At 48.6% G+C, this 71,071-nt stretch overlaps 1 protein-coding gene across 1 annotated transcript; it reads left to right on the top strand.

Annotated features, from left to right (window-relative positions):
• The first annotated feature begins 29,877 nt into the window (after window positions 1-29,877).
• Window positions 29,878-70,765, top strand: SFRP1 (secreted frizzled related protein 1). The gene is made up of 3 exons (XM_074981908.1): window positions 29,878-30,625; window positions 41,110-41,187; window positions 66,865-70,765. Exons 1-3 carry the CDS (start codon window positions 30,082-30,084, stop codon window positions 67,185-67,187), a joined length of 945 nt encoding a protein of 314 aa, XP_074838009.1. The 5' UTR covers window positions 29,878-30,081; the 3' UTR covers window positions 67,188-70,765.
• The last annotated feature ends 306 nt before the right edge of the window (window positions 70,766-71,071 follow it).

Raw genomic sequence — 71,071 nt, 5'->3', positions numbered from 1 at the left:
CTTTGTTTTCTGTCTTTTAACCAATTCCCGATCCATGAAAGGATCTTTCCTCCTATCCCATGACTGCCTAATTTACATAAAAGCCTTTGGTATGGGACCGTGTCAAAGGCTTTCTGGAAATCTAGGTATATTATGTCCACTGGGTGCCCCTTGTCCGCATGTTTATTAACCCCTTCAAAGAATTCTAATAGATTAGTTAGACACGACTTCCCTCTGCAGAAACCATGCTGACTTTTGCCCAACAATTCGTGCTCTTCTACATGCCTTGCAATTTTATTCTTTACTATTGTTTCTACTAATTTGCCTGGTACTGATGTTAGACTTATCGGTCTATAATTGCCAGGGTCTCCTCTGGAGCCTTTTTTAAATATTGGCGTTATATTGGCCGTCTTCCAGTCATTGGGTACCGAAGCGGATTTAAAGGATAGGTTACAAACCACTGTTAATAACTCCGCAATTTCACATTTGAGTTCTTTCAGAACCCTTGGGTGAATACCGTCTGGTCCTGGAGACTTGTTACTGTTCAGCTTATCAATTAACTCCAAAACCTCCTCTAATGTCACTTCAATCTGGGAGAGTTCCTCAGATTTGTCACCTAAAAAGGCTGGCTCAGATTTAGGAACCTCTGTAACATCCTCAGCCGTGAAGACTGAAGCAAAGAAATCATTTAATCTCTCCGCAATGGCACTGTCTTCCTTGATCGCTCCTTTTATATCTTTATCGTCCAAGGGCCCCACTGCTTTTTTAGCGGGCTTCCTGCTTCTAATGTATTTAAAAAACATTTTACTATCATTTTTTGAATTTTTGGCTAGCTGTTCCTCAAAATCTTTTTTGGCTTTTCTTATTACATTATGACACTTAATTTGGGAGTGTTTATGTTCCTTTCTATTTTCCTCACTAGGATTTGACTTCCACTTTTTAAAAGGTGCCCTTTTCTCTCTCACTGCCTTTTTAACATGGCTGTTAAGCCATGGTGGTTCTTTGTTAGGTCTCTTACTGTGTTTTTTTATTTGGGGTATACATTTAAGTTGGGCCTCTAGTATGGTGTCTTTAAACAGTTTCCATGCAGCTTCCAGGGATTTTAGTTTAGTTACTCTACCTTTTAGTTTCTGTTTAACTAGCTTCCTCATTTTAGTGTAATTCCCCTTTTTGAAATTAAATGCCAGAGTGTTTGACCGCTGCGGTGTTCCAGCTACATGAGTGGCTGGCTGCTCATGGAGTGCTCTACAGTGAAGTGACATTAGTGGCTAGAAATGACATTGTAACATAGACAAGGCCTGAGGTTTAGAGTACTGTGAATGGCAGAGATTCTTGCAGGCTATCAAGTTTCAGAGGGCTACCCATGTTAGTATGTAGCCTCAGAAACAATGAGAAGTCCTGTGGCACCTTATAGACTAACATATTCTGAAGCATAAGCTTTTGTGGGCAAAGACCTGATCTGATGAAGTGAGTCTTTGCCCACTAAAGCTTGTGCTCCAATATATCTATTAGTATATAAAATGCCACAGGACTTCTCATTGTTTTTCCAGGCTGTGTGTCTCTTGTAAGTTACATGGCCCTGTTTGCAGTCAGTAGAAGTCTTCCAGCTCACAATAAAATACTGATCTAAGTTTCATTTTTGTTTTTTGGTTTTTTTTGTTTTGTTTTGATAGTATATAGACTAGCACAGCTATCCCTCTGTTACTGATCTGAGTTTGTATGTTCTAGGTAGGTCTCTCTGCTCCCTTTCTGCAGGGCAGCTCAGTCAGGTAGGGTGTGGAGAACACAAATTGGAGACCTAAAGCAGAGGGAAATTTTGGGGAGCAGATCCCTTGCATGGAGGTGCAGAAACTGCTGCAGGGTGCACCTTGGGCACATGGAAAGAGGAAACCCCGTGTCATTCCCGCTATGACTTGAATATGTGGGTTGTGGGAGCAAAGCCATGCACTTTGCTGTGCTAGTTATGTTGATGAGGCAGCAATCTGCCTTTGTCTTTAATAAACCAAGAACATATTCTCTGACTGTAGCACATGCATGGGAAGCTGTTTAGAGATGGAGGCTATGCAAATGTGAGGTGCTGTTACTGTTACCCTATTAGCTTGCTAACTGCTGACCCTAATGAACCTTTGTGAAGCTGCCATGACATTACAGTTCTGATCCAATACCCACTGAAATCATTGACATTGTGTTGGGATAGTGAAGCAGGTTTTTAGGAACTGTCAGGACATGTCAATATCTGCATTCTCAACCCCATCAGAGCAGAACCCATTAATAGCCTGTGGCTCATCTATAATTCCACAAGTGCATTTCCCTTTGGTGCTGAGGAATTAGCGAGATCTACCATGTTTTGACTGAGTCAGTGATTCCTGTTTCTCTGCCCTGTCTGCCCTTGAGTGTACATGCATGGAGGAGACCGTTCTGCAATTAGGACTTGACTATCATTGCCATCTGGAAGCCAGTCATTTACTTCAACAGGCACGGGAGCCTTTGTTCCCTTGAAGGGACCGCTTTGCAGTGCTGGATATCTATCATCAGTCAGCCAGGTCCTTCCCTCCCCACCCCCCTGGCTTTTTTACATTTCCCTGTCTCCATCACTGAAGTGGTAGCATGGTGAGGCTCAGGAGCGATGCTTTGGAGTGCTTGCTGGCTCCCCAGCTGCACTGTTTTGTAATGATTAGTGACGGTGAGGTGTAGGTTGCTACCTGTGTGAAGGCACCAGGATGGAAGAGCAAGATTGTATGTCATAAGCCAGCTTCCAGCTATTCCCTGGGAAGCACACCGACAGCAGTGCTGCCTTCTGGCACCTCCTGTGAATGTGGAGGGTCAGTAGGTCAAGCTGATTCTTGCTCCTGGAGCTGAAACAGAAGCTGGGTTTTATTTTCTTCCCCTGTTGATTCCCTCCAGAGGAGCTGTCGTGGCCTTGGTGGAGAGTTATTTTTCTAACCTTCTGTCCCCTTCAGAAGGATGAGTCTGAGGGTTTGGTGTCATGGCCTGACTCAAGCTGCCAGCTCCTCCCTTGTGAAGCCATCCCCTTGAGTTCTGATCTACGTGCTTACACCAGTGACATCTTCCTCACTTTAGGCTTTCGGAGGTAGGCTTGGCCCATATCGCCCCCAATCTCCACTCTGGGAGGGTGGGAACTGCAGGTAGGGCCAGTGGTGACTTTGCCAGCCTGAACCCCCAGGAACCCTTTAGGTGGGAATTGATGCTGTACCAGTTAACCAATCTGTTATTGTAGCCAAGGGAGTGTATTTGTTGGGTCTTCTGAGCTGTACCTCTTGCCTGTGTGTCCTCCAGACTCCCTCACTGAAATGAAGCAGCAGGGAGGGACAACTTGAGTTGCTGAAGGAGTTTTTCCGTGACCAACCTGTTTGCCTGCAAACATGGGTTTGTGATCATTGCAGTAGACTGTACACTGCCTCTTCCCATCCCGGACTATGCTGGCAACCCAGAAAAGGTGACCTTTCCCCAGAGTCCCACAGGGCAGGAACTGAATCATAATCTCTTCCTCATTGGTCCTGGATCACTTCATATACAGTGTCTGGCTGATGCCCCTGAAGCCTCACTGCCCAGACCCCTTGGCTTTCTGTGTGGGGAGAGTTAGCAGCCACAAGCACAGCCCCTTCCAATCAGCTGAAGAAATGGGGCCCCCTGAAAAAGGCAGACCTGTCCTTGCAGCCCAGATAAGTGAAATAGCTGTCTGGTTTCTTCCTCTACTCACACACTAAGGGGATTGTTGGAAAATGGAACGCGGCTGCCTGGTTGCAGACTTGCCCCCTTGCTGTGTGAAATGTTTTACCCATGCTGTGTGCAAGCAGCCATGCAGCACAAGCCCTTCTGGCCAGCTGGACTAGCCTGCATCCATTTAGCAATGAGTCACTTACTTCTCTCTAGTGGAGCAGCCTGCACAGGTGCCAGCAGGGTCACCCTTTCCGCCAGGAGGTAACAGAGGTTATGTCAGCGAGAGGCAGGCTGTTCTGGCCTTATGAAGCTATATGGGTTTTACCATCTCTCTTAACCCATGCTAAGTGTAGTCTGATTCATTACTGGTGACACTCTCTGGGAAACCCTCTTGCCCATGTGGTGGGTGTGTTGAATTTACAGGCACTTGTCTTAACAAGGAGAATGCCCCTTGAAGTTGCATTTAGGGCCAAATCTTCAACTTTCCGCAACTCCTTGTAGCCTCATTTGGGAGGGGGAAGGGTATGAGTTGGGGGGTATTCTGAATAGGGGAGGAGAAAGGGGCTTCTCAAAGGGCTCTGCTAGTGCTGGGCACATTTGAAAACCTGGGTGCAGACCCAGTAGCTAGCCATCCTTTCCTGATTTAAAGGCTTCAGGAAAAGGAGACACAGCACAGCCCTAGGTAAATTGTCCAAGTGGTCAGTTAGTCTCATTGTTAAAAACCTGCAGTGTATTTCTAAGCTGGCCATGTGTGGCTTCAGCTTCCAGACCCAGGATCTTGCTGCGCTTTTTTCTGGTTAATGGAAAAGCCTCTGATACCAGAGCGCTTCTTTTCATGTGGATGCCTGTAGTGTGAGATCCAGTCCCCCTTTCACCTGGCTAAACAAAACAGATTGAGTTTAAGCTCTTTCTGTGTTTCAGTCTTGTCGATCTTTTCTGAACCATTGCCAGTTATCCACATCCCTTTTGAAATGGGAACACCAGAACTGGACACACTGCTCTAGTAACATGCACGCCAATGCTGTGTGCAGAAGTAATGCTGCCTCTATTTCAAAACTCTTCTGCTTTCAAATCCCAGAACCACATCAGCTCTCATAACCACTGGTTTGTGCTGGGAACTCATGTACAGCTGATTATCCACCATGACCCCTATGTCCCTATGATATACCTACTTCCCCGGGTACAGTACACCCACCCTCAGTAAGTGTGGGGCCTGAAAGCTGCTCTTCGTGCCCATTCATACAAACTGGACTTGGCCTGGGTGGATGCACAGAAGGCAGACAGTGTTTAATCCTTGTGCTATTCTAAAATGGCAGAATCACTGGCTACTTCTCCAGCTCTGCTTATGTGTATAATTCCCTCAGCTGAGCCTGCCAAAGGCTCACACAGTGTCTGTACTGTGTAGTTTAGATTGCAACCAGCTCTCTGAGACCTAGCCTTCCGGTATGTCTGTAAAGCCCTATGTACACTCAGCTAGTAATGATGCTAAAGTGAGGTTTCTCATCCACAGTGCATGGCCATATGGAAATCTCAGACCCCACCTCTTCGCAAGATGGCTAAGATCAGGAAAGATTAAAAAGACCCGGACTGGTCATTTTAGAAAAGAGGTGAGTGAGAGGGGATATGACAGAGGGCTATGAAATCATGACTGGTGTGGAGAAAGTGAATCAGGAAGCACTATTTACTCCTTCACGTCACACAAAAAACTGGGGTTATCCCATGAAATTAATGGGCATTATTTTTAATACGAACATAAAGAAGTACTTCACATAAGGAAGTCAATCAGAGGAACACATTGCCAGGGGATGCTGTGTTGGTGAAAAGCATAACAAGTTTCCTGGAGGGTAAGGCCATCAACGTCTATTGGTCAAGATGATTGAGAATGGTCCCCCATGCTTTGTATGTCTCTCAACCTCTGACTGCCATGAGCTGAGACTGGCTGTCAGGGGATGGATTATTCAAAAACTGTTCTGTTCTATTTACTCCTTCTGAAGCATCTGGTACTGGCCACTCTCAGAAGGCAGGCTACTGGGCTAAGTGGACCATTGGTTTGGTCCAGTATGGCCAGTTTTATGTTATTAATGAGGTACTACAGGGCAAGACCATACGGGTCATGGATCTGGGTGTAGATAGATATCACTGAAATAAAGAGGGGAGTAGGTGAGAATCTGTGTTTGACTGTCTTGGGGCTGGAGTAAGAACCATCTTCCTTCCCTTTAACCTACTGCAGCCAGCACACCCCACCATGGGCAAGCACTGGAACCTACATCAGCTGTGGCTGGCTCTCAAACCGATTAGCTCTGTTACCCATTTTATAGCCAGGGTTGCACACAAACCTTCCCTGCCCCAATGCTGCCAACCTAGAGGAGCAAAAAGGGACATTTCACAAGAGGGATAAAACTTCTGCCTCTCTTTGCCCTGCTCAGCTGCCAGAAAAGTTCCCCGGAAGCAGCACAATCTTTGTTTAGCCGAAAAAGGGGGTGAAAATCTTAGGAAATGCTTGAAATGATCAGATGATCTTAACTCTAAGGAGCTAAATAAATGCAAAGCAATTCCCCTTCCCCCAACCCCTCGTGCTGCTGTAGAATGTAATCTCATTTCTAAACACACAATTACAGAAAATAAAAAGAAAAGAAAAGAATAATTAATTTCTGCTTCCTCATGCAAATCCTTGGACCAATCATTTAGAGATCAGGAGCAATTCAGCTCTTGTGCAAATTCCAAACTGAAGGCCTGAAAAAGAAAGTGAATGGATTTACTTTTCTAAGAACCAGCCTTAACAAAGGTTCCATTTTCCATGGTTATGTGTCTGGCTAGACAGCCCTTGCTGACAAGCTCTCAAAAAACATGTGTTGGCCTGTTGAAAAGGCCTCAGTGTTGACTGACAGACAATTGAAGTGACAAATTGTTTCATTGTACTTGGCAGGGAGAGCGTTGTATTAGATAATTATGGTGAGGAGGGAAACGATAGGTCAGGGGTCAGAAGACACGTCTGACCCTATTTTCTGAACACACTGAATGGAGCCCGGTCCCTGGAGATGAGAGTGTGACGCTGTCTCATTTTTTTTAACTTTCTGTTGAAGTGATTAAGAGCTAAAGAATATAGAGAAGGGAATGACTCTGCTAGTTCCACACTCTGTCCCAGGCCTTTTAGAAAGCAGCTGCTGGATTTTAGCCATGACAACAAGTTTGCAAAGTCTCTCTCTGTTAGCTGCCTGCTATAACCTAAAATGAGAGCAAGATTTCTGCCCATGCCTGTGTTGCATCACATACAGACAGGTGAAAAGGTAACAGGGTGTTTCTGAAGTTTCCCTGACAGAGATCCTTTGGTAGATGTTTATACGTTTTCCTGGGAGCAGGGCTGGTGTGGATTAAATAAGTCAGACTGCTCCCATAATGCAAGCACACGTGGAGTCAGCCTTGGCAAAGCCCAGATAGTAGCAGACATCAGGTCATCTGTACCTGGACACTCTGCCCAAATGATAAATGTCGGGCCCTAAAGTGCCATTAAACAGTGGCAGAGTACAGTCTGTCCATTGGTTCATAGGGTCTTGAGTCAGAACAGCCCATTGTGAGCATCTGTTCTGACCTCTTGCATCACACAGGTCAGAGAACTGTCCCAAATAACGCCTAGAATAGATCCATCCTCGTACAGTCTGCAGCTGCCCCTTGGGCCCCACTCTCCTCCTGCCTCCTTGTGTTCATTTATTAGTGAGAGCAAGAGACCATCAAAACAATACCTGGGCCTTAGCCACTGGCTGTGCTGACTCCGTAACAGGAGTGACAGCAGTAGCCACACCTCCCCGTGCAGGTGAGATACAGAGCGCATGCTCTGATCACCTGCCAGAGCAGGGGTTGAAATCTACACACAGGCCGCTGGTGGCAGCCTGCAAGAGCTGGAGGCTCATAACAGGGTCAGTCACAAGTTGCTGTGTGCTTTCCCAGCCAGGCAGCATTGCCGCAGGTGTGGATGGTACCTGAGTCTGATAGCAAAGGAGTTTCTCAGGGGACACAGGCAGGAACCACCTGGGGCCCTGGCATGTACAAAAAGCCCACCATCCTGTCAGAATGGACCAGAGAAATCAGCTCCAGAGCAATCACCGATAGCTAGGGTATCTGGGCATGCCAACTCCTTCTTTGGCCTGCCTAGGAGGCTCAGTTGCCTTAGCCAGACTGCTGCAGATGATGGGTCTGAACAAGTGCCGCCCCACATGGCTCAAGCAGTTATGCACAGTGTTGCTTGTACCTTTGACTTTGAACCACCTCGCTGATTCAGCACGAGGTGGGCGGAATGGGACCACTGGCCCTGACACCACCTTTGCAGTCTCTGCAGAATACACGAGGATTTAAAAAGTTCAGCCTTAGCTGAAAATGCCTTGAACACCCTGTGCAAACTGGCTGAGTCCAACTTGCCTCACCCTCTCACTTTAAAACACAAAGCATTCCAGTAAACCATCTCCCATGGCAAAGCCTTCCAGGCTCTCATAGGGTCTAAAATCACCTGTGCTCACAGGAAATCCCCGGAGTGAAATCTGGGCCTGCGGAAGGTCACAGTTGGTGTAGCACATTTTGGAGACTGGCGAGGGAGAGAGAAACTAGCAAAATGAGGTAACAATGAGGCTCTTGTCCTTTAGCCCTGCCATGGGAAGCAAGTCAGGAGAGGAAAATACCCAGGAAGGGGGTAGAAATACAATCGAGTGTTAGCAGAAAAGGCGATGACCTGGGGGAGATATGAGGGAGACAGACAGACTGACTGACTATAGGCTATAGGGAAAACTGGGACAGCTGTTGGTAATGGAGGCTGAGACATTGTGCAGCTGGAGTCACAGCCTTGTTCAATGAAGAGGAGCCTCACAAACGGAAACAAAGACTTTCAAGTGTATGTTTGGGGGGAGATCTGGACATAAGGAGAGCTGTACAAAGGCACAGTGATTCTGGGATAAAATGTTTGTGCAGCGTCAGCACATTGCACTGATCCCGAAGGGAGACGCTTCCACAAACATGCATCAGCGGGTGCATCACCCGTAGGTAACGTACAACTTTGCAACAAAGACATTTTAAAAAAGATGGGGATGTGAACTGGGGGAACGGTGGTGGGTGGGAGATGAAATGTTGTAGCACTTGAACATGGTATTATTGTGTAATATTTTTACTGTTGTAGGGCTGAGAGGCCTCTTCCAGCTGTGACCTATTATACTTGGTCCTGTAGAGCCATATAGAAAGTGACAGGCTCAGACTCAGAGCACTCATAGGTTAAACCCAAGATGTAACAGGGGGTGAGACAGACAAGGTGTTTGAGGTAGCAGAGGTTACAAAAAAAGGTGGGGTGTGAGTATTCATCAGAGAAGCACAATGTTACATAGGCTACAGTCTCCTGAGGGCGGGGGTGTTCTGTTCAGCACTGTTCGGGTACAGCAATAAATACCCGGAGAGCTGCCCGAAAGTCAGCCATTGGGTGAACTCCATCCCCTCTTGGCAGGTCCTTTTGCAGTGCAGCCTCTTCCCCAAAGTATGACTGAAGCAATCGATCTTCTGGGGTTCAATTTATCATTCCTAGTAGGGACACGCTAAATCGAACCCCATGGGTGTTGGCTGCAGTACTGCTCGCTGTTGCAAGGAGTTAAGGGAGTTGATGGGAGAGTTTCTCCTGTCGATCTCCTGCAGTGGGGCCACACTGAAAATTTTGCCTAAGGTAGGCCGACTCCAGCTATGCAATTCCCGTGGCTGGAATTGTATCTCTTAGGTCGAGTTTCTTTTTTCGTGTAGAGCAGCCCTAAGCCTCCTTGCAGTGTGCTTTGTGTAGCCACAGAGACAGAGAAAGCCGTGTTGGTCTGTATTCTATCAAAACAAAAAAGCAGTCAAGTAGCACTTTAAAGACTAACAAAATAATTTATTAGGTGATGAGCTTTCAGCGGACAGACCCACGAAAGCTCATCACCTAATAAATTATTTTGTTAGTCTTTAAAGTGCTACTTGACTGTTTTTTTGTTTTGTGTCGCCACAGTCATCTTTGGCCTCGGAAGCACAGATCATTGTTTGTTTTTGTTGCTGAAGCCATTTGTGTTTTCATGCACCAGAAGAATGTATCGGGGGGTAGCCGTGTTAGTCTGGATCTGTAACAGCAACGAAGGGTCCTTTGGCACCTTATAGACTAACAGAAAAGTTTTGAGCATGAGATTTTGTGAGCACAGACTCACTTCTTCAGATGCTGGTCTTGGAAGTCTGCAGGGCCAGGTATAAATAAGCCAGAACAAGGGTGGGGATAACAAGGTTAGCTCAGTCAGCAAGGGTGAGGCTTACTACCAGCAGTTGATCTGGAGGTGTGAACACCAAGGGAGGGGAAGCTGCTTCTGTATTTAGCCAGCCATTCACAGTCTTTGTTTAAGCCAGAGCTGAGGGCATCAAATTTGTAGATGAATTGTAGCTCAGAAATTTCTCTTTGGAGTCTGGTCCTGAAATTTCTCTGCTGTACGATAGCTACTTTTAAGTCTGCTACTGTGTGGCCTGGGAGATTGAAGTGCTCTCCTATGAGTTTTTGTATATTGCCATTTCTGATATCTGATTTGTGTGTATTTATTCTTTTACGTAGAGACTGTCCAGTTTGTCCGATGTATATAGCAGAGGGGCATTGCTGGCACATGATGGCATAAATTATATTGGTAGATGTGCAGCTGAATGAACCCACGATGGTGTGGCTGATCTGGTTAGGTCCTGTAATGGTGTTGCTGGTGTAGATATGTGGGCAGAGCTGGCAACGAGGTTTGTTGCATGGATGGGTCCCTGAGTTAGAGTGACTGTGGTCTGGTGTATAGTTGCTGGTTATGCATGCAACAAACGTCGTTGCATGCATCTTAGGGAGCCTCTTTGTAACCCCCTCCCCCTGCTCAGAAATTAAGGGAATCTGGCCCAACCCTAGCAGAGACCATTAGCCAAGGCTCATTGGTGAGTCAGGTGGAGAGCTATATGTCTGCAGCACCAAGCAAACATGGGTGTATGTGTATCTTCTGGACCACTGGAGCAAAGAGAATTTGGGGACCTAGAGCAGTGATGGGCAACCTGTGGCCCACTGGGGTTCCACCTACAGCCCATGGAGTGGACCCCTGTCTGCCCTCTACCCCATGCACCTTTCCTGCACTGGGGCCCCACACTTCCTAGTCCTCCTGTTTCCTCCCTACACTTTCAGAGTGTCACTAATCTGCTGATTCACGCAACAATGCACATGGGGAAAGGGGACAGAGTCGTGGGTGCATGGGCCACTGGTGAAGCCACCAGGGGCTGCAGCTTGCCCAGGCAGCCCCTTGAGACAAAGGAGGGCCACTCAGGTGTCCTACCCACTAATCTTGGTTGCCCATCTCTGACCTAGAGCCTCAGCAGTCTTGAGAGAATTAAGGAGAGCCGGCACTTGTGTTTAGCCAGAGATTGAGGGGCAGGGTGACCAGAGCTGACGAGTGTAACGTGATTGAATATATGTAGAAATTAACCAAAGTGTGCCTCTGTAAGCAAATTGTGTCTGCAAAGTGCCTGTGTCACGAGGCCACCGCTCCTGCTGATGCCAGGCCTGCTCAAAGCCAGCACAAGCAGTTTTGGGAGCTAGCCTTGCCTTACAGAATCAGACCTTGAGCCAGTTGTCCCACCTCCCAAGTTCAGTGTTGGGTGCTCTATAACTTGACACTTGCCTGGACAGTAGCTCCCTCCTTGCTCAAGATGAAGGACTTCTGCCTGGGACTGCAGACAGAGCTGCACCCAGACTTACTGAGGCTGTTTTTTTTCACTGGCTGCAACAGAGTACAAATAATAATTATTGAAGCTGCTCTCCCACCATAGAAATAAAATATGGCCATGGAAACCCAGCACAGCGACTCCATTGAGAACTTAATACCAATAATTCAAACCAGATGAGCAGAGGGCTCAAATACTATAGACTTAGTATCCCAAGCTGACCTGACCTTTGGAACTTGCTGAAAGTTACCTTGAAACTCACCAGAACTCTTTGTAACGTCTGTAAAGGGTAATTTATTGCAAAGTCATAAATATTTGTTATGGATTTTCTCCATCAATCTTGAAAATGAATTAGGGTAGAAAAAATGTGTGCACTTGGATCTTGGGCATGAGTTTTGGGGGAAGGGAGGGAAGGTGGAATCTCCACGGTGCACAGGAATAAGCTGCTGCAGAGTGGAAAGCTCTGCCAAGAGCATTAACCAGTTCCTTTCTGCAAGTGGTTTAAATGCCCGGTGCTATTGCAGGGGCAAAAGGGGAAGAGGAGAGGAGCTTTCTAAAAACCTCTTAAAATCTTTTGATAAAGCAAAGTTCCCTCTCCGAGCCCTCAGCCCACTCTAGAGCTCAGTTGGCAGCTCGGAGCCCTCTGTGCCACAGGAAATCAGACTCAAGGCAACATCTGCCAAGTCTCTCTCAAGCAGGCTCAAGCAGTAGCTGTGAGGAATGGGAAGCTGTCTGCAGGCTAACGTGATTGTCTTCCCAGCCAGACAGGCCAGTGTCCCCAGTCTGCACAGGGCTCTGCCCTGCGGCACAGGGCACATCCTCCTTTTTCCCCTTGTTCCTTGTCCTGCAATCAGCACCCCATTGAATTAATAAGCCTTGATTTGTTGAAGTGCCACATGAACATGTGCTCAGCACTAAGCACATTGAGTTAAGTGGGATTCAAGCATATGTTAAAGTTATTGAACTTCTCTGAATTGGGGCCATCTACCTCTGTGAAGGGATGTTCACCCCACACGATTCCTGACAGGATGGTGACATGAGGTAACTGGAGGGGGCAATTAACTACATAGGCAGGAGGCAGGGCTGTATGTTCAGTTCAGGAAGAAGGTCACCTGGGCAGGAGGAGGCTTCTTGAGAGCTAAAAAGATGATCCCAGAAGGGCACTGTAGGGCGGAGTTGGGGGAGTCTGGTGTCACAGCCTTATGGGAAAATGGTTCAGTGGAGATGAGAGGGACAGGCAAGAAGACAAAAGGGGAAGGAGCCCCTCCTGGATAGTGGAGGAAGTGCAGATGGGTGGTACCCTAGAGGATGGAAAGAGGGCCGAACTCAGGGAAGCAGCAAGGAGGCCTGGAAGCAAAGCAGACCCAAGCTGTAGATTTGGGGTCCCTGGGCAGTAACACCCAGCTACTGGGGAAGCTCAACAGTCTTGGACACAGAGCAGAAGACAGCCTGGAATGGCAGAGGGACAGCTTGACTAGACAGACTTTGCCCGGCTCAGGAAGGGAGGGACTGTAGTGACCAAGAGAGCCAAGCCACGGAGAAGACTCCCTGGAGGTTGTGCTTGAGATGGTGGGCCAAGTGGCTTCAGGGAGGCATTGCAACCAGTGGCATCAACCTAGTTTCCAGCTAAGCCTGAGGAGACATGCCAGTGGAAAATCCATTACAGGCACCCTTTGCAAGCAATAATTCCCACTGGTGTTCTCCTGTTGGGCTGCAGAGCCTGGACTCCAGCCCAAGCCAGTGTGGCTATACAGCAGTTTTATAGTGCAGGAGCCTTATGAGCCCAAGTCAGCTGACCAGGGCCAGCTGTGGGTGTTTTATGGCAGTGTAGACATACCCTAAAAGCCTGATTTTCATGTGTTAATGTGAAGTGAAATGCATTCTTCTCTTCAATACTCAGGGGCTGTGTATCTTTTCTGCATTAGTTTTATAGGCACCCCAGAAAATCCCACAAGACCCCCACAAGACCCCAGAAATCATACCAACACTTGTAAGCCATTGGCACTATAGCTAATGAGATGCTATTTTAAGAGGTTATTGCCAACAATTAAATCTGGCTGTATTTTTTGTTTTTAAAATTGTTTGTAGCAGCTGTGCATACCCTGTGTATAATTTCAACAAGTGCACAGGAGTATCTGCCGTAGTTCAGAATGGTTGCCTGATAACTTTTCCTGGCCCTTGCATGATGGTGCTATTGCTGAACAAAAGTCAGAATGGAAAATAATAGTTTTTCACAGCAGCAATAATCCTGGTGTGTGATGAAAGTTGTTTATTAGCATAGATACTGAGGAAGGCCTGCTCTAGGCATGAAGCCACATGCAAGGGTTTTTGACAGCCCAGGTCTTTCCTTTTGCAGAGCACAATGGAAACATGTATCAGAGGAGTAGCTGAGTTTGTCTGTATCTTCCACAACAACAAGAAGTCTTGTGGCACCTTACAGACTAGCAGATATTTTGGAGCATAAGCTTTCATGGGCAAAGACCTGCTTTGTCAAATGACTTTTATTTTCCATTCTGAATTTTGTTCAACAATAGCACCGTCATGCAAGGACCAGGAAAAGTCAGATGTCAAAGTGGGTCTTTGCCCATGAAAGCTTATGCTCCAAAATATCTGTTAGTCTATAAGGTGCCACAGGACTTCTTGTTGTAATGGAAGCATACCTTTTTATTCGTGCTTTTCCTGAAACAGAGGTAGCAGCTCATTGGCTATCTTGTAGATTTCCTTCTGTCCTCAGCAATTCTGATTAAGGAAGGATCAGAGAAAATGCTTCTAACCAAGCCTATGCTGAAATGTGTTTGTTACAGGCTTTCTATAGCATAGATCTGTCAGTGTCTAGAAACGACAGCCCAAGTCATGTGGAAAGTTGCTGCAGTGCCAGGTGTTCAGATTGCTGTGTGCAGTGTATTTTGATGGAAGAGGATATAGCTTTGCGTGGTTGGATGCAGACAGAGTTTTAACTGATTGTTACAGACTTCTCCTGTGACTCAGCTGTAGCAGACACAGCAGTTGTACATATATCTTCATATCTCCACATGGAAATACATTTCTGCTTGAGAATACAATGAGGTACATGGACAGATGCCGCCTGTGTCTAGGTGTTTTTATGGGTGACTCCCACCGCTGATAGACCTACTGCATCTCTCCTTCGTCACACTCAGACAGTGAAGGATGGCAGGTCAAAGTTCATAGTTGTGGGGCTTATATGTCGTCATAAGGAGAAAGATCATAGAGCAGTGGTTCCCCACCTTTTCACTAATGCGCATCCCCAGTCAGCCACCCTCAAATCGTTCATGGGCCCCCATCAAAGCCGATTCTAGCCACTATGAACACGTCATTAAATGAAAAAGGAAGCCACAATATAGATGTTTGGACCGCGATTACTAACATTGTTGGAAGATCCTGAATTTTAAAATAATAGTTGATTGTAACAGTAACTGTATTTAAAACCTATTTTCTGTGATCATTTTTATTTACCTTTTATTTTTTTCATGGACCCTCCTGCAATACCAGACCGCATGTTGAGAACCACTGCCCTAGAGCATTGGTGTTTGGCCACATTTCAGGGAAATAGCTGATACCATTGACCCTAATGGGATAGTTAAAATTAGGATGATATCAATTTTTCAGCTGGAGTTTTGGCCAGGCAGCTAGCTAATGTTCCTCTTCTGGGTACTTTCTGCGTGGTTTTTTTTTCACTCTTACTACCTGAACTTGCACAGGATTTGGTCTCTGAATTAGTCCCTGGTTTTGAATTGAGCTCTGTAGAAGTTAATTTCAGGTACTAAAGGCAGAACCCAAACAGGCCTGGCTGCAGCATCTCAACATACAAAACTCAGTACAGGTTGAATCTCTCTGGTACAGGCACTCTCTGGTCTGGCAACATCCGTGGTCAGGCATGATTTTAGTTGGCCACACCCATGATAAGTGGACATCAGGTTAAGTTTTCTGTGGTCCCATAAAGTTTGTTTCCAGCTGTCAGTCCTGGCTGTCTGTGTTCTGTGCTGTAATTTAGCTGTAATTTACCTCTATATGTCTTCTAAGAACCCAGTAAACAGGGAAGTATTGGTAATGCTGCTAGACAACATTGACCTCTTGTGGTTTGGCAAATTCTCTGTTTTGACACGACTCAGGTCCCAAGGGTGCCGTACTAGAGAGGTTCAACCTGTAGTGAAAACCAGAAGCCGAATGCTCACGATATCACCAGGGCTTGGGCTGGATCCAAGTGATCTGACTGTCACGTCCAGGAAGAAAAAGCTGATAGAGGCAGGCCCAGACTCTGAGGTGGAGCAATTGTGGACAGGGTAATTAAACCTTTTACTAGACACAAGAGACTGGACAAGCTGAAAGTGGAGATCCCCCTCGCATGTTCCATTGAAATGCAGAGAGCTAGGAAAGTAGAGCTTTGCAGATGAGAAAGAGATATACTGTTTGTCAGAGGAGGCTGGGAGATCAGAGGTGGTTATTGGCCAGCAGTGGGGCACAGACCTAAACTGATGAAGTTTGTGGCCGCTATCTGCAATGACAGAAGAACGTGCCTGAGGACAGTGGTGATCTCACTTGTCTCCAAAGCTAGCCTTCATTGTATGCTAGGACGATTAGTCTCTGTGGGCCATACTTCCGTTTTAAAGATGAGGGATCCATTTTGTGTCAATCAGGGCAGCACTTGGGCTCCGGGCAACCCAATGATGCTGCTCTTAGTGAAGCAAAGATGGGGCTGCGCTATGCTTACTGTTCAGGCCTTCTGAAACCAGACTGAACACTAATCTACTAGCTGCATGTTGGGATTCTGATCCACACGAAAACAGCAAACACTGCAAAAAGCCATGTGGGCACAGAGATAGAAGAGTGTGACAAGGTTCAGTTTTAAAGTAACAGAGTCTTTTCATCTCATCCTTGCTTTGCAAGGTCAGGAATAGAGCTTTCTGCAGTGGCTAGTGTCCCCTTTCTCCTTAAATGCAAAATAAAATGACATGGCGGCACTAATGCCTGCATGTCTTGCTCAGTTGCTGAGACACAGCCTTGGGGTATGCCTACATTGGAATTAAAAACCAGTTCCAGGCTAGCACCGGCTGATTTGGGCTCCCAGGGCTTGAGCTAGGGAGCTGTTTAACTGCAGTGTAGACATTCTGACTCAGGCTGGAGCACAGGTTCCAGGACCCTGTGCGGAGGGAGGGTCACAGAGCCTGGAAGTCTATGCCACAATTAAACAGCCCCTTAGACAGAATCAGCTGGCATAAGCCAGCTGCAGGTGTCTACCTACAGCACAGACATACTCTAAAAGCCTTAATAAACAGTGTAGTGCGGACAGCATTCAATTGTAAAGCAGTCTGGCAGTGTATGTGTGTGTGTGTGTGTGTGAGAAAGAGAGAGAGGGGCACATGTGCACTCACACTGTCACACACAAGCAATGTCTCCTGCTCTCCCATCTCTCTCTGTCCAGCCATCCAAGAGTTGCTGAAAAGGTTTGACATGAATGGGTTGAGCTGGCTTCCTTTTTGTTTCCATGCCTTTCCCTTTCCCCTTTGGCCTTTGCCCTGCCCCGTGGGCAGCAAAGCTGGGGTTTGGCCACAGATCACTGCACAGCTGGCCAGATGCTGTCACAGGAGCACAATGAACCTTAGATAATCTGCCCACAGTAGGCGTTCGGAGACCCTCTTGGTTCACTGGCATGCCAGTATGGCTCTGGGGAGAGGCAATGCCAAAGAATGCACCTTACATGGGTATTTTATCTTTGTTAAAATGACTGGGCCTCCCTATTGGGACGAATGATCCAGTGCTACCCAACCTTAAAGTCAGCCTCACACTAACCAATGTGCACTTGGAGAGGTTCTCCATCACCTGCGGGCCTCTGAGTACTGGATCTGGCGGTGTGGTGTTGCAACCTGGAGTAGCGGGCCTGCAGAAGCATGGCAGAGTGGGAGGCACCGGCCCTGCTGTGTCACAGGATGGCTCTGGCAGTTTCCATTGTTGCATGTTGCTGTTTGGGGCCAGTTCTGTGACAATGCCGGGAGTGGCATCTCCCCCGGCTTTTGGGTGCCAGGCTGGCTGTTTCCTAGCTCCTGTGGCTGTCAGCCTGTGTATGTGCTCCAGCTACAGAACTTCTGCCATAGACCATTTATGCCTGTCACTCACCCTGGGTAACACCACCTCTGAGGGCAGGGCTGCGACCAGAGGGGCTCTCGAGGGATAATGTACTATCTAGTCATGTCACGAAACATTCGAGTGTGAAGCCAGCGGGTGAGTCAGACCCTGACATGGAAACTAAGTGCAACATATATGTGGTCACTGTGGGTCTAGGCTAATCACTAGTGGGTGGGCCCCTTCTCCTAACCTGTTGCTACAAGGGTGTCTCTGCAGTTCTCTCAGAACGGCCATACCACGGCAGAGTCTGTGTAGAACACACCCCTCCGTCACCAATTGTCCTTTTGGATTCCAGGCAGGGTTCGCTGCCTCTCCAGTCCTCAGCCCCCTCTCCCCCTCTGTCATCACCCAGATTTGGTAATGATGTGCACAAGTTATTGCATATGTATCAGATAAGTACATCCTGTGACATGCTAGCGTGGGGTGCGTGCAGCTCACTGTGTGAATGCATGAGCACATGTGCATGGGGTGGTTGGCAGATGCAGAAACAATGGGATTCTTGAGTGGACGCATCCGTGCTGGGTAACCTAGTAGTGGAAAGAGCTGACGGAGGGAGCATGACACCAGGAGCTATTTGCTCAATCAATGATTTACCAGATGTGTACACTGCACTAAAGGCTTGTAAACAAACTTTAATGGCCAGCTGTAAATCCAGGCAGTAGCAATGCCATCTCCATCAGACACTTTTTAGTGGCAGTAGTGTGAAGACTTTGAATTCCATTGCATTAAGCTCTGTCAATTTTGCAATTTTGCATGTAAATCAAAGGACAAATGTCTTCAGGTCAAAATTATTTGAATGCCAGAAAAGAGTTTAGGATCAGCAGCTTCTCCTTGTTTGGATTCCCTGCAGTTTCTCGTCTTCCCCAAATGGCATCTCCAGAACGTTGGGTTTTCATTTGAGTGCCCTGAAGTGGATGGCTGTGTTTTCACTGGCTGTATTGGAAGACTCTTTTGTTACCCACTGAAGCAAAACATCATTAGTGAAAAGTGCAGAGTGTATACAAAGAGGAACTTGCCAAATTACTAATAAGCAGAAACTCCATCTGTCTTAATGAGACAGGGTTAAGAAAATAGCAACCTAGAATATGCACAATGGAGCCTTTCCACACTGCTTGTTTATTCACGTTACAAAGTAGTTCAAAACTCCATTGCTGATGCTCCTTGGAGATTGTGATGCAACTCCAAACCACAACTGTTTATACTTTTGCAAATCATTAAGTAAATAACAATAAATAGCTGGATTGTTCAGAAAAGCAGTGAAGAGGAGACACAAACATCTGGCACCCCCAAACAATCAGCTCCTCTAAGCTGCTGGAAGATCTTCTTAATGCTGAATGAGTCAAGTTGGAATGAGGAACCTAATGGAAACAAACATGTTGCTCGTGTCCTAGCAGACATCTTCATTCTTAGAAGTGGGAACAGTGTCGTACCATGCTGAGCATGCAGTGACCTGGCACAGGATAACGGATTGTCTGGAGGGTCCAACAGTAAGGCTGGTCTCCCATATTCCATTCTGGAAAACTGCACCGACTTGCTCACGAAAGATGGAGAGTTGGGGTATGGGGAAAGCTAAGAGGAATCAAATGAAGGGGAAGGCAGGAAACAAAATCAGATCCTTTTATATTTGGATTTTAGTCTAGAGGGTGCAAAGAAGCATGGTCAGAAGGCCAGAAAAATGGCCGTGCGGAATACAATATTTTTTTTACCAGTCAGAAGAATTTGGCAAGCTCTGTCACATCTCCAACAATGCAGATGTTTGGGAGAATCTGTAGCCCCTTTCTTGTTCAGTTTATCAAGTCCATGTGACCCAAGGAAGCAGGTATTACACCAGGGTTCCTTTTGGCATTTCTTACTTTTGATTTTGCCAATTTCCAATGCCAGTGAGCAGTGTTCCCTGTAAGCTGGGCACTTGTGTGGCCACTAAGGTGAGATTCAAATGCCACCCAGTTGATTAGCAGAACACCCACAGCTAGGTGTTTTGTTTCTCCGGGTGATGCACATTCACGCGTGCCTTGGAGCACATAGAAATATTTACTCTGGGCATGGATGGAAAAAGCTCTGCATGTGAATGGAAAAGACTGGAGGGAACACTGCCTGTGAGAAAGGCTCAGAGTATTAAATAAGATGCATCTCCACACAAATGGGTAGATCCAGCTAGCCTGGCTCATGTTGAACTGCATCTGTGAGGCACGTGAGGTTCTGGAGAGCTATGAAAGTGCAGGCTGGCCCAGGCTAAACAATGTGAATTCAGCATGCTTGCACTCTTGCCCGTCAACTACCTCCAAACCACCAGTTCCTCTCCATAAAAACCCAACCTAGGCCAGTTAAGGGTCAGGGTGGGGCCTTGCTGGGAGCGGGGACTTTGCATGCACACAAGTGGGAAAGCCAATGGGCTGGAGAGGGAAGCTGGGCCAGTCCCACAGCACAGGAGGCAGGCACTCATCCTCTGGTATCTCCTGCCAGGGCAGGGAAGGTCGGGGGCTGAGATACAGTGCTCAGGGCCCCAAAGTTCTTTAGCGCAGCTCTGACTGCAGGTGGGAAGCAAGAGGAAGGGCCATTTTCCTTGGAAACACAGTGTCCAGGTCCTTTCTAACAGCGTGGGGCTGGAACACAAGTTCTCCAGCTCAGCCAGCCACGTACCCTTGCAGGTTAAGTTACGGTGGCAGCCGTTGCTGTTAAATGTTGGGAGTCAGATTGAGGCCCCCATCCAGTTAGGCCTGGCGTGTGATTTATGGCTCTTCAGTGGCTCACAACACTGCCCCTTGGTTACTGTGGCAACAGAGCAGGAGTTTGCCCCTGCACCAAAGTCCCTGCACACCTGTGTTGCGGAGCCACATTTTTCTTTTGTTGGGTAAGAACTGACATGTGGCGCATTTCCCACAAGCAGCTGAGCTGCTTGCTATTTTATTGAACTCAGTGCTTGCTGCATGCTATTCATAAGGGCTTTATATAGCCGGCAGCTCTGCTCAACAGCCCCCACCTGGGCCCGGATACAGCCTGGGCTCCCAGGGAAGAATGTGTGGTAATACAGAGAGCTATTACAGGATAAATGTTTATAAGCTCAGTAAACATTTGCCATCATTTCCGCTACGTTGATGGAGGATAGTTCTTTAATGTAATGGTGCTAGTCTCACACTCATGGGAGTTGTTGATTGGGTATAAGTGCACCTCATGGAATAGCACTGCTGTGGTTTAGCCCTAGGTATAATCATCCTGCTCCATGGTAGGAACTGACCCATCCCTCTGGCTGCAAAGCCTCCTCCAGTAGGTTTCTAGGTAGTGCAGGCTCATGGAACATTCCTGAATTGTATCCACCTGATTTAAACCTTTGAGCCATCTGCTGAGTAAAACAAACAAAGCAGAACTAACATCCTGCCCAGCAATCCAGTCCCTGATAAAGGGGTATCAGTGTGGGGATGGGTATCTAATCTAAAGCAAATAGTCCCTATAGATTTCACATGGCCTGGCCCAGTGCATGGCTGTGTTGTGCATCTTCAGGAGAAGTGGCATGGTATAATTCCTAGTCTAGCATTTTATTTCAAACTCTGGGTGGGAAGCTGGGGAGATACAGCGAAGCAGGCAAAGGTACAACACCTCAATGCCAACAAGCTATCATGCAACAATAGGAGCTGGGTGATTTGGGGAAGCAGTAGTGTTCATTAGATTGCTACAGCTGTAGCCCTGGTCAGATTATATCTGGGGGCTCCTCCATTTTGCTGTGCATACACTAAAGCCAGTCTTCTGGCAAAACTCAGCTCAGTCAATGGCCATTGTTCTTGAGGAACCTGGGGCTGCTGGGTGTGCAGGCTAATCTGGTCTGTCATACCACTCAAACTAGGCTTCTGCTGGAGCATCTGGGGAAATGTACCTTGCAGAAACTAGGGCTGCCCTGGACAGGAAGTCTCCTGCAAGCTCATGGGCAGCAGATGAGACCTTCGCTTGCAATGCACGAGAAAGGTCAACTCATCAATGACGGGGGGCGGGGAGTAACGGGGAGGCTCCATTTCCAGAACCAGCATTCCCAGAATACAGTGTAGTCCCAGCCCGTGTTCCCTGTAAAATGAGCACTTGGGTGACCACCAAAGGGAGATTCAAATGCTGCACAAACGATTAGCAGCTGGCAGCGTGTATTTCTTCTGGTGGTGCATATCTGCTCATGCCTCAGTGCACTAAACAAAATTAATTCCACACGTGGATGAAAAATTTAGAGGGAACATTGGTCCAAGACCCTTGGGATGGAGCTGGACTTTGTGTTTGGGGACCTACCAAGCCTCATGCTCGAGGAACCACATGTGGGCCTACGAGACCAGAGATGCAGGGCTCACAGCTGAGGACAAGTGGAGCTAGGGACCATGGGAGGAACCCACCCCTGGACAATGTGGACAGGAAACTGGCCAGGAGGGCCCATGCTATAGAAAATGTGAGCAGGAAGAGCTCAGGATCTCATGGGTGTTTTAGGGACCCCTCATTTCTGCAGGCCCAATTGCATGCTGGATTTGCCTTATTAATTAACAGATTTCACAAATTCCAGCAGCCCATCCATCAAATACCCAGGTTTTTAGTTTGTGTCATAGAGCCAGTTGTGAGAGCTAGTCTTCATATTTACACTCTGGGCAGTTGCAAGGGACTCTTCCCCCATTTTTGGATCCTCTGGTCTTCTCAGGGGGAACAATATGGTCTGCAGTACTGGAGAGAATTCCCAGTGCGGCTGGCATGTCACATGCTAATCACGTCTCAGAGCCTCTCAAAGGCTCACTTGACTAGTTTGCCACTAATTCATCTCAGCAGTAGGCCAGCACTGTAGAGGTAGGCACCAGATGGGGACACAGCTAGAGAGATACATGCTCGTAGTGACATAGGCAGGAGAGAGAGAGGTTTCTGCAAAGTTGAAGTGATGGAGACAGAGCCAGCTGGATGTTACATTCTCTCCCTCCCACATTGTTTCCTGTTGTGTGCTGGTTTTCAGATTGCACTGGAGTCTGAGTGGTAGATGGTCCTTCTTGATTTCCTCAGCTGGGCAGTTGTGCTGATTCACTTCCAGTTTGGCTGTGACTCTCCTGAGAGGCCATCCGCCTGTCCCTGGTGCAGGTGTGACAAGCTGTGAGCTCTGGATGGTTGTGAACATGAGACAGAACTTGGGTTTCAGCTACACAAGGTGAACAGTGAACCACAGGTGAACAGAAATAAACATGTTGAATTGGACAGAGCTTTGCAAGGAACAAACTAGCCGAGGACCACAGATTGTTGAAATTGTGGATGTTGCAAAATATTTCATTATGCAGTGAGGATACATCATGCTCCTGTCTGAAAGCCAGCAATAAATGACAGTAAAACAAAGTTCCAAGATGATATTAGATATGATGCAGTAATTTAAGAAACAGCTGGATACATATTTATGAACTGCAATGGCTGGATAGGCTTCGTGCAAGGAAAGCCAATGCTTGACTTGGAAGGAGCTTGCAGGCAAAGCAGTTCTTCGGCAGAACTGTTACTTATGGGGACTTGTACTGTGCTTTAAGCTGTTGAGTGGTCTAGAGCAGAGTTAGGGCAAAACAAATGAAAAAATAATTTGATGGACTATTAGGACACATTTTCATTTTTGTTTTGAGGCTCTGCATGTTTTCTGTTTTCATGTTTTGGATTCTGATGGTGGGGAGGTCTCACCCTATTAAACACAATAGTGTACAAAGATTATACCGACTTTGCATTAGAACTCAAGTGACAGCGAGCTGTCCATGCTGCTGAGCACAGCTCTATTTAATTTAAATAAAACCTGTCTATGAGCTAGTGACAGCTTCCGTCAGAAAGGCTGTAAAAGCTGAGCTCTGGCAGGCAGCCCTGGGAAGGAACTGGGATTGGTTTTTTGACATTGTTTTCATAATGTTGAAATATGCATCTAGTGAAATGAAACATTTCAGTGTTTCTGGATTGGAACGCTTCAAGATTTTGACTTTTTGTCCGAATTTGGGATGAAAACAGTCTTGCAAAATGTTGGGTTTTTCTGATGGAAAGAAATTCTATTTTGCAAGGCATGTTGGATGCAGGATAGATCAGTACTTTGCTGCTGTTTCCGCAGTCCAGAGCAGCAGGAAAGTTCTCACTCCGTCCAGCTGCTTGCTTTATGCCTCTTGCCTGCAGCCAGTGGCACACTGGGGTGGGGAGGATTTCTCTTGTTTACTGCAGAATTCTCCACTTCATTAGTGGTGCTAACTGGCTTCTCTCTTCTCTCAGGCCTCAGGTGAAAGTGGCTCTTTCACGCTCCCAGGCTGCAGAGCTTCGTGCATTTACTTTCTCTATGAAGTGTAGTTCCTGTATTCAAGGGCACAAGCTGTTCAAGCAAAAGGCAACAGCAGTAACAGGAACTTTGTTGCATATGAGAGGAAAATTGTTCAGAAACTCCAACAGAGATTTCTGGGTTCACAGGGAGTGCAGACCAAATGTGCCCACTGTTACAAAATACTGTGTCTTGGGGCAGGCAGTCTATGCTTCCTGAGCACTGGTATTTAAGGACAGCACCCTGCTGGCTTTCATTGCAGCAGTGAGCTCCCAGCATGGTGCACAGTGGAGTCTCACTGCCACCCGATTGAGCTCCTCAGAGAAAAGAGGCTATGAATTCAAATGTATCGAAGAGGTGGCCATGTTAGTCAGTATCTTTGAGAATAACAAGAAGTCCTGTGGCACCTTATAGATTAACAGATATTTTGGATTATAAGCTTTCGTGGGCAAAGACCCACTTCATCAGATGCATGAGACTCACTCATACATCTAATGAACCAGGTCTTTGCCCACGAAAGCTTATAATCCAAAATATCTGTTAGTCTATAAGGTGCCACAGGACTTCTTGTCGTTTATGAATTCAAATGGTTATTTCCAAAGTGCTTTGCTGACACTCAGAGGCTAACACACAAGGTAGGGGAGGAGGATGTCTGCTGATACTCTCGCTGTTTCTCTTCACAAGGAGTCATAGCAGCAAGTCCCGGCACCCTACCTCATGTAATGTTTACATAGCACCAGGCCCCATATCTTTCTTTCTTGCTGCCTGCTGCTGTCACTCTCATAGTGCAATACAGAAAGCATGCCAGTAATAACCCACCTCTTGGAAACAGAAGGAGCACCTGCTCCCTTCCTATGGAGATGGTTTAGGATGACACCTAACTCAAGCTCCATGGGCTACACTGGATACACAGACAAATGTGCACAGATTCCATCCTCTGCTCCAAGGGGCCTGAGCGATGAGTGACCCTTGGGGACTCCTGCAGCTTGGCAGAGCCACACCCTTCTGCACTGATATACCCCAACAGGCTCCTGCCCCTGCCACTGCTCCCATCTGCTGTGTTGAGCTCTCTCCTGGGGGAGCCCAAAGGTCTATTTTAAGATGGACAAAAGTCTGGCTGAAGGGAAGCAGAGGAGGCCAGGTTATTCTGTTCCGGGAGAGAAGCTGGTATACTGATTGATGTGGCACACCTTCACTTTTCTTGTCATAGCCCATCCCAAAGCCCAGTTGGAGGGATCATTCAGTGTGTGGGCCATTGTGTTGCTGATACTGAATTACCTCCTCCACAGGTCCTCTGGGCTATAGTCAGGAGTTGGAGCTCACAGTCTGCCCCTTTGTTAGTAGTGATAAGACAAGGAAGGGGGCTTTCAGGTGCTGGTCTCCTCTCATGAGACATACCAGGGCCATACGGTGGAAGCTCAGGTCTGCAGTGCTGAGGCACACTGTTGCTACCTTTCACATGCCCATTAAGCCCAGTGGGGCAGGGCACCCTTTCTATACAGTATATGGAACAACTGCATGATCAGACGGCTGTGCCCTCATGCGCGGTTTCCATGGCAGATGTGCAGTCACACTTGCCTTCTCACTGTGTGGTGCCTTGCGTTCCAGTGTGCAGCACTGCGCACCAACCACATGCCACTGGGTGTTGTGTTTCATTTGAAACAGGCTGTTTTTCCACTGGCTTCACAGGGGCTCTGTCTGTAAAAACATAACATGTAATAAAGATAATTAAATGTAGCGCCCCAGGGCACATGGAGTACAAAAGCAGTGCCCTGGAGGTCGGGGTGTGGGGGTGCAGAAAGTCAGGAGTAGTGGAAATCTGGCTGTCAGGTGCCTGCCTGCTGCTGCTCCCGATGAAACGCTCTCTTTGCAGAGCAAGGTTGTCCTTTGTTCCCAAGGTGCTCTGAAGTGCACTGATGCCTGACTCTGGTAGAGCTGGCAGCTGGGATCCTGGACCCTGAGCCCAAGGGAAGGGAAGGTTTCGGACTGAGTTTAACTGTATAGCCCAGAGTCCTGGCTTGGTCATGGATTGCTGCTGAGCTTCCCATGCTGCAGTGAAAGGAGCTGGGGCGGGGCTGGGGAGAGTGTAGCTGTGGATCCACTGCTCTTAGTCCCCGGCTGGACAGGAAGCTCCATGTGGGCATGACAGACCTGGAAGCCTTTTTTGCCTTCCCTGGGGCCACGGCCAGTGGGCAGGAGATGTTTTCTCCCAATGCCATGGGATGGTCAGGCACAGCTGGAGGAGTTCACAAACTTGGTCAGCTGCTTTTTGCAGGCTGTGGCATTTCCACGAGGACCATGACTCTTGAGGCTGCTCAGCTTCACCATGGGGATGGCAAGGACATAGTGCTGCTGGAGCACCCATTGTGAGTGCTCAAAGTGTAGGCAGAACCCTACCTTTACCCTAACCCTATCCAGGCAGGGGGTCCCTACTGGCCTAGATGCTAGCCTTGGCTCACCTAGAAACCAGACCAGGCCTGAGGTGGTTCAGGAGACACGGAGCAAGTCACAGACAGACAACACTGGAAGTCAGGTCTGCCCCAGTGACAGCAGCTGGGGCAGTGCTTTCAGAGCACAGGCAGGGAACGTCAGCACATGTACCATTATTGTACCCACCCCAGGGTCTCATTACAGTCTTGGGGGATGGAGTCTTGGAGACACAGGGGTCATTCTCGGTTGAAAAAATAGCTCCTACTGGAATGGGGCTGGAGGAGGGTGAAGACAGGAATGCTGGGCTGCCTGCACGGGGGGTACACAGGCTTACCCCTTTGTCCCTAAACAATACAGCCTCTATCTTAATCCTACCAATTATCACAAAACCAACAAGACCTTGGAAAACAAAAGGATCTGGCAGCCTCACAGAGCAGCCCAGGAAAGTGAGTTCCCACAGACCAGAGAGGTGTTTGACCCCCATTATCTCCAGCTATCCAGGGTTGGGAGCATACCAGAGAGATGATTCCTGCAGGCGCTGGCCCATTTTTACATCCAGCTCCACTTACTGAATCTGCTTCATTTCCTAGTTTCAGTCTGGGGTATGAAAAATGACTCTGCTCTCCAGCCTCTGTTTTAAAGGAGAGACACCAGGGGTTGCTCTTCACCCTCTCTGACCAGCACTTGCAAGTTTCAAACTGCGTAACAGGCCTGCAGTGAATTGTGTGCTTGGGATGTAAAATATTGAGTATGTAAAACTCTAGGATCTGCCTTTCCTTCCCCACCCTGGCTGTGCCTTGTTCACAGCAGTTTCCCACCCTCTATATTAAGCACCTCCAACTTTCTGTTTCTGTCTTTCAGACCAGGCATCAGCCCTGGCTCTCTCTTCATTACCTCCTCTCTGGCCTCTGACAGAGGGAAGGTTCAAGGTCATCTTAATTTCTTGTGGCAGTGAGTTCTATAGGCCTGGAGCAGCAGTCAGTCAAACTCTAAGGTGCAGTCCTGAGGGCTGATAGTTGATGTCTCCTGAGTTATGTAACTGGGGTAGGAAGGACACAGTCTGGGGGTGAAGAGGCCTTTCAAGACTATGAGTGAAGCTTTGGGTCTCGTCCTGGGTGCAGCATATCAGGGGCTTTGCTTTCAGCAGCCTGGGCTGCCCCATTGTAGGGTTAATGGAAGCATTGGTTGTCACTCTTTCTATTGCTAGGTCAGGGAAGCAAGGAGCCCTGTGTCTCATATTGGGTCTAACAAGTGGGAAAAGCTCTGGGTGCTGGAGGATGCTACTTGCAGCCATAGCTACGTGGATATTCGGGAAGGATCCTGTGAGCACAGACAGATGCCTTGGAAAAAGGGTGCTGGTGGGGTGGCAGCAAGTTCTTAAAACCTTGTTTTCTCCCTCCTCCCCATCATGCAGGGTTTGGTGTAGAGGCCGGAGCTACATTTCCTGTTGGTCTCCGCAGTGGGAATATGAATGCAGGCAGTCAGGAGTTTTCCAAGGGTTTTCCATTTCACTTTGGGGTAACTCCTCTCAGATTTTTAAACAGTCAAAGCCGGGTTTGGCTGGAGAGTTGGGCCAGCTCCAGAAAAAGAAACAATGGGAGCAAACAGAGCTAGTCACCTTTTTATGTGACCTCGGGCCCCCGGACTGGACCAGTGCCCAGCCCAGGGCAGTTACTGGACAGCCTGAAGAATGAACACTCAGAAGGACTGCCTCAGAGGTTGCTGGGACGAGACCACTCATGACAGTTGAAGAATTAAGCTGCTGGCTACCAAAGTTACTTTTACCCCTGGCGTCCCTTTCTGTGAGCAAAGACATGAAGTTGCTCTTGTCACACAGCCACCCCCACCAGGCTGCAGCTGAATTCCATTATGGGTACTACCACTTTAAGAAACAACCTGGCTTCTTCTGCCAATGCCATAGTTTTCCTTGGACCCCATCCATCAGGAAGTAAGGTTTTCCGAGCCCAGACCAGGTCCCTAGAAACATTTTGCTGCTTTGGAAATGCTCTTTGCAGAGCCGTGGAGAGACCCTAGATTCCCTAATGGCAATAGGGCATACGATCTTGTACAGCCAACTCAGGGTTAGATTTGTAAGGGTATTTAGGTGCCTAATGCAGATTAGGTGCTTTGTGTGCATAGATGCCTGACTCCCACTGATTAAAAAACCCTGTCACTCAGTGAGTACTGTTTTGCAGAGTTAATATAAAGTCACATACAAATTAACACCCCAACTGTCTCTTGTGATTTTCTGGAGCTGGCTGGCAAATATAAAACTGTTTCTGAGTTAACCCATACTGCACAAAAACCAGGAAACACAGCACATGCAGCCATTGGCTGGAGGGCGGGGGGGAGACACACGACAAAGGAAATTGCTGTGAAACAGAAAACGTTTTGGAATTCTTTATTCCTCAAAGCCATGCCCAGGGCATGTGAACCCAGCTGGAATGTGGAGAGCCTCCCACGAAGGCATTTCCCCTTTCCCCTCCAGGACTGAAGCTTTTTGAAACGTCCTAGCAGTCAGCTTCCCCAGAAGGATTTCTTTTCTGAGGGGAGAGTTTTCATCCACCAGGAACAGGGGAATGAGGTTGACCTGTGCCACAAGGTGTGAGGAGGCCATTTACTGACCCTGGCCAGGTAAACATCCACAGTCTGAGGTAACAAATTGGATTCCATTGTGCATTTGAGGGACAGGCATGCAGATTGACACAGGCAGCTTTCATGAGCAAGTGTGTACATGTGCCAGGTTGCCTCTCTGCAACCTCGTACCCCAGAGTGATCATTTGGGGAAAACAGCAGGGGACTCCATGCTGGTTTGAACTGCGGGAACAAGTGGACTGTTTTCTGGGCCCCGGACTATGCTAACTGCAGAACTATCACAAATAATAAGCAGTCCTGTGGCACCTTAGAGCCTAACTGATTTATTAGCTCATGAGCTTTCTTGGACAAGACTAGTTGCACACCTGCCATCACTTTATCCTTCCAGAAAGCTCTGCCAGCAGAACTCCTCCATTTGGCAGCAAAGGAGACTCCCTCAGGAGCCAAAGTCCCTGGGCTTGTGCTCTGCAGGCTTTCCAGCATTGAGAAACCTCCCCGGGCTTGTTGCTCGCCAGCCTGGAGCTGTCAGGAATTAAGACTTGTTGATTTGTGAGTCAGCGTGTGCGACGCTGGAGGTAAAGCATGAACGCTCTCCATTCTCTGGCACTGGAGACGTTTGCTGTGTGCTGCAGGGAAGATGCAGTTCACTCTGCTGTAAAAACAATAAGAAGTCCTGTGGCACCTTACAAGAGTAACAGGTATTTTGGAGCATAAACTTTCGTGGGTGAAGACCTGCTTCGTTAGATGCATCTGATGAAGCGGGTCTTTTCCCACGAAACCTTATGTTCCAAAATATCTGTTTGTCAATAAGGTGCCAAAGGACTAGCTGTTTCTGAAGATACAGACTAACTCAGCTTTGCCTCTGACATTCATTCTGCTGTGCAACTCTGGGTTTTGATTTAAGGGGAGTTGACCTGCATTTAGCTTATAGCCAAACAAGCTCATGTGAGGGAGGTGATTGGCTGACTGAGCCTGTGACTGACACTTGTAAATGAGTGCACTGGGGCAGCTGAGTGCTGATTGGCTGCTGCGTGAGGCTCAGAAACTCTCTCCAACAAGAGCCCGGGCCAGTCTCGGTCCTGCTGCCTACAGAGTAGGTGCTCTAGGCAGAGCCACTAGGCTGCTTCCTTTGCTCTGTCACACACACAGGCAAGCGAAGGAGGGCAGACCTCTACCTTGCACCAGGAGGATTTCCTTACAGACCTCCAGGAGGGGACGGGAAGCAGAAAGCTCCTGCAACTTGATTTCATTCGGCTCCAAGAATGGGCAGAGTCCAGAGTTCAGGAGGCTCCAGCTGGAGGGGAGCTGGGGCTGTGCTGGCCCTGGCCACCGGACTCTTTGCTTGCACAAATGCAAACGAATACGACTACGTGAGTTTCCAGTCCGACATAGGCTCTTACCAAAGTGGGCGATTTTACACCAAACCCCCTCAGTGCGTGGCCATCCCGGCGGACCTGCGACTCTGCCACAGCGTGGGCTATGACAAAATGGTCCTGCCCAATCTGCTGGATCATGAGACCATGGCTGAGGTGAAGCAGCAGGCCAGCAGCTGGGTGCCCTTGCTCAACAAGAACTGCCACATTGGCACCCAGGTCTTCCTCTGCTCCCTGTTTGCCCCGGTGTGCCTGGACCGGCCCATCTATCCCTGCCGCTGGCTCTGCGAGGCTGTGCGTGATTCCTGCGAGCCCGTCATGCAGTTCTTTGGCTTCTATTGGCCAGAAATGCTCAAGTGCGACCAGTTTCCCCAGGACGACGTCTGCATTGCAATGACCACTCCCAACACCACAGAGGCATCCAAGCCCCAAGGTAGGTCTCTCCAGGGCTGGCCCTGTCCCTACTAGCCCCTCGTCTCCCCCCAGTCCTATCAGAGCAGAGGCTGCTCTGAGAGATGCAGCTGCAGTTCAAAGAAGAACTCCTTCCAGGAGCAATAGCAAGTCACCTGAATTCTGCACAGTGGGAGTGGCCACTTCTCTTGCCACAAGAGAGGTGATGCAAAGGGACATTCTCCCTTTAGAATGTGCCCCAGCAACCACTTTATGAGCAACTCTTCTCTCTGAGCAGCATCTCTCTCTGGAGCAAGTGTTCTGCTAAAGTTCAGTATCTTAGACACTCTCACGATCAGCTGCTAAGCATGTAAACAAACGTTCTTCTCAGGACTGGGCTCCTTCCGTGTGCTTCTAAGTCTGTTAGGCAGGAGCCCAGTTTTAATAAATGAGACACGTCTGCCACTATTGAGAGTGACGTGAAAGGGACTGCTGCTGCCCCTGTTCTAAAAGACCTTTCCTCCCATCCCTAAATCTCATGGGATCACAGCGCCAGCCCTAGCCACCCTCCTAACCCAAGAAAGCAGTGAAAATAAACCTGTCAGGAACCTGTAGCTTTCCTAGCAGCACTGAAGTTTGAGGGTGGATGGCTTGTTTCAGTCATTCCCCAAAGCAGCCCCAGTGCAGCAGGTCACATGTATGTTAGAAAAATTACTCCTGTTCATTTCAGGTAAAGGCTGGACCGGGGTGGGGAGGGGTGGGGCTGGACTTTTGTGTGGGGCAACATTTTTTTTATCAAGAATTTCACTGTAAGTTAAACAGACTTCTAGGTGGTTTGTACAAAGCAGATGTAAACTGCTTGTTTGTTTCTATAGGACCTCAGTTGCTGGTATTTTATGGGCTTGCATGGTTTGGGTTACACTCATCTTTGGCTTGTCGCTTAAAACTTTTAAAAGAAAGACCACACCTGTTAGCTCTCCAGTCCTGCTCCTAAAAGTATTCCAAGGGTTGGCAGGAAAGAAAATAGATAAAAGTGAAGACAAAGTATTTAGAGAGGGGTTGCAGTTCTCTTCTTCCGAGGCCCCTGATTTCTCTGGAAAGGGACAGGCTCTCTTGATTTTCCTGACCAGCTTTGGAGGCAGTTCGCTGTAGCCAGGGGAATGATTCCAGTGATTTATACCCTGTGTGTCCAGGGTTCATCTGAAGATAAATTTGCCACTTGCTATAGCTGCTCAAGTGCAGTTACCTTTCGCAAACAAAGCCCTTTATGTTCTTCTCTGTGCTGAGGGACAGCCCTTGCCCAACCAGCTTGAGTTTCACCTCTTATTGCAGGTTATATAATGTTATGCTACTTTCCTCACCAGAAACTGTATTGCCCAGAATCCCCACTTATCATTTAATTTCCACTCTCTTGGGCAGGAAATGAATGCAGTCTGGAAGCAAAGAGTAACCTCCTCAGAGGGGCTGAAAAAATTAGAGCACAGAGCACTTGGAGAGAGAGAACGAGAGAGAGGCACAGTGTGGTTAACTCTTAGCACTGAACGGAGTGGGTGTGAGAGGTATAGAAGGTGCTTTCCCCCTGTCCATTCACTACTGGGATTCCAGCACCTGTGCAAAACAGAGGCTGTTCAGCTTGGAAAACGAGTAAGAATTCTAGGGCTATAGTTCAACAGGGACGAGACGGAACCATTTCTCCATCTGCATCCCAGTGCTGGAGCTTCTACCATTGTTTCCCGTCTACTAAACTTTCCTTGGCAGGAGGGAGGGTGGCTCCTGGGAGAATATGGAACTGGCTGGCCATGCTGCTGTGAATGAAAGCATTCGAGCCCTCAGTTAAACACCAGGTGGCGGAGGGCAGAGTAATGCTGTGTTGGGGTTGCAAACCTGACTGAGTAGCAATATGTGACAAGGAGCCCTGGGGGAGACTCCATCTCTCAGGGCTACCATGGTGCAGCTGAGCAAGCATAGTCTGGCTGAACAGTAGCATGGGGGTCTAACACACATTGCCAGGTCCAGCCAGGACCAGAAGATTGTTGTGGGGTGGATGGGGAGAAGAGGAGCTTATTCTGCTAACACATCCTCACACCACTCTGCCCGCTGCTGAGGCAAGCTGGCCAGCATAAGTGAGCTCTTGGGTGTACCAAGAGTCCCTCCTCGGGGTTGAGTGTGAGGGACAGGCTATGAGGAAAGAGCAGGGATTTGGGGAGCACAGCCTGTGATTTTCTGGGTTTTGCTGGGTTTGGTCCCAGCTTTGTCACTTCAAAAAGCCTGTTATTTTGAAGATAGGCTCTGAAATCACTGTCCTGCAAGGCTTCAGCAACTCAGCAGAGCTGTGCTCTTGTCTTCTGGGAGCGCAGGATGACTTCCTCTGTGCCTCTTGAAATTCAGATGCAGCACTTTCCCTTGGTGTTTTGTGCCTTAACCCCCATCAGTACAGACCCCCTTCACTTTGGTTCAGCCAGGACTAAGGGCTTCCCAACTCCTTCTTTTGAAATTGTTGTTGTTTTTGAGCTCTTTCCAAACAAACAGATTCTGCTCAGCTTTCCCATGTAGGATAGGCTGCATCTAGATGGGAGACCTTACAGTGGTTCAGCTTTGCCATTGGAAGATCTCCCATATGCCTGTGGGAGAGAACTCTCTGGTTCAGCATAATTAAATCACCCCTATGGAGCAGCAGTAGCTACATCAGCAGGAGAACATTTCCACACTGCCTTTTCTGTTGGTGTAACTGATGCCAGTGGGGGTGGGGGGGGTGATTTATTTTTCACACTCTTAGCTGATAAATGCTTTTCCAACAAAAGAGCTGGTGGAGCCATAGCTTCAAAAACATCCACATTTTGTTTCTGATGAACTCTGGTTTTAAAACTTGGTGTCCTCCCCTGTTCAGCGCTAACCATTTTCAGCATGCTCGCTGACACAATCTTTAGTCCTTGTTATGCCATTTAAAGTAATCATTAAAGCGATTTCGTTACCACATACAATGTCAACTCTGGTTTCAAGCATTTGAGAACCCTTTTACGTGGGTTGCAGAAAAGATGTAGGCTTAGCCTGTCTTTAAAAGTTACATTGACACAGCTACAGTGCTCATGGTGTGAAAAATGTTCAGACCCTTGCGTGCTGGGATTAGGTTGACCCAGCAGTAGGTAGGTTGATGGAAGAATTCTTTTGTTGAGCTACCATCTCTTGAAGAAGTGGGTTACTTACAGCTGTAGCTCTGCAGTGCCATTGTGTAGACATGGCCCTGTTCTGTTAGCATTTGAGGAACATGGCCCATTCACAGTTCACTTAAAAGCACAAATGAGTAACTAGAATTGGGCAAGTTGTGCAGAGAAAGTACCAAAGGCCTTAGCTACATCCTTGCCTCTGTTAAATGGCATTCATTCTTCTGTTTGCTTGTTTGCCATGAATGTTCACTTTAGTGGTGGTGTTGGTGTGAAAGAACATTCCCAGAAAGCAAGAGTCTTTGAACACTCATGCACAACAGTGTTCATGTGAAGGTGCATGTTGGGAAAATTCATGCAGCCATCTTGAAATCCTTTCCAATTTCCCAGCTCCTCCTGGTGAGGTTTCAGTTCATTTGGAAGCAGATGTACCCTGTGACATAGCTGCCCAGTCTCCCACCAGGGATAATGACTAGTGACTGCTGATTATTTCTGTACCAGGCACTGAGCTTCAAGTAGAGCAAATTTTACACCAATCCAAGGGCCTGATCCTCAGTCAGTATCCTTCCGTGCATCAGCACTCAGGTCAGCGGAGCTATTCACAGCAGTTAAGGCTGGCCCACAGCGACAAACAAAGAAAAAGACTCGCTTTCCCAAATACTGTATTCTCCCCCTTCTGTTAGAAACAAACAGCTAACAGGCCAAGTGAACTTGCAAGTTCATCCCAGTCTAATATCTTCCCTAACATATGGCAACTCTGGGACCCCTCCCCAGCCCATGTCTCCTACCAACCCCCTAGCAAAGACCTGCACCTTAAACTGACAATCAGTAAATGCAAGGGCCTGATCCTGCACCATGTTGAGCTTCTGCACATTTCCAGACTCTCATCCTCCTGAAATAACCACTGCAGAGTGAGTGGCAGAATTATCTCTGAAAGCTCCCAGCAAGGGGCTGAAAACAGAGCACTGGGGTAAGTTACAATGAAGTATCTGGGCTGTCCTAGGGCTAAACTGCAGGGGCTGCTGAGCTCTTCTGCTCCTGGGGAAAAAAAAATCCAAACTAAACTGGAGCCCCCTTAGATTTCAGGTGCTGGGACTTGTTTCCTGTTGACTTAAGTAAGGTCAGAGTCCAGCCTCCTCCCTCCTCCCATATTAATAAAAACGAACCCTTTCAATATTTTCCCCCATTAACACCTTAGCACTGGAATTTGGTTCTGCCTCTCAAAGAGCTGACTGCTGAATTCCTTTCTCCTTAAGTAGGAGGTGGTAAAGCCTGCAGGCCTACAGTATGCATCGGGGAGTCACAGATTAATATAGCATTACACATTCCTCTTCCTGTCCCTGGAGTAAGGCTGCTTGAAAGCCAAGCAGTAGGAAATGGGCAGCAGGGGAAAATCAGGCTGGGAACAGACTGAGGTTTTGTTCAGAAATGCTGTCAAATGCAGAAAACTGCGTCTGGGCCTAGTCACGACTCGTACCGGCTAGAAGATGCCCAAGCCAGGTTTCGTCCAGGCCTGCAGTAGTCTGAGCTCACGTGTAGCCTGGTATCAGAGGGGTAGCCATGTTACTCTGTATCTGCAAAAACGAGAAGTCCTGTGACACCTTATAGACTAACAGATTTTTTGGCGCATAAGCTTTTGTGGGCCATGAAAACTTGTGCTCCAAAAAAATCTACCAGTCTATGAGGTACCACAGGACTTCTCATTGTTCTTGTGTAGCCTGGGAAGCCACACCAGCATCAATTTCCTTGCAGCCACAGAGTGTTATTTTAGGCCAGGTCTGCACTATGGGGTTAAGTTAACATAAGCTACCTTGCACTGACCGAGCTGTGGAAGAGTCTTCATTTATATTTAGCTCCAGTTGATGTAAGGGCTTATTGGATGACCCGCCTCCCCAAGTGGTGGCGACTCACAACTGACATTGTTAGGTCAACATCATGTCAGTGTAGACGCTGCATTGCTTACAATAACTGTTACTGGCTTTCAGGAGCCGTCCCACAAAGCCCCATGCTGACAGTGCCATAGCTGGATGGTGAGGACTTGCACTGCTGACTCAAGAAGCCAGGTGTGGACACGTGAGGGGGTTAATAACTGCGGGAGCTGTATGCTAATGTAAGTTAGGCCAACGTAACTTTGGAGTGCAAGTGGCTTTGGTGCTGCTGGGTGTTGGCCCACGTTGGAGCTGAGTGTTGTATTGCTACCCAGTCTGGTCTGGGTCCCCCTGGAGGCCCAGCACAGGGGCAGTGGAGCAGGGAAGGCTCGGTCCTGTTACTGAACACTTTCTGAGCACCCTGGGGGCTAGGGGCTGTTCAAAGCCAGACACCTCTCACGAGTGCCCAGCAAGGACTCGCCATCAGAAGAGTCTGCTCTGTCCTTGATGGTCATGCTCTCTCCCCTTGAGGGAAAAGAGGCACAACCAGGGATCCTGCCTGGCCCACATCACAGGGAACTTGTTTCTCCAGAGTCATGCAGGCATTGTGGGGGCCCCCAGTGTCTGTACCAGCCATTCCCGGGAGCCAGACAAGGGCCAGGTTCTGAGCATGCATTGCCTGTACAGTGTGTTAAGTTTGTCATGAGAGTGGGGCTGGGGCTCAAGCAATTTTTTTGTATTCATAACTGATGGGACAAGCTTGGAGGCACCGGTGCTCTGAATTGCTGGGCCAGGAGGGGCTGGGGTTCAGTGCCGCACCACTTGCACTCCCAGTACAATAATATCCATCCCCCTTCTCTCCCACATCGGGCTGGAGCTCTCCAGGAGCTGTTCCGACACTCGTTTGTAAATCCCCACACCGTCACTTCAGTCAGGTAAACGTTACTAACCTGGGGTGAGCCAGTGGCACAGGGTGGCGGTGACGTCGCCAGGGGCTAGGGGCCAGGGCAATAAGACGTCTGCCTGGTCTCTGCTCTTATCTCTCTGATGAGAGGAGTCCATTGACGGCCCCCAAGTGCATTACTTTGTGGGTTGTGGTATCATTTGTGACAGCACATCCCAGACCTTGACTGGCACCTCTTGGGCCATCCTCTCTGCCTGTTCTCCAGGGGCCTGGCATGCAGGCAGGGTGAACTCCCACAGAGTTGCTTTCGATGAGCTGTGACGGCCTTCTCCCCTCCATGGGGCTGTATGTGCACAACATGAGGAGACATGGCCATTGAGCAGAGTGAGGGGAAGGGCGGGCTCAGGGCTCGGGAGAGGAGAAGGCACACCTATCATTAGGAAATATCACCAAGGAGCTGGGGCTTAGTGCTGGTGAATGTGGAGCTGAGCAGCATTTGACAGCTAAAGCCCTGCAAAATGAGGCATGTGTGCTTCACCCTGGTGTGTTTAATCCTAGCTTGGCTGCTCTCTGCCAGGCTTTCCAGCCCAGGCACCACACAGTTCCCACTCTGCACCCTGCATCGTACAAAGTGGCAGGACATTGAAAGGGATGTGTCTGAGAGACACAACTTCCATGAGGCGTGCTAGGCACTACTCTGCCTTTAGATGGCAGCCTTTTCCCAGGAAGAAACAGGTGGCTTGTGTGAAAGTCTGTGCCCCCCCCTCAATCCCCAGCAGATATTATTAATAATTAGCTCACAAATAAGCAGAAATCAGTGTTTTTCTATCCTATTGATAGAGGACATCAGTGTTTATTTTGAAGGTTTTGGTTTTTTCAATTTGTATCATTGCAAGTTTCACAGTTGTGCAGAATTATGGTTTCTGATTTGTTTCCATTTAAATTTTCACCCTTGTGGAAAATTTTGGGATGTGTTTGTCAGACAATTATTTAATGACAGCAGAGTTTGAGAACCATTAAAACACAAGAAGTCAATGTCACATATCAAAATATACCAAGTAAATAGCCTTAAATCAAACACTGACAGGGTCTCATGCAGCATTTTCCTTTCTTTGTCTAGTGGTGAATTTCATTTACTATTGATGGCAGTGTTTGTGGTCTGTTTGTGTATGGTCAAATCAATGTTTCTTAACATTTACTGATAAACGCAAACTTTTCTGAGCCTTATGGCTCCCCACAGCTCTGGTTCTTCAAGCCACAGAAAGCACCAGCTGCTTTCCCAGGTCCAATTTCAGTGTCTTGGGCTTCAGCAGTTCCCCTCTCTGGTACGCATGCTGTGAAGTAACTACTGGAGTCCTTGGAAAGCAATCTACTTTCACTGCCCAACTAGCAGACAGTTTAGTAATGGTCCCGGAACACTGCTGCTATTATTTATTCCTCACCCTTATCAGCTGTAAGGCATCAAAGCAGTTCACAAAGGAAGGCAGTCTCATTAATCCCATTTTGCAGATGGGGAAACTGAAGCACACAAGTGAGGCATGACTCACCGTGGTCACTGAGAGAGCTGAGAATAGAACTTTGGTCTCCTGAGAGCTAGGCTAGCAGTTAACCCACTGTTGCTTTCTTTGGGTAAACTCCAAACTAGAACTATTCTGCAGAGGCTAGAAGCAAGATGAGTCTTAGATGTTCCACCCCATGGGTTGCACCTCCCAGAAGGTACTGACAAGAGCTTTTCAGCTGTTCCCAGTGTTGACCGTAGCTTGTTAAGTGTGCCATCGACACACTGTCTCAGCCATGTGGTTGTTTGCATGGGTGAACTAACTTGTTTCCCTAGTGTGCTGTATGCGAACAGTTCAGCTGTGTGACCTTCTAGCTGCTTGCAGGACATGTGGCTGTGGACCACCTTGCTCTCTGTCTTGGCCAGCCCATGTGGCTTGCTCTGTCATCTGATCCAGTTCATTGACCTTTGGAAGCTAGATGGAAAGCCATTCCCTCCGGGATTCCCAAATTCCACAGCCAGAAAGGGCCATTTTGAGCATCTCGTCTGAGCTGCCTCCAAACAGCTCCTGCAGCAGCACTTTTAGAAAAACAGCCATCTTCGTTTACACGTAGTCAGTGAGGGAGACTGCACTTTGGTCCTCCGTAAATTGTTCCGCTGGTTAAGTACTCTCCGTGCAGGGTATCGAGTGAGGGTGCACTCTTGTATTCCCTGAGAGTGCCTCTGTCTCCTGTGAAAAAGAGCCCTCTAGTACACTGGAACAGGAACAGATGCAGTGTCTCCCTTTTCAGTAAATGTGTCCTTCAGCAGCCTAAATCTCTCAGGCTCAGACTGAGATCTGGGTGCAGGGACCTAGAAGGAGGCTTGAAGTTCAGTGCCTGGCTTTGGCCACAGTGTAATCTCTTCACAAGGTGGATCTTAGCAAAATGACCCCGGATGGCATCTCCCATCCTGTCCGAAGTGCCTTGCTGCAATACAGTAGTAAGTTCGGGCTCAGAGTGAGGCATGTGGGTGGGAGAGGGCTTGCTGCTGCCCAGGCTGGGCTTGTTCTGAGGATAGAACTCCAGCCTTTACAGCTGTCAAACCCACCTCCCCTCTTAAAGTGTATTCCACCTCAGCGGCAGCAGGAATCCCAGCTAGGGTTCATGCCATGCCTGCGCTGCCCAGGCCATGGCCACACAGGAGCCATCACGGGGGAGCCCCACCCCTTCTCTGCATTGGGGTTTTACACGGCTGAGGCAGGCTGCCCTTTTTGAGCTACAGGATGTCACTTGTGGCGATGGCCCTGTCCCGCATTAACTGGGCGTGTTGGAGGCAATGTGGAGTGACACGGCTTTGGATCTAACCCCAGAGCAGCCTCTCCTTGGCTTTCCCAGCTGTCTGTCCACCTCACCTAGCCTCCAGGTGCTGGGTGGAGCTCAAAGCCAGGCTTCAGTTCTGTGCGTGTCTTTCGTTGGTGCACCCTCATGCTGTCAGGCCAGCCCTGGGGAGAGTGTCAGTTGATTGCTGTGTGCCCCAAGGGCTGTCAGATCTTTCGGAGCAGGAGCAGTGACTGGTTTCTCAAGAGCAGAGCTGTGGGCTTTGGGCTGGGCAGGAGCAGAAAAGCATCGTTACACCCCAGACCATAGTTGTGTAATAAGTTTGGAGGGATGGTAGGGCAAATGCAAAAAGCAGAAAAATGGGTCCTGTGCTTCACTCCGACACTTCTCCAGTAAACAAGCCTGCCTGCCTTTGGCTGGAATTCCTGACACTTGCTCAGAGGGTACTGTTCTGTGGGCCTGTGGAGGCCATCACTGCAGGTGGCGTGGTACTAAAACCTGCCTTACTCACAGAGATAGTGTGACAGCCTTCCCCCACCAACACATGTACATTGTGACTAGCAGAAGAGGGGTTGTTAGAAAGGGAGGAGGCTGAGCTGAGTCTTCTGGAGATATTTCTTCTCAAAACCTGTGGAAAGTAGCCTGCTGCAAAGTGCCCAGTACCTGGTAAAAGCCTCATCTGAGCTGAATTAATTCCTCCCCTCCATCCTTTGAATCAAAACAAACCTTTGATAGTGTAAGAAACTTGGTTCAAGTTTGTGTAATCCTTTAAGTCCCACGTTGGGCTACCAGAAAGGTGGTATTAAGAGAGATGGAACAGCACAATACATTTCTGGTTCCATATCTGATGTTCTTACCAGCCTGGATTCCACCCTAGTCCTTGATTTATGCAGTCAGTCCTATTGGTATGATCGTGGGAGGGGCCGTTCTGGTCCGTTCACTGAGCAGTGACTTGCAGCACTCACTGCCTGCTAGCAGTCTTCAGCCTTCCGCTCTATTGTGCAGGGAGGTGGAAACTGCAGAAGGAACTTGGTACAGAGAACTCCTGTCTGTAGGAAGTTGTGGCTACAAGCCCTGTTTCTCCACAGCAAGTTCCTGAGGCTCCAGGAGCCTCTTTCAGCAGTTACTTGGGCCTGATCTACCTTAGAAAATTACATTGGTTTAATTATGCTTCTCAGGGGTATGAACGATATGAATGAGGTCAGTAAATTGACCTAATTCCCTAAATAGACAGCAGTGTTCTTTCTATTTTTTTCCATCCACGTGCAGAATAAATTTTGTTATGTGCCCTGAGGTATGTGTGGGTGTGCACCACTATTAGGAACATGTGCTTCCAGCTGTTGTGCTCTGCTAATCAGCTGGGCAACAGCTGAATCTCTCCTGAGCAGCTGCCCAAGCACTCACCATGGAGGAAACTCTGGACAGTGCAGTGGGGAGCCAGCAGTATTTTTCCAGGTGTGCAGAACCCCTCCTCTAGCATCTGCACTGTAGTATTTTAAAGGCAGACCAGCCCTTAATGAACGTTAACACATTTCCCTTTGTCAGTATGCAAAGTCAGGCTCCTCATCCTCCTGAAAACGGCTCCTTTAGGTTTTCCCGTGGGCTTCAGACTCCTCCATGAGGCTGGGCCATTGGTGTAGCATGTCATGGGATGGACAGCGAATGCCTTGTGAGTGAGTAGGCCTGGTGGGAATGGCCAGGGAATGTGACCAATTGGGCACCAGAGCTCTCCGTTTGTGTGTGCTCTGTACTGATCCTGTCTCTCCTCTCTGGCTAGGAACGGCTGTGTGTCCCCCCTGTGACAACGAGATGAAGTCAGAGGCCATCATTGAACACCTGTGTGCCAGTGAATTTGGTAAGGAAACATTCCAGCCTCTCCTTGTCCTTTTCTAGAATTTCTAATGTACATGAGGGATGAGAAACCTAATATCGCCCCATGTCCTGTGTCCAGAACCCCCATCCCTCTGCTGCTGTGCCTGTTAATGGCAGTTTCCTGTCTTGCTTAGGATGTGCCATGGCGCAGTAATTTCAGTGAAGGAGAAGCAGCGCCTTGCTAGTGTGCTAGGCGCACTGCATAGCAGTGAAGAGCCATCAGGCTTTGCCTTTTCTTTCTGGTGCATGTTTCCAAACCAAATGTGGATCCATCTTGCAGAGCCAGCAGGAGCCCTGCTGGAAGTTCCCTGGGAATGGCCATTGCTGTTCAGCTCACTGAAGTTCTCACGCGAGAAGCATACCGCCCACAAAGTTTCTGTGGTGCTGGAGCTGCATGGAGCTTGACTCAGTCCTGTGCCCCATGTCATCTGCCCCAGTGTCAAGGGCTTCTGGTCTAGCACAGCAGAACAGCTCCCCCAACTGGCAAGCTGGCATGGCCACTCAAGTAGCCGGGCAGTGAGGGATTGGCCCCTGGTAGGGTGTTCCTCCTAGGCCCAGGCAGCTGCAATGTCCCCCTCACCAGCGTTCCCTGAGGCACTTTGGTGGCAGGTTTCTCTGTGAATGTGCCCCTAGATGTCAGTGTTGGGCCATGGGAGGCTGGGAGAGCAGAACAGAGAGATCAGGAGGCTAACGAGAGGGCGGACAGCCAGGGGGATAGGAAGCTCAGATGCTTACAGCTGGGATGCAGCAGGGCCCTGGAGTTTCTGAGTGAATCAGACTTAGCCCCGCATGGAAGCTGGGGAGATGGCGACCGTGGGAGGTGGATTGGGTGCATTCCCTGACCGTGGATACCAGCAGCCAGCCTGGCTGAGCTAAACTGGGCTCATGTGCAGCTGAGTTTTGGGGATCGTGGAGAGGGGCACTCCCTCACTCCTGTGCCGGTGGGGGAGCTCAGGTTCCCTGCTTGTGCTTTGCCATTCTCCACTCTACACAGAGGACCCCGTCTTTCTTCACCCAAACCCAGCGTGATTATCTCTCCGCTCTATGCAGTCCCAGGGGCCAGATCCCCTGGGGCACAGGCAAGGACAGGAGGGGGCTCGGAGGCTCTCTCACCAGGCTCTTGTGATTTCAGAGGACTTGATAAGGTCTCTGACAGCCAGAAACCACATGCAGTTCTGTGTCATCCACTCAGCTCGCCAAGACAACTTTTCCCCTCCTCTCTCTGGAGCCAGGCGTTTGCAGCTCTGGAGTTGCATGGCATCACACAGCAGCTTTCCCATGGCCTGAGAGGCCCCTCTCTGCACCCAGCTCTTTCTCTAGGGACCCCCACTAGATCCCACTTCGGGCATTTTGCAGTTCCCTGTGCAGAAATGGGAGAGCCCGGCCTGAATAACACCTCACCCCATTAACTCTGTGTCACAGGGCATGGGGGGCACCAGACCCTGCACCACACACCTGCAGTCAGATCTGACTCTCACTCAGCAGGGAGAACAGAAGGTTTATTAGGCGACAGGGGCACTGCGTAGAACAAACTTGTCAGCACGGAAACCAGAAGATGTCAGTACAATCCATGCTGGGGAGAGGGGCCCAGAGGGGTCCCAGAGCCAGGGCCCTGGCCCTCCTTCCTCCCTCTCCAGCCAGATGTGACTGCCCCACTCAACAGCCCAGTTCCATTTCAAACCAGCCAGGCCCCTTCTCCCTCCTTTGGCCTGTTCCCTGCGGAAGGAAGGTGTCACCTGGTTGCCTAGGTTACAAAGAGCACAGAGTGCCATTGCCTACATGTGAGAAGTCATCACACTGAAACTCCTCACACCAGTATGACTGATGCTGTGCCTAGGCAAACCCCACCTTGGGTTGCTATGGGACAGTGGGAAACACATGCAACCTAACCAAGGGAACAAAATCCTCTCACACCCCACTTTGTCACACTCTGCACTGTTAGAGGCATCCCTGGTGTCGGCTGGAAGGGTTGGTGAGGTTTGGGGGCTGCTGTAAAGATAACAGCTTCCCCAGTGCTTTGGCGCATTCATGTTTCGATAGCATCGCTGGCTCTAAAGCCATCTGTGTAGGGATTTGTGTTCTGGCCAGTCAGCCTGTGGTCTGTGGTGGGGAGGGCTGCAGCTGAGCTGAGCTGGCTCTCTGCCAGGTGTGTAAGTAAGCTTAGTAACTGCAAGTGATATCCCAGGAGCCTTGCACCCATGGCTGTGGCTGGAGAAGAAGGGAGGAAAGCTTCACCGTGCTCTCTGCTGGGGCTGAGCTGCTCTGCCTGGGAGGGGCCCAGTGCCCACGCTCTGTTGGAGATCTGGCATCGCTCGCTGTTGGAGAAGGAGCAGCGTGGACCCATGTGGGAAGGAAGCTCCCTCAGAGGCCTCCTGGACACCAGTGACTTGTGCAGAGTAAACTTCACACAGATTCCGTGGCCATGTCCGAGACAGGGGAGGAGTTTGCAGGGGTGGGGGCCATGTTGCTCTGCATGGAAGGGCCAGTGTGGAGGTGACCAGTACAGGGGAAGGCAGAGGGGAGGGGATAGAGCTGGGCTGTCAGCAGAGCAGCTGCTTCAGAGGTCTCTGGGCTGGGCTATGCCCCTGCTGGCCACACTAGAGCTGCTCAGGGGTGGATGTCAAGTGGCTGCTGAGTTGAGGCGACTGCACCAAGATCCCTGGCTAACATGGGACATGCTGGTGCTGTTGAAGCAGCATCTAGAACAGGGGCAGGCCATAATTTTTCATGAAGGGCTGCTCCCAAGATTTTGTTAAGTGCCTCCCGAGCCACTGTCTTTGGGATAATTCCTCCTCCTTTGTTGAAAAGAGGAAGCTGTCAATCAGCATTGCCCAGCCAGGAGGGGAACATAATTTCAGTTATGTTCATAAGAAAAAAAAGCCCCTTTCAGTGCATGTTTGAAAATAAGTCTGTGGAATGTACAAACGATATTAATCAGTGTGTAAATGTGAATGCACAGACATAGAACAGTAACAGATTTCAACATTTATAATGGGACGGACGAGCCTGAGACCCAGCAGCCAATTGTGCCGAACCCCCTTATGAAATGTCATGCCCCACTAGGGGGACTGCCCTCTACTTTGCCACCCCTTCCTGAGAGTCTGTGTACCTTGCTAGCCGCTCCCACAATATGCAGGCCAAAGCTCACGAGGTAAGTCTGTGGCAACTCCCCTCGCATGCTGCAGGCCCCACCCCTCCCTCGTCCTGCTGCTTCCCCCAGGTAATGGGGCCTGGGGATTACTTGTGGCTACGAGCTGAGTGTGGCGGAGGCACCAGTGGTCATCTACCCTCCTCTCTTGCACTAACCAAACAGGTGCCTCCCTCCTGGCCTGCTGCACCTCACTTCTCTGCAGGCGGTGGGTCCCAAAGAGGCACTCTCTTTCCCACTGCTGCAGAGAACCAAGGCACAGTGGGCTGGGCCAGGGGGGCAGGAGGAGAGGGGGCATTCCATGGTGCAGCAGGGCAGAGCAGGCTGCCACTGCTGCCGCCCCTGTGGTGGGAGCAAGAGGTGACCCCTGCGGCCTCTGCTGTGTCTAACCCTCAACCCCAAGTTACCTTCACGCATCTGCCCTAGGTCGGTTGGGGTGGCTGTGCAAGGGGGCCTGAGAGGACTGTCCCAGTCTGTCCAATGGAGGGGGTGGCTCTGTGGCTTGTGCAAAGCAGACATGCGAGCAGGGTCGGGGAAAGCTTGTCCCAGGACTGCGCACTGCCCAGCACATCTGCCTGGGGGCTCCCATGGGGCGTGGGGCTGCCAGACGACAGCGTGGCTTAGAACTTCAAAGTCATCCAGATCAGCACCCAAAAGTTTGGATGCTTCTTCTGAGTGCCTTTGGCCTGCCAGACTGTTCCTGGGATAGCCAGGCAGAGGCAAATAACCGAGCGAGGCTGTGCTGCTCCCCACAGCCCCTTTCAGAGCAGGACTAAGGATTACTACACCAGGCTGTCAGAGCCTGCTGGGAGCTTGGGCTGAGGGGCAGAGTGGCAGATGAAGAGGTCTGTCCTCAGTGGCTGCTCTGGCATGGCTGCGCAATGAATTCAGTTCACTCCATTATCTACTTCAAAGTGTCACGTACCAGCTTCAATTCGTGCTTTTGTGGACAAGGCATAAACTTGCAGCCACGAACTACTGAAAATCCCCAAACAGGGCCTGTTCTGCTGGCTTCCTTTTGTCAACCGTGTGTTTGCATGCAAAACCTATGTGCAACTTTTGCAGCTATGGAAAGCAAAAATAAGCCCTCGTAGTAAGCAGCTAGGAAAAGAATGCAGAGCTGTTTGGGAGCTGCATCCTAAATCTACTCAGGCTTAATATGGGAGACAGGTAATCATAGGAAAACAGAACTTAATGAAAAATATTGTAAGGAAAAATATAAGTTATTTTCAGCTCCAGCTTGCATTAACTCTCCCTGACATCCTTGCTGGCAAATGTAACTGTCCTGGAAGGTTCGTAAAGGCCTTTTGAATAAGGTGTGCATTCCTCCGGGATTAGCGCTTGAACATGTGCAATCCCAAACCCATTCCACACGCAGGCCGCATTACCCTTCCTGCGGGTAATGAATGCTTGACTATATACTGATCATGTCTGCTCAGGTGCACTTCTGGACTTTGCATCTGAGCCATGGAATGACTGGCAGCAAGTGGAGTCTGCAGTATGTTGCTCACCCAATCTTTGCTCTTTCTTAGTTTTTTGGAAAGGGGGTGATGCCACTTGTGACCAGAGCAAATGCCAAGATTTTCTGTTAAATCAGGCTACGTCTTTGCCAGAAGAGAGGTGTTGTCCACACCTGCTGAATCCCATGGGCAGTGAGTCAGCATAGAAACTTCCAAGCAACTGCTGATAAACCCAGAAGGCCACGCTGTGCTTCATGTTTGACTGCAGGGAACAGCGATTAATGCTGTCCCTAGGCACCAGAGCACTTGCACTTAAAGGGAAATTGTTGTATCTAGAAGCCCCCTGCACGCAAAGCAAAGATCAGTCCTCTGGGAGAAAGAGCTGCTCTCCCAAAGTCAGGCTGCAGACTCAGAACAACTGTTTCTCATTGTTTCTGGAAGGCTCTGCGGTACCCATTACATCTAGAGAGAGAGAAATGAGAGGAATTAGCCATTATGGCATCGCCTTAGTGGGCAAACACTGGGAAGGGGAATAAGCATTTAACCACAGGCTTGTCATTAATGTCTTGTTCGGAATATTCTTCCCATTCTTACACAACATACCGGGGTGGCCAAACCAGAAGAGTTCAGTCCCTGGAGAACAGCTCAAGACATTCTCACCCATAAAGCAGTTTGTTGTGACAGAGTTTCTCAATCATCCAAGTCTGTAGGACTGAAATTCTCCTTTGGAGACAGTTCCCTGTGCCAGGCTGCCTGTGTGGTCATGGGGCAATCTCCTCTCAGGTCTTGGAGTGTTTGTAGGGCTATGAATCTGTTGAATTAAACTTAGAATAGGCTCTAAAACCGCGCAAGGTGGTAGAATCCCAGAGCTCAGGCTGGTGCCCAAGCCCAACTCTCTACACCACAAATCAACAGCTGTTTAGCTGGAGCTCATGTGCCCAAGTCAGTTGGCACAGGCCAGTGCAGGGGGTCTAACAGCAGTGAAGAGAGACCCTTAGATGTTGCCAGAGGATTCATGCCCCAACCAGCAGCTGTCAGGAATATTCCTATTGGGTCTACTCAGATATAATTCTGGGGCATAAAATTTATACATCCCCTGGGAGTGCAGCAGGGAGTGCTCCTCAAACAATGTAGAGTTAGAAACTTGGGGTTAGTGGTATGTGCCAGCAGTGCTAAAATTTACCTAGAGTCCATTTGAAATGCCTGAAGATACTCATCAACTGAAATGTGATTTAAAAAATTCTTATGATCAAAACCAGAGCTAGAGCCAGAGGTGGAAAAAGTACCCAAAAAGTTATTTGAGTAAAAATGCAGCGGATGGTGTAGAGATGTACTTAACTACAAGTTACTGGTGCCTCGCTGAAAAACTACTTGAGTAAAAGTACAGACGTGCACACACCCAAATGTCAAATATAGATTGTACTTAAGTATTCAGAAGTGAAAGCAGTTGCACTTTTACTCAAATAACTTTTTGGGTACTTTTTCCACCTTTGGTTACAGCATCTTCAGACTACTGTAAAACCCTGAAGATTTCTGTGATTGGACAGATCTTGAATTCCTGGTGCGCTCAGAGCCCCAGACAATCTGGAGCTCAATAGCCAGATCTGTAAGCCCACCACAGTTAGTATGGCTGGAGGGTAATATAGACTGTGGATCTTGTTTTATTTGGTCTGAAATTTTCAGAGAGTGGACCAGCAAGGAAATATATATGCCAAATCAGGATGTTTTTTAAAGAAATGTTTTCTATTATTTTTTCAAGAAAATGCAAAACCAAACCAAATACTATGAGCTAAATATTTAAATGAATAAAACAAACACAATTGCAACACAAAATATATCACTTTATACTTGCAACTTCTTTGTTAGTCCTAGGAAAGAGGCAGAGTCAGCACATGCTGGTTGCAAATGTAGTCTGAAAGAAAGTTGTTTTAGCAATGATATCACACTATCTCTGTTCTGTCATAACAGCAGGAATACATCCATCCGGCACCAGGTACTAGTGTATTTCTCCACGTTATCACTGATGTATTTTTCTCTCCCAGAGTTGGGTTGGGCAGTTCTTTCAGCCATTCCAAATCACTGCACAGTCTGTCTGTGTTTTCCCAATCAGCAAGACACTGATGTTTTATCTGTATTTTATAAACAGGCCCTGAGGTTGTTGCAAGATCTGACATTCACCCCACTCCTCTCTTTTCCCAGGGCTTCCTTCCCCTGCTGTCCCAGAAAATGTTTTGGTTTGAAAACAGAATGTCCTTCCCCAAGTCTGGAAAAGTCTCAGATCAGCTGATCAGAACATGACTGGTGTCTGTTGTGGATGAGTTTCCTGGTTCTGGCTGGCCACTGGTGATCTCAGGGACAATGGGAAGGTAGCCAGATCTTTGATATCCTTTTGTGCCCTAGTAATCTGTTTTCACTGCTGTTGTCTTGGGGACAGACTCACATTTCATGCAACTGTGGCTAGTGTTCCTGCTTCTGTGTTTTCTTCTCTCCTTTAGGCAGAAATCCTGAAGAGGGTAAATAATACTATTTCCAGGTGTGCCCAATCAGACAGGAATAAAAAAGAGACACTATAATCTGTTGCACTAGGTACTTACTTAATACAGGTTACCTGCAAATGTGCCACTGGGCAAAATGTTCCATTTATACTGGGGGTGGGGAGGGGAGGATAGAATTCTGTGACCGTCTGTCACGACTTCACACCCTAGTGGGAGGGGATGCGACCCTTCATGTCTTGCTCCTGTGTCCATGTTACAGGGAAGTCTACGCATCAGAGCTCCACTCCACTCTGGTCACCCTTGCATGAAAGAGAGACAGCAGCAGGTGACACTAATCCACCAGTCATCTTTATCCATCAGGTCATACGCTTCCACGGTTTGACCTGTTGTGGCCAACACATGCCCTTTGTCTATGTCATTTACCAAAAATGGGAGCTTGCAGCGGCGGGTTGTGGGCTAGCAGAACCCAGCTGGGCTTTGTGCAGGGACCTGGATTGCTGCTTTATTCTTTGTCAAAAGTCTTGTTGGACTCACTAAAGACTTGCCAGGCAAGTGAAGGTGAGACCAAGGCAGTGGCTTCAGCTTCCCATAGCACCAGGAGAAGATGTAGCAATGTGCTGCTTTTGCTTTATCAGCATGGTTTCAAACCATATGTGAACCTATCATCCGTTGCCCCACCAGAGGACGAAGGCTAGAGGGAAAGCTGGGAACATTCAGAAGTGCCTAGAGCCCCAGTAGTACCATCACATCTGTCTGCTATGTCTTCATCTATCCAGGCCTTTCTTTTTAGTCCGACAGTAGGTAAGGCATCTGCTAAGCTGTTCAGAGTCATCTCTCCTGGTCACCTCCAAAAAGACTTTGGAGCACGTCATTTTTTTCAATGAAGATCTCTGATGTTTGTGATTCCATCCCTCTCCATCACTGGACTGTGTAAGTCCATTTCCGCTCTTCTCACAAATATTCCTGGTCTTTAGCTAACACCTTCAAGGGCTCTTGTAAAGCAGCACTATTTAGAAGCAGTAAATCTTACCTGTGGCTTTAACAGAGAAGAAAATGGCAGGAGGAGCGTCAGCACATTTCAGATCCTTCCCTGTGCATCTGCTCCAACTTGCGAAGAGCAACCTATTAAGGGTGCATTAGCTTTTGGACAGTTGCTCAGAGCTCTCTGGATTGCACTTGAGATCTTTGTTTAGTCTTTGAGGGACACTGTCACATGGGCAATTTATCAAGGAGAACTGTTTATCTGGAACTCAAATAAACCCCACGCTGTTCAGACTGAGGTTTCTCCTGAGTTTCCACCAAGGTAAACACCGGTAACTGGCAGGTTACAGATTCTCTGTCAAAGCCAGACACATACAATAAATGTTTAAACTAAACCTTGCTATAAAGGGCAGCTGTCACGGCATCCACGACACCTCTCCCCTCTCTGCAGCCTTTCGCCATTCATTCTTGTAATGCTAGCTTACACTGCTAAAGCTTTGCCTGCCGCCCAATGGAAATGTACAGATTAGTCTCAAGCATGATCTTGCTCACTGCCGAAGTGCAGTCATGTCTGTGGTGGGAAGCAGCAGCTGTTTAACAGCATGCAGCAACACTGTGCAGTGGTTTAGGACATGGCGCGACGGCTGCTGTATCTGTGTGGAAGCCCAGGTGGAATGTTAGAGAGTCAGAACATTTGGGTTCACACCCTGAGATCCGGGAAAAGTGGTTGGGGATCTTTTATGAGCACAAGTGATGAGGAGCTTCGTGCTGCATGTCACGCAGAAGACAGTGCCTCCTGCAGCTGCCTAGCACTGCCACTGACTCACAGGGAAGCAGCACTTTCTGTAGAACTGGTGGTTATTTGAAAGCTTCTCCTCTGAGTTGTGGTGCAGCAGGCTTGCGATGTCTGTTGGGCTCACAGTCCCCTGTGATTTCCTGCAGGCTGCCCAGAGAGCTTTTCTCTTCCTTGTTATAAATGGGAAGCATTTCCCTGTGTATCCAGATGGCCGATGGTGTGTGAGGTTTTCCTATCAGTCGGACAATGTGAAAATGGTGCCTGCACATTTCCAGCTATGATGGCAATCGTTCTGCCAAAACAGCTCTCCGCTCCCCACCTTCTTATGATGGTGAAACAACCTGCAAAAGACTTTATAACTGCCTGAAGAGGAGAGTTTGTATCTAGGAGGTGAGCCTGGAAGGAGTTCTGAAAGACAGGATTCATAGGAAGGAGCAGATAAAGGAGAAATTTGCATAACTTACCTGGCTGTAAAGCCCAGCCCTGTTGAGAATCCTACCATCAAAGACAGACCACGCATAGCTAAATTGAGGCTGGAGGAACTGCTTTTCCTACAGTCGTTTGGCATGGGCCATGACCCTTTATAACATCCAAGCTGTTGGGAAGAGATGGGTCTTTGAATGGTTTCTTCCAGCCCTTGAAATACTCATGAGCCTTTGTTTCCTCAAAACCTATGATTATTATTGAGGTTGTTTTGGTAGCATCCAAAAGCTCATATCAAGGATCAAGGCCCATTGTGACAAACCTAGTCCAAGCGAACTGCACAGTGCCCTGTCCTGTCCTAGGCTGCTCACGAGTTCTCTGACAAGGATACTCTGTTGTACAGCTGTATCCAGCTTTAAAAAACAAGTTAAAGGCTGAGATTGTTTAAAGTGGCTCATTAGATCTGTGACACAGCACAGCCTGGCCTCAGCAGCAGGCCCTTGCTAGGTGCTTTCCACTGACCACCAGCTAAGGGCATGTGTCCTGGCTGTGGCATTCGTGTTTAGGACAGCGGGACAGTTTGAAGCTCCACAAGGTGGCTGTTCAGTAGGAAGCTGGCACAGCACTGGGGTGTTCTATGCTTGGGAGCAGCTGCTAGTGTTAGTCTGGGCCTTCAGGGAACAGGTGTCATGTGAACTCTTGCAGCTGGAATAGTGTTGCTCTCACTCTTCCATTGCTGAAAGGGGAGTGGGACCCTGTCATTGTGTGACTTAGAGCAAAGACCATCACCTGAACATTCATACCTCAGCACCTGCAAAGAGATGGCTGGGTGAATGCTGCACTGCAAGCAGAGGGCCTGTTCCCAGCTGTTGAGCAGGCTGGAGATTTGGGGCTGCCAGCTGGGAAGGCAGGGCTTGAGCGTGCATTGACCTGTGAGTCAGTCAGTGGCTTGTGAATATTGCACAGTGGAAATTAAAGTAGTTGGTTTGACTCAGGAGTGATGCCAGCTAGTCTGACCAGTCTGGCGGCTTGATGAGCTGGAATTCTTTCTGGGGAGGACAGGGTTTTGCAGAGGAGCTCAGTTTGGCATGATGTTCAGGCATGGGCCTGTCTTTTCATATGGTCCAAACTCTGTTCTCAGTTTGCCCCTGTCCCCTGCCACCCATCCAGTTGAGTGGCAGCAGCTACATGGGAGAATGAGAGCGGAAATTGGCTGCGTGCCTTTCTGCCGCCCACTGTCACCACCACTCTTCCTGCTAAAGTAACACACACTTGAGTTGCTAGGCAGAATGAACCAGCTAAAAGCTGAGAATCCTACAGGGCTTCCAGGAACGACGACAAAGGAGATGCCAGGAAAAGGCTGTGTGCTAGGAGAATATTCCTGCGATGCTCATTACCAGACTCCCAGTCTCTTCTTCTGACGAGGGGTCCCTGTAACAACAGATGTGTCTTTGCAATTCATCCCCTCTTCCTGAGCAGTGGAAGGAGCAGCCCAGGCGTAGCTGGGTACGTTCCAGTGCTAGAGCCTTAAGTATGGCAGGTTTCTGCCCCCCCAGACACTCTTGCACACAGCAGGCTCACATGGGTGCAGCCTCAGTTAGATCTTCATGGCTCAAGTGCTGCGCTCAGTCTGAGGCCTGGCTTTGGAAGGGATGGGTAGGGAGCAGTGGGCTCTGGGGAGAGGGGCATTGCACAGCTTGCAGGATCCGAGAGCAGTTTGGGACAGGCAGCAGCAGAGGCAGCAGAGACAGAGCAGCGATTTAAATGCATTGTGAGCTGAGCGGCTGTCCTGGCAGAACAAGTCCCAGGTTCAAAGCTGGAGAAAAGAAGGACTCATAAAATGAGGTGCATGTCTCCTGTGCAACCCAAACAGTGTGTTCTATGGCTGATGGCACTAGCCAAGGGCCTCCCAGCCCTTCTTATTGCTACTGCCGGGCCAGGAGCACCAGCTGTCGCAGCTCTTCCTACCCACCAGCACCCTGCAGCTCTCCTCATGCCTGGGGATGGCAAGATCAGCCTGGAACTCAATCATTTAGTGCCCTGAGAGTGTCAGACTCCTTAGAGCCACCAGCTGATAGGAGGTCCCCCTGCAGAGGTGCCTGCTCAGTGGGGGTTGCCCAGCATGGAAAGCCATTGCCTCAGCTGGGAGAGAAAATCTGACCATGAAGTCAGCTTCCCCCCATCAGTGCTTCTCACTCCCAGTTGGTAGAACACTGGGCTTTGGGTGCTAGTGTGTGAGCTACATTTCAGCTCCCGCTGTGCCAGCAGCCTCCTGTCAGCACCTGCTGTGGGTGCAGGAGAGAGGGTCTCTTTCACTTCCCTTGCTAGTCTCGTGGGTCCTGCTAGCCTGCTGCCCTGTCCTGCCCTGGGCTTGGCTGCCTGCCAGTGGCAGGCCAAACAACAGCTGTGCATCAGACCTGGTCAGCGCAGAGCTGCCACACCTGTCCTGTTTGTAAAGTGCTCGGGGATGCTGTGAGCTGGAAGGCAGGCGACTTGAACAAGAGCTTTACTGTCTGCCTCTGCTACAGACCAGCCCCAGGAAGGGTTGTATCAGAGGCTTTCAAGTTAAGTGCTGCTTAGGTTTCAGCATGCCTCTGCCATGCCAAGGGCACTGACAAATGGAAGCTGGAATGCTGGGATGCTCCTCTGGACCTCCCACCACTCCTCCTGGGAATCTCCTCCCCTGCATGTTACCAGACTTCTTTTCTCATGCTGTGCTCAGGCGGGGCCCATCTTGTCACCTCCTGGGGCTGTTTCTCATGGTGACTTTATCTGTTGTTCTTGCCCATTCTCTGGGGTGAGAAGGGATCCTGCTGAACCCATGGCTCTGACTGCAGAGGTGACTGGAGTACAACCAATACCCTCTATTTATTTTCCCCCTTGACTGACAGCTCCTTGCCTGCAGCCTTCTTCTCTTACAGTCCTAATGTGTCTTCTGGCAGGTTTCCTTGCTTTGAGTGGTTTTTAAAGGACAGAGCAGTTAGGCTGAAGGAAAAGCCGAGTTTTTCCATTCTTTTTCCCTGACCCCCAGTGATGCTGGAGTGGGGCCCTGTCAGCACATGCCAGAAACTGCAGCAGATAGAGGAGGGTTTTCCCGCAGTGCCTGACTCCATATTCAGGACAACAGCAGGGACACTAAGCTGGAGGGAGAGGTAGATATGCTGGAGGGCAGGGATGGGTTCCTGGGTGACCTAGTCCTTTTCTGCAGAACTGCTGCTTAGCCAGCTGGTCCCAAGCATGGAGCAGGGCTTGGGATTCTTCTGTCTGAAGTGCAGGATTGAGCCAAAAGAAAGATGAGATTCAACAAGGACAAGTGCAGAGTCCTGCACGTAGGATGGAAGAATCCCATTCAGTGCCACAGGCTGGGGACTGACTGGCTAAGCAGCAGTTCTGCAGAGAAGAGTCTGGGAATTACAATGGATGAGAAGCTGGGTATGAGTCAGCAGTGTGCATATTGGGCTGCATTAGTAGGAGCATTGCCAGCAGATGTAGGTAAGAGATTATTCCCTTCTGTTCGGAACCAGTAAGGCCACATCTGAAATATTGTGTCCAGTTTTGGGCACCCCACTACAGAAGGGTTGTGGACAAATTGGAGAAGGTCTAGCCGAGGGCAGTGCAAACAATTGGAGGGCTGGGCAACATGACTTAGGAGGAGAGGCTCAGGGAACTGGGCTTATTGACTATGCAGAAGAGAAGAATCAGGGGCATTTGATATCAGCCTTACACTACTTGAAGGGGAGTTCCAGAGAGGAAGGAGCCAGGCTGTTCTCATTGGTGACAGATGACAGGACAAGGAACAGTGTTCTCAGGTTGCAGTGAGGGAAGTCGAGGTTGGATATTAGGAAACACTGTTTCATTAGGAGAGTGGTGAAGCACTGGAATGGTTACCTAAAGAGGTATGAGAATTTCCATAGTGGAGATTTTGAAGGCCCAGCCTGACAAAGCCCTGGCTGCGATGATTTAGTTAGGTTTGATCCTGCTTCGAGCAGATCGCTGAACTAGATGGTGTGATGATGGCTCTTCCAACCTTAATCTTCTATGATTTTGTGATTTTATGATTCTGTCACAGCAGACACACGCAGAGCTAATATTACAGCTTCAGGTTCAGAGTATGCTATGGTACACTTGGCTCTTCTGCAGATTGGTGGGTTGTGTCTGGGAGCTGACACCATGTCTTTTATGACATAGCTAGTTCAGACTTGGCTTTAGCCACCATGCCGATGGTCAGCAAATCTCTCTTTTCACTTGGGCACTTGCAATGCTGCTGGCATTAGACCTTGAGCAGTTACCTGACTCACCCAGCTGCTAGTACCCAGGGCTTCCCAGGAGAACAGGTCCTTTATATCCTGGTTACTCATTACTACAACAACCCAAAGGCCTTCTGCCCAGTCCATGTGTGGGGGTGCACAAAGAGTTTCCCTTCACTCTTCTGTGTGTTATATGCAGAAGAGGGAGTCGAATGCTCTGGCTGATGCAATGTGACACAGCCCTTACCAGAGGGCTGGTTTCATTGGGCATAAAAATTTTAAACTTTGTCTGGTGCAGCAAGGCTAACTCATGTGATCTGTGACAAAACCAGCAGCTTCCACCTCTCCCCAACTCACACAGGCAGCAGGGGGGCTATGGACCCAGGAAGTCCACTGAGGGCTGTCTTGAGGCCACCAGCCCAAGCTACTTGCTCTGGCACTGCAGCGACACTGCTGTTTCTTAAGCAGTAGACCTAGTGCAAGTATCTGTGTAAGCAGGGGATCATACCTCCAGCTGCCTCCCCTCTCATCCTGCCTTCAGAGCTGAGTTGGCCCAGGCCCTTCACTCTCGCCCCTTGCACAGAGATCCTTTGTCAGAGGCGCATTCCACTGGGAGTCGACACTAGGTGTACAAGCGAACTCTACTGACCCAAGCAGACGAGGGAGAGCTTCCACTGCAGGCAGAGGTAGGTGGGCAGGAGAGGTGTTCAGCATGAAGTCAGAGGGCTCTAAAACCCGCTCCCTGGCAGTGGACAGGGGAGCATCTCTACAACAAGGCTGTGATCCCAAAGGTGCCTTAGTCTGCACCAGATCTGGTTCGTTGGAGCCAATGCCTTGGAGGTTGGGGGATTCCTGTAGCACTTCTGTCTCCTGTGCTCTCAGAACAGGCTGCCTGTCAGGTCACCCTCACTGTGGTGAGTGTCCAATGGCAGCATGTGGCATGTAGCCTTCCTTACCATGTCCTTCCCTGCAGACTTTTGGGTGCGGACCATTTGCTGGGCTACTCTCCAGCCCACCTCCTGACTCAAGAGAGAAGCTCCATGTAACCTAACTAACTAATAGCTATTGTAGTGGATTGGTTTAGGGAGATGAAAACTGTGGTCGACACCTCCACCTCCTCGAGAGGCAGAAGGAGCATGAGATTCATAGTGTCAGTGCTGGGTGCAGACAGAGTAGCCAGATAACTTTGAGAGGTGGCCTTGGTCAGAGACGATGCAGCCAGATCCTACCAAAGCCTGTTCTTGCTGCACTGCACTGCAAACGGAAAGGTTCCCAGACAACTGGAGTCATGAGTGGGGTTTGGCCAGACCAGTTCAAGGAACTGGGACCAAACAGACAACAAAGTGTAGCTGGGGCAAGAGAAGAGGTTCCTTAAATCCTGCCTTCCCAGTCAGCCACGCATCCCCACTTCGGTCAGTGCTCATCCAGAGAAGGGAGAGGAGCAGCAGAACCTGGAACCATTTGCTCACAAATCACAGGCTTCTCTACCAAGGGTTGGCAAGTCTCCTGAGTGGCAATGGTGCTTTCTGTGTGTGCCCTGTGGCACACTGAGTGGGCTCTCTGTGCTGCAAGGCAAACAGCAAACTAGGCCTTCCCAGGTGAAGAAGCGTCAGGGCCAGACCCTGTCTAGGGCACAGCCTTCCCTGCTCACAGGCATGTGGTCATGTGCTCCAATCACTTGGCGATGGGGGCCATGGGAGTACCATGACAGATAGCTGGAGGGGGTGAGGGTGGCTTGGGTTGCTAGCCTGCCAATGCTGGCGGTGTCTGATGTGATGTGACCAGACCAGACAGCCCACCTCACAGAGGGCTTTTGGGCACATGGTGCACAAAAGCCCTGCAAAGGCCCTGCAGCTTTCTAGAGAGTTTCATGGGGAAGGGAATTTGGCAGGGCCTGGGCTGTGGGAATGTGAGCCTGGGTTTATCTCAGCTCTCAGAAAGCACTATGGCAAAGCGGGAGAGGCTGAGTTTCCTCCTTCCCCATTTGGGATATGGGGTTTGACAGCCTGAGCCTTGAAGACTCTTGATAAAGAGTTGCAGGAGCGATGAAATACATCTTGCACTCTTCTAGCCTGGAGCCCAACCAACTTCTGGGGCCTTTGCTCTTTGTGGAGCTGTCGCTGCCAAGACTAATTTCATTCTGAGCGAACAAACATTTTCATAGATCCTGTTTCATGTGAGCGGAAATCAGAAAGGACACTTTTATATCTTCAGTGCTTACTACTCCGTCTGCCTTAGCGATAGCAGAGCTATGCTACAATCTGATACAGGTCCTTTGTAGTCTAGGCCAAATTCCTGGCTTCAGTCTAACAGGGCTGCACGCTGTCTTAGCAGAAGAAGACTCTGACCCATGCTCCTGGAGACATGGTGGTAAACTAGAGCCATTGGCTTGTCCCTCTCCAGCGTGCTCTTTGTGCTTCAGGAAGTGAGACGGAAACCAAAAGGACAAAGTGGCAGGCCAGACTGGCTGTGCAGCAAGAGAAGGGGCCCAGATGGGGATGTCAGTGGAGGATGAGGGGCATGGCAGGAAAGGGCCAGGGGCCCATGGGGGATGCTGGGGAAGAATGAAGGGCTTGCCTGGCTGGGAAACATGGCCCAATGTAAACCGCTAATGTGGGTGTGCTGCACTGGGACAAGCAGGGGCTGCACGGAGGCTGCTCAGTCCCCTTACAGTCTGATGCTGGTCCCTCTGCAGCCGATGGTGCAGTAACTGGTGTGAGCGTCCTTACTTCAGGCAGAACCTTGGACTGAACTTTGTTTTCACCCACCCCTAGGGTGCTGGGGGCTCTGATTTCCCAGCTGCCCTCTGGAAGGGAGATTCTTAGCATCATGACTGGACCCATCTCAGACAGCAGTGCCCCCAGAGGGGGATACGGAGCTGTGCTCTCCTGCCATGGTGTAGTGTCTGGAGGCAGGGGTAATGGCGAGGAATCAGCTCCACGCACATACTCAGGCTGTGAACCTGCCCCCCTCCCTAGGCTTCAAAGCCCCAGCTCCCTTCCCACCTTCACAGCGCTGACCAGGCAGCTGTTTTTAGGGTGCTAGCCTGAGTCTTGCTAACCTGAATCTGTCCACTGGGGTAGCAGCTTGCTCCCACTCACTCAAAATGCAGTCTAGCTATAGCCTGCATGGGGCTGGGTGTCACACAGGCACCTCTGCTGTTGCACTGCTGTGACTTGGGTCTGTTTAGCAGCTGCTGTGCAGACCTTTTGTTTGGGAGGGCAGTGAGCCTTTCAGGGTGAGCCCTGCTGTTGTCACCCTGGATTAGAATTTGTTGTTGTACAAACAGTATGGCTGGAATATGTTGAGGTCTGAGATTAAAAATATTTCCTATAATCTGGCCTCATTTCCCCTCCAGATGATTCTCAGCTTGAGTAAAGCTTGAACTTTCGGTCCCTCTGGGGAGAGGCTTTGAAGTGGATGGCTGGAAACTTGTGCTCACAGGAGTAAATTGTCCTTGCTCGCCAGGAAACGGCATCCACAGCAGTGCTCGCTGGAAGGGCACGTTTCATAACAACATCTGTTGTGAAGTGAAATCCCAACCCAAACAGGAGCACAGCTGCTCTTTCTCCCCAGTACTCCACTTCAGCAGAGGACTTGGACATATGACTGGGTGACAGGGGAAGGATCACTCAGTTTGCCCATTCATTCCCTCGGATGCACCTGGCATTGGCCGCTGTTGGCAGGCAGGATACTGGGGTAGAGGGACCATGGTCTGGCCATGTCTGGCCATTCTGATCATCCCAGTTTTGCTGTCAGAAGGGTCCCATGGCCTTCAGTGGCACTACGCAGATGCATAGTCAGGCAGCTGCCTGTGTTGGGCAAAACACAGCGTAGGTTTTATCGCTGGAACGCTCGGTAGAAGAGGTGGCTTATAGGAAGTTACCCAGCAGACTAGAGAGGATGACTGGTCTTGGGGTCAAGGCTCTGGAACTGGCCTCCAGTGACTTGGCTTCAACTCCAGGCCTGACCTCTGCCTACTGCCTCAGTACCTCTGTGCTGTCTCAGTACCTCAGGTCTTGGGAGACTGCTTACGAGCTGCTGCCTTGTTCACCTAGTCTGTCAGCTCTTGGGGCAGCAGCTGCTTCTTGCCCAGTGCTTTGGGATGCCAGCCTAGGCTGGGAGCCACTCTCATGGGAGCAGTAAATAATGTCATTCAGCTGGAGTCCCTGTGATCAGGGCTTGCGTTGCTCTTCTGGGAAAGTGGTTACAGCTCTGGCATTCCAAACAGGATGAGCTATACAGGAGCCTCCATTCTGGGTCCACCTCTCATCCTCCAGCCCCTTATGCCTCTCCCTTGGGGAGCCACCTGCGGTCTGGGGAGTCCTCTCAGCAGATACCAGTTTCAAAACTGTGTTTGGATTTTCATATCCACCTAATAGCAGGAAACAGGGACCCTCATGGTGCGTGCGTTCTGGGAGAGTAACTGAGATCAGGGACCATGTACTTGCTCATGCTGGTGCAGGGGGGCACACAAGGTCAACCGGTCTGGTCCTGTAGACCTAGAGCAGAACTGGACTGATTCAGTGGTGAGAAAGTGTCTGATGAGGTGTCCGCACTTGGGAACAGTCCTGGCCTGGGTGAGGTAGAATTCCTAATGTGGACAAGGCTGCAGAGAATGGGGCACACAACATTCTGCTCTGTTCTGTTCAGGTTTCTTTTCTGGACTCATCCCCCTAGAACCGAAGTGCCTTCGCTTGTTCATTAAGTGATGTGACTAACATCTGCCGCGCGCTGCAGGAGCAGGAGAGTGTCCTGTTTGGGAATTTATTTTCTGTGTTGCTACAGATGAGTGTGTGTCCCTCTGCTCTTTTGGAGGTGGCCAATCAGAGACGTGTTCCTCAGTTCCTGGGGCATCCATTCCATATTATTGGGCCAGTCCCCAAGAAAGCTCCATCCATGTCTCTTAAGCAGGACTGTGGACACTGCACACACAGTAGAGACTCCCATATCATAGCCCTGTGTGCTGGTTGCAGGGCGCTAGAGATGCAAGGCAGGAGGAGGAAATACCTTTTACTGGACCAACTGCTGTTGGTGAGAGAGACCAGCTTTTGAGCTTACACAGAGTTCCTCTGCAGGTCTGTGTAAGCTGGAAAGCTCGTCTCTGAGCAGCAGAGGCTGTTCCAGAAAAAGGTATTGTGTCCCACACCTTGTGTCTGCAGAGCCGTCCCATCCATAAGACAAGGTGGGGCAGCCATGCCAGCTGTCCTATGGATGGGTGGGGGCAGTATTACATGGGGCAGAGTGGGGGGAGGTGGGGGTAGGTGACAGCAGCAACAAAGGGTGGCCTCCTCTCACCTCGCTCCCTTCCGCTCTCACCATGCGGGGCGAGCAGCAGCCTGCTGCACTCTGCTGTGGCCTGCTGAGCCACTCTTCTCTGTGGCAGCAGGAAGCAGCCTCTCCTCCCTGCCGCCTGTGGAGGAGTGGGGCTCAGCGGGCCAGGAGAGCATAGTGGAATGGAACTGGCTGTTGCTTGCACTGAGCGGTGAGTGTGGGGTAGCTGAGGGGAGGTGACCTTCTGGTGATGCTGCCGTCTGCTGCCACACCCTGTCCCAGATGATCCCCAGCCAGGCCGCTCAGGGAGGGACTAAGTGGGTAAGGTGAGGGCAGAGCAGGGAAGAAGTGGGGCCCTGTGGTGTGGGAGGGTTGTCCTGAACTCTGCCCTCTCCCAGGACGGTCCAGTGTATCTCTAACATCCTGGGACCAATGCAGCTACAACAGCACTGCATGCATCTTTTTCTGTGTGCATCATCTGGCACTGGCTGCTGTTGGGAGACCGGATACTAGACTCCATGGACCATTGATCTGACCCAGCATGGTTGCTCTTAATGTCCTTGCATTGCAGCTTGCATAGCGTCTGAGCAGCAGTGTGATGTTGCATAAAAGACCTGGCATAATGGCCTGACACTAAGTAGTTGTGTGTAGTTCTGAAAGTGTCTAGCTTCTACTGCTGCAGCGCTTTTTTGTAACCATCTCTCTTGGGACATGGCAGCAGCTTTGCTGTGATCTGGGCATTATTCCTGGGGACTCTCTGTAGCTCAGAGTTTGTTGTGAGGGATGGCGGCAGATGCAGTTTGCTCATGGCTCCATCTGGGGCAGCCAGTGGGGTGTTGTAATTACAATATGTTTTGTTACTTTTGGAAGTTAATAGCTCCTCATTGGCTAAATTTAATCTAATGTGAGAGTTCATGCGTGGAGTAGTGTGTGTGCGCACACACGGGCTGCTTATCCAGTTTAAAAACTAGTTTCATGCTCAGCTGGAAAGGAAATGAAACATTAAACCAGAATTCCATTTGCTAACTTCCTTTCCTCCATCCTCAGTGAGAAGGGTTAATAACTAGACAGAGGCTCATTTATGCATGTCTAGGGGCAAGCAAAGTGAGTGCAACTGGCTGTATGGAGCAGTGCTTGAAAGATGGTGGGGAGGATCTCCAGACACGTACTTTGTGGTGGCTTACTTAAATGATCTCTCTCACCCATTCATCTCTTAATCTCACACAATGGCACTATGACTACCTGAACTGTAGCAGATCTGCTTGTCTGCTATCATGTCTGTTTGGAGAGGAGTCTGTACAGCTCTCTCTGTGTGTGTGTGCGTGTGTGCGTACGTGCGTGCGCGCGTGCACACGCACGCTATCATGTTAGTTTGGAGAGGAGTCCGTACAGCTCTGTGTGTGTGTGTGTCCTCAAAGAGTCCCCATAAAAGAAAGGGACTGCAAAATACAGTTCTCCAGCTCTTCTGCTTGTAGGCACTGTAGAATTACCTTAGTTAGGGGAACTGGAAAACATACTTCAGACTGACTATCAGAGAGAGATAACAAGGTGGCAAAAACTTCCCCAAGTCTGTGTGAGTGACCAGAGGAATTAAAATGGTTGGAATTCCAGATTTAAAAACCAGAAGGGACCATTCCAAACAGCTAGTCTGACTCATGTAACACAGAGCACAGAATTTCATCAAAACCTCTAGCTTTGGAGGAGCTCGGGTGTCTCTTTCCGAGGCATCAGATTAAAGACTTCCAGTGACAGAGGACTGGTTGGGAGGGCTGAAGGATAATTCTCTCTGCCCAAGAGTTTAGCATTGCACCAGAGATTTAGGCTCATACATTTGATCTCCAGTTGCTGAGGCAGCCCTTTTGCAATACAGGCTCCATCTGGCAGAACGTGGCCTATGGGCTTGCAGTGTGTATTCCCACACCCAGGACCTTTGAGGCCATCATAGCCATTAATGGTGAAGTGAGGGGACACAAATGAGATTGAGGTAAGGGGGAGTGAGGCACTGGAGGGCTTTGACTGGCTGTTTGTGTATATTTATACTGTCATACAAGCAACTGCAGAAAGAGTCTTGTGGTCACCCCATTGACTGGGCATCCATGCCTGTGGTCCAGTTTCCAGCTTTGTTGTTGATTAGGGCACATCACTTAGCCTCTCTGCACCTCAGTTCCCCATCTGTAAAATGGGGATACTCCCTTTATCTGGCTTCTTTAGTGAGACAGCAGGGACAGTCTTTTAGCAAAGCTATGCCCACACTGCTCCACAGGTCTGACTACAGGGAAGCGGCTAGCAAAGAGCACCAAAGAGCCACTCAGGCACTGCCCCATGGGGATGCTGTGGGCCTGAACTAACGGGTTCTTAGTTTGCCCTAATGCAGACTACAGTAGGAGACTTTTGGTCATAGCCAATATTGTCCACTCAGAAGATCTTACAATGGAGCACTTTGATCCACACTGCTGTTCAGGCTTCCAAGCTACAGGGCAGTAATGAGCCTTGCGTGTCTGTGCAGGGCCCAGCATAACAGAGCCCTGGTCTCAGCTGGGGCCATCAGCACTGATGCAGCATCAGAACACAGGATAACAGGAATTTCCATTCTGCAGTGCCAAGGTGCTGTGGAAGTGCTGAGCGCTAGCAGTTCCCACAGGTCAGCTGGATTGCGGGGGGATGCTGTGTGCACCTCTGGAAACCAGACCCAGTGTGGCTGGCAAAAAGGGGTTCAGAAGATGGCTGCTAATGGATGAGTGCTGACCTAACCATGATGGAGGTTCTGCAGTAGTGGCCGGGGATCTGTGACTTGTAGTTAGCTTGCAGGTTCCTTGTTACAAAGAGGGGCTCATGCACGTTTCCATGTGAAGACAAGCAGCTCTGTATCCGGCACCACCTGCCCATTTTGAGTTTGAGTCCTACATGAGAGCAGGCTCCAGGCTACCCTGGAAGCAGCCCTGCACTATGAATCCTCAGTGAGCAATTTGCTGTCCTCTCCTGAAGGAATGCTGAGTGGGGCCTTTGTCCCTCCCTGGAGAAGCTGCTTCCATTTAGCTAGCTGGGATGTTACAGGGAGATGGGAGCATTTCTCACTGGGTCCTGAGTTGTCTCTTCTCTCTTCCTGCCAAGATCCCACAGTGGTAGCCCAGGTTCACTGCTGCTTTCTGTCCTACTGCACTCATACAGGTGAGCAGCACTTCCCAGACGCCGGCAGGTACAACTCAAGTACTTGTCCTACGTCACTGGTTGGTGGGGCAGGGGCTGGGGAGCAGGAACAAAGGTAGATCATGCTGGATCGGTGGTGGGGCAGCGTTCCAACCCCAGCCTCAAAATCACGAGTTGGTCTCACCAAAAACCTCAGGGCTATGTACAAATTATAGATGTGATGTTCTTTTTATTTGCTTCTGGTTTTAGAGCCTCTGAGGTGCAGGAGGCTCCACCTGCAGAAGCTTTCTCCACAGCAAGGAGGGCTGGAAACTTACTTTTTATTTAAGAATGAGGCTTAAATCACCACAGATCCACTTGGCTCCAGGTGCTGGGGCTTTAAGGAAAACAATAATTATCCTAAGTCTAGTGATAAAATCGTGAGAGCTGGTGGCACTGAGGGGGTGACTGCAAATTAGTGCAGTTTGCCCAGATGTGACACTTGGGCTGGTGCAGTCCCCTCCAGCCAATCCTCATCCATGCTGCCTTTGCAGGCAAGATGCAGGCATTCAGCTTCTGGGCTGGGAACATCTGCATGTGCTGTAGTGCTACAAATAGCCTTTTGTGCTGAGCTCTCTGAGGGATCGGTACCTGCCTGCATGGGATGGCTGGAAAACGAGGCAGCAAGAGCTAGGGTGTCGTGTGGAGTCAATTTCAGCTCCTCCAGCCTCAGACTCCGACTCCCATCTGGCATTAGGTTGTCAAGACTATCTCAGGCTGGATTGGTTGAATGCTGGGGAAACAGGAGGGCTGGGGCTCCAAGGGAAGGAAGCTGTTTGTGTTGGCAGTGCAGTTAGACTCCAGGGCCAAGATTCAATCAGTCCCAATGACTGACTTTATTTAAACCTTCTCCTCCTCTCTTTGCCTGTTGTTGGGAGTGGAGGTGTTTATGGGGATGAAAGCAGTGTGCGCCCGGCCAGGGCTCCCCAGTGATGAGTCACACAATTGTCTCTACTGCTGCAGTGTTTATTTTTAATAAAGCAACAATGCAAGAGGCCTTGCCTTAAATACCCAGCATTGACTCTGTGGCATCAGTCACCAACGTCAGAAGGCTTCAGATGAATCAAACTACAGAGGATTGGTAATTGCCTTCACAATGCTTGTACAAAAAGCAATGGCGTTGACCAAGTTCTGCTGTTTGCAGGATATTGCTTTAGTGCCCAATACATTGGACATGGAACAATTAACTCTGAGATACCCCAGGGAATTGTGAGAATACAGGTCACAAGCAAAGGAAAAGAGGGAAAACTGCTTTTATACCACTTGTCTCACCTATAGCAATTGAGTATCTGTCTGTTAGGATTAAAACAAACAAAAGGAAGCATTTGTTCATGTAGCACACAGGAGGCCTGTGGAACTCCTTGCCAGAGGAGGTTGTGAAGACCAGGACTTTAACAGGTTTCAAAAAAGAACTAGATAAATTCCTGGTGGTTAGGTCCATCAGTGGCTATTAGCCAAGATGGGTAGGAACGGTGTCCCTGGCCTCTGTTTGTCAGAGGCTGGAAATGGGTGACGGGAGGGATCACTTAATGATTCACTCTTCTGCTCACTCCCTCTGGGGCATTTGGAGTTGGCCACAGTTGGAAGATAGGACACTGGACCAGCTGGGCCTTTGGTCTGACCCAGTGGCGATGTTCTTATGAGTGTATAACCTAGGAGTATCTTATTTGTTAGGCTGGACAGTATTTTCATGTGACAGTACTGAATGTTCTGTGTGTTGCTGCCAGATTGAATGACCAGAAAGACCATTTGCTGCTTTCTGTAGCAAGAAGGATATAATTAGCAATGACATAACTGCATCAGTTTGCAAACAGGACATTTCCAAAGAATGCCTGCATATTCATTATCTCTAGGATTATACAGGTTTCTAGGACCATTCATTTGGCATAGATATCTGCAGTGCTTAGCAGGGAGTTAAAATTCAAAGTCCCTAAAGAAACTGGGATTCATAATGAAGGAGCTTGCAGCCCAATTTATATCTTTGAGCATATAGTGAACTAAAAGCTGTTACTGTATTTTCCAGACTTCTTGAAAATTGATCTGGATCAATTTCTTTAGCTCCTTAAACATCCTGAACTCAGAAAACAAATGGAATGAAAACGTAGCTGAGGTTTCCAGCTCCATTACACTCATGTATGGTAATAGTATCGCACAGCAGGGCTCTTGGCAAGCGGGCTGGATTTGTCTGGTGCAACAGTGGATAAATACCGTAATTCCTGCTGCCAGTGCAGTGGCTGGGAGCATGAGGGCAACAGACAGATTCTACTGCCTTTTCAGTATTGTCATCATCATCTCCTTCCTCCATATATGTCTGGAATAGTCTGCAAAGCTGCTTTTCAGAACTCATCATACACCATATAACAGTGGTGGGCTCTTGCAGAGCAGGCTCCTGTAGAGAGATGTCAGAGAGGGGCCTTCCTGCTAGAACCAAAGCCTACCGCTGTGTCTGCTTCTGCAGATAGATTTAAGATGCAAAAGGAAAGGGGCGCAAGACAATTAATCAACTATTTAAGCCCTATTTCTCTGCAGCCCTGAAATTAATCTCCAAACGATGGAAGGATGTTAGTAATTTTTGGCCATATGTGCTTTCCCCCAAAAATAGAAGAGGCCGAGCCAAATGGCACTCAAGTGATACTTTAATGTACAACATATTTTCATCATTTTCTCCCATGTAAACCAAATTCCTCTGCATGGTCGTGGAGAAGGAACATTCGTTATTTAATTCAGGTTGCCATTCGCTCAGGAAAGCACAGAGCCCAAAGAAAGAAATCTTTTCCATTGAACTAATCTCTGATTAGTTCTCCTTCTCTTACATGAAGGTGCTTGCACCTTTGTTACAGCAATGTGGTTCACCCTCCTACATGTCAGGTCCCTATTAGACATGCCTATTCCCAAGGAGGCTTCGTTGCTCAACTGCAAAAATTCACTGTGTTTGGAAATTTGTTTTAGACACACCCCAGGGCCAGGAGCAACTAAAAAAATGTATTTGAAAAGCTGAATCAACCTTGTAATTGGCTCTTTCAGGAATCTCTCTTTGTGCTTGTAAAGTAAGGAAATAGCTTTGTTTATTCAACTAACATTTTGCCAGCAAATCTTACTCAGTGCCAGCTAAACACATCTCTCTTTCAAATAAAAAGCATGCAGCGTGGTTTAAGAAATACAGTAGCTTGCTTTGCTCTCTGTCTTGAAATAGGGACGTGAAAATCCCACCTTCACTAGCTCCTCACTCTGCCTGCCCCCTCTTGGTGGGTTAGGTAGGATACAGAAACAGAAAATGAAGAATGGAAAAGTCATGCAGTCTAAAGAAGCAGGATGGATATCTGAAGGGTTGGTTCATTTGGCTTCATTGCTACAAATATACCAGGGGGGTAACTGCTGCAATGTCTCTACAGCTATAGGTTAAACAAGGGACTAGTTGTTCTTTCATATTTGTGTGTATGGCACCTGGAAGCTGCTGTTATGGACCAGGACCTCTGTTCCTGCCCCAGAATGCTTACAATCTAAGGAGAAGACGGGAGACAATAGTCAGATGTGGATGTGCGTTGTGCGTGTATTGTCTCCTTTCACTCTGGACGGCCCTTGAGCATGTTTCTGTTTCATTTATGCAAGCAGTGCTCAGGAGTTGTTCTCTCTCTTTCTCTGTTTTCCAGCCTTCAAGATGAAAATAAAGGAGGTGAAAAAGGAGAATGGGGACAAAAAGATTGTTCCAAAGAAGAAGAAACCCCTGAAATTGGGAACAATCAAGAGAAAAGACCTCAAGAAGCTAGTACTGTATCTAAAGAATGGGGCAGACTGCCCTTGCCACCAGCTGGACAATCTTAGCAATCACTTCCTGATCATGGGCCGCAAAGTGAAGACCCAGTACCTGCTGATGGCCATTCACAAGTGGGATAAGAAAAACAAAGAGTTCAAAAAGTTCATGAAGAAAATGAAAACTCTGGAGTGTCCAACATTTCAGTCTCTCTTCAAATGATCAGGTGGCTAGAGGGACTCATGCTGGCCCAGAACTTGCACAACCCTAGGACTCGGTGGTTCATATGTTGCTCCTTCTGTAGTACTGGATGTTGTACCTGAGTCAGTTTTGTTTCTTTGCATTTTTTGAGCTTCCTTTAAAGCTCCACCTTCAATATCAGTATTTCCCTGTAGGTAAATATTTGAAAGCACAACACATTCATAGAGAACAGTCACTGAGGTCACTAACTACTTACACCTGCAATGTCTGAAGTAACCTGTTGCTGTAATGGTATGCAAATCTATTTAAATAAGAAACTTGTTCAGATAAAGAGAGCGAAGGGGAGGTGATACTAGATAACCCCAATGAATTTGTCTAACATGAAATAATTCTGGGTCTGTTGATTTTTCTTTAGCTCAGGGTTGTTTATTCCTTACATGGGATGTTTTCTGCAAGTCTTGCTGAAGACCAGTTCCATGAGTACTATGTGTGGGAAAAGGCCTTTTAAAGCTCATAGGACATGAACAAAGCAGAAAAATCCCACTTCGTAAACTTAGAGCAGAACTTGCAGGGTCATCTTTGATGCAAAACTAATTGTTCTAGACACAAAACTGTATTCTTAGTTGCTTTTTAAATTCTGTTGACTTGAATGCCAGAGAGTGGTGAGGGCATGGGGGAAGCAGGTAATAAACCCAGAGCCATTAAGAGTTGGACTCTTAAGGAAAACACAGGCTTAGTTGGGAATATAAGAGAGAGAGCAGGAGGTGAGGTTATTTTAAAACAACATAGACTTAAGCTGTCTAGGGGACATGGGGAAAAACTTGCCAAGTCCATCCAAGGATTCTTTCATTGGCAGAGCAGCAGGGACCAAAAACAGATTAGTTTTGTATCAGAGGAGGGGAGATGCTAAAGGGTTTTAATGATCTGGGAATTTTCTTGGGGATCCCTCTGATTTTATTGGCCTTCTCTCATCACTGCCTCAGCCATAGGAATGTACTTTAAGCCTTTTGATGGGCAGAAGCTGATTGCTTTAAACACAGCTCAGCTCTTTCAGAATCAGCCCAAATAGATGCTCAAGTCACATACATTTAAACTCACACTCACCCCACTCAAGCACTTCACAGAATTAGACTGATTTCTACAAAGGGTCTCTTGAGCCAAAAAGTCCAAGTTGAGAGACAAATGGAACCTGAGACCTGAGCAATACATCACCTTTTTAGTGTTCTAGTGCCAGATCCTTTAACATAGTCGGCAATGTCCACTAGTTTCCTGCACAAATCCTGTAGGAAGCAAGTATAGAAGGATAAAGTGTTCCTTGCATTTCTTTTCCCCCCAGTAACTATTCTGCGCAGGATGTTAATTACCTGGTAAAAGTCAGGTCTCTTACATAATTTGGATCTGCTCTTGCAGACATTTGTGCCATTTTGCAGGACCAAATTCACAAGTGAGATAAGAAAAACAAAGAGTTCAAGAAGTTCATGAAGAAAATGAAAACTCTGGAGTGTCCAGCATTTCAGTCTCTCTTCAAATGATCAGGGCCTAAGGAAGTATCTGATTCCAGAACATACTTGGTTGGTTGGTACTAGGTCAGGGTTCTGCCATCAGTCAGATTGTGTGTTTGGTTACTGAGGGAGTTGCTCTGCTTGAGAGAGGAGGACTGAGAAAAAGCTAACAAAGTTACATGGTGGGAAAGCAATTAGTTACTGTAGTTACCTATTGAAGATGTAGCATAACTATATGCTACTAGGGACTGTATCAGTTAGTTTACCAGCTCTCTACTCTTGTATTCAAGACCTTTGAAAAGAGGATGAGCTAGATCCTTTGATCAGATTTGTGTGTGGTATTTCAGTCAAGGTTGTTTTGGACATATTTGTGTAGCTGGATAGTAGTTTTATTTTTCCTTTTGCCAAACTGTTTGGGGATCTGCCAGCGATTCTGAGATTGTATGGATCTAACTTTTGGATTCAGTTGGTCATCGGTCAGACTTTTGAGTTCTGTGTGTGCAGTTTTTAATACAGTTAACAGTACTAGAGAAAGTGAGTCGAATGTAACATCACATTCTTTGTGGGAAGTTAAAGTATCTTTACGGTTTATCTTAATTTGACTTTTTAGAGAGTTGATTTAGGGAAGTGTGGCAGATTGGGAGTGGGGAACTTGTTTTTTGCTTGTAAATAAAGATTGTGAGAGAGGAAGTAAAATGTAAACGGTCATTAAGAATTGGAATGGAAAGGGCTGTGAAAATGAGCACAAGGCTTTTGTGTTGTTCCTGAGGGTGCCCTGATTTTTCTACTTCTATGAATGTTATCACACCTTTGAAAAACCAGAAAGGATACTGCAGCCACTAGTGTGAAGGCTGGCATGGCCTCACATTCTAGAACACAAATAGGACCTGAATTCAGTGTTGTTGGAACAGTAACTTAGTCCGGTCAAACAAAGCCACAGATGGTCAGAGTTTGTATGTCTATGAATTTAGCTGCAATAGTTTCTATAACACCAGTTTGCTAGATAATGTTATGCAGTTTCCATGTAATCATAGAAATAAACCTGCCAGAGAAAGCCGGGGTTCAGTGAGAGACGTGATCTGAAAACCTTAGCATTTGCATCAAAGGAAATCCCTCAGTGATGCATTGATGCTTTCCTGAGAAAACAGTGTCTGGTGTTTGTAATGTAGTTCATGGCATAGTTCTAACAGGCACTTCTCGAATTCCTTCTCAGAGCAGCAGACATATGGAATGTCCTCAATTTTAAGTGATTCCTACACTGGCAGGGCAAATGCATTTGAATTTCCAGATGAAGATGCCTTTCTAGAAAATGTCGAGTAAGTTTTCTGCTCTCGAATGTCAGAGCCCAGTTTTTGTCTCTTGTTCTGGAATCAGCATCTAATAGCTCTTAATATATTGAGGTCAACATACATTAACTGAATAGCTATTTTAACTGTATACATTCAGCAACTGATGTCGCCTCGTGGACTGACGGTACCTATCTTTTGTGCGGCAAGTGTGCAGCAGCCCAGTACAGGGAATCTGCACAAGGCAGTGTGCGCCACACCACAGGTGCACCAAGCCTGACCCAAAGTCCATTGATCCCTCCCAGCATCTGCACCGATGCCACCGGGTTTTGGCTCCGGCTTTCTCTGAGGATCTTGATTCTTCTCTGGAGCTAATATCAGCGTCTGCTTTCTCCTGAGATGTGCACAAAAGCTTAGGGTACTGTGAAAACGCTTAACATTCCTTTTTTCAGCGCTCTATTCATGTTACATTGTTTTACCTGCTGTTTTGATGTTATGACTTATGTTTAATAGCAAGTCCAGTATCTGTTCCTTATTCTTGCATATGCTTTCCCTCTTTTTCCATCCATGTATCAATATTCACTTAACTAAAATTGCTGAATTAATCAATTACAATGTGATTTTCCCTCCTCCCCCTTTTTTATAAAAAGATGTTGTTTTCTAAGTCTGGTTTGGTGCTTGTCAAATGGTTGCTGCAGTTGAATGGGTTTAATCAGGCACTTGGGAATAATCTGCAACAAAACCCATTGTGTATTTACACATTCTGCAAAGCTTCCAGAAATAGAGAGAGCGAAAGTATAAGTGTTTGTATTACGTTGTTGGGTCCTAAACAGTGTTTCCGGTAAGTTGAGCAAATGGGTAGCCACCCAGGAGAGTTTCAGGTGCCACCCAGCTGATTAGCAGTGCACCCACAGCCAGCAGCCTGTGTTTTTACTAGCAGTGAACATTCACACTTGCTTTGGTGCACATAACAAAATTTATTATACCCATGGATGAAAAAAATTAGAGGGAGCACTGAATTTGATGCTTCTTTACTTACATTCCCAAAACACCCACTGAAACTGGTATTTAGAAGTGATGTGGTGCAAAAGTAATATATGGTCAAGCCTAGGAGAAG

The sequence above is a fragment of the Carettochelys insculpta genome, chromosome 31, assembly GCF_033958435.1.
Source record: "Carettochelys insculpta isolate YL-2023 chromosome 31, ASM3395843v1, whole genome shotgun sequence".
Taxonomy (NCBI): domain Eukaryota; kingdom Metazoa; phylum Chordata; order Testudines; family Carettochelyidae; genus Carettochelys; species Carettochelys insculpta.
The sequence above is the reverse complement of the archived record's forward strand: the minus strand, read 5'-3'. Positions and strand labels throughout refer to the sequence as shown.

Bases quoted from the DNA above. Each gene is read 5' to 3' on its own strand.
- SFRP1 (XM_074981908.1), top strand. From the start codon at position 30,082: ATGGGCAGAGTCCAGAGTTCAGGAGGCTCCAGCTGGAGGGGAGCTGGG. The intron at 30,626-41,109 runs GTAGGTCTCTCC...CTCTCTGGCTAG, and splicing joins AGAGGCATCCAAGCCCCAAG to GAACGGCTGTGTGTCCCCCC. The intron at 41,188-66,864 runs GTAAGGAAACAT...TCTGTTTTCCAG, and splicing joins CCTGTGTGCCAGTGAATTTG to CCTTCAAGATGAAAATAAAG.